Source organism: Tamandua tetradactyla, chromosome 4, assembly GCF_023851605.1.
Source record: "Tamandua tetradactyla isolate mTamTet1 chromosome 4, mTamTet1.pri, whole genome shotgun sequence".
Taxonomy (NCBI): Eukaryota; Metazoa; Chordata; class Mammalia; order Pilosa; family Myrmecophagidae; genus Tamandua; species Tamandua tetradactyla.
In genome coordinates this window covers 58,209,644-58,270,500 of record NC_135330.1, presented here as the reverse complement: position 1 = coordinate 58,270,500, position 60,857 = coordinate 58,209,644, and the positions used below count along the sequence as shown (strand labels likewise).

General features: G+C 46.3%; 1 protein-coding gene and 1 pseudogene across 2 annotated transcripts; both read left to right on the top strand.

The window, feature by feature from the left end:
- Positions 1-15,386: 15,386 nt before the first annotated feature.
- Positions 15,387-17,310, top strand: LOC143678984 (insulin-like growth factor 2 mRNA-binding protein 2 pseudogene; annotated as a pseudogene).
- Positions 17,311-35,826: 18,516 nt separating this feature from the next.
- Positions 35,827-57,899, top strand: TMEM9 (transmembrane protein 9). 2 transcript variants are annotated; one of them, XM_077157373.1, is made up of 6 exons: positions 35,827-35,935; positions 36,355-36,466; positions 37,574-37,665; positions 42,545-42,653; positions 47,937-48,068; positions 55,586-57,899. In XM_077157373.1, exons 2-6 carry the CDS (start codon positions 36,392-36,394, stop codon positions 55,736-55,738), a joined length of 561 nt encoding a protein of 186 aa, XP_077013488.1. In that variant the 5' UTR covers positions 35,827-35,935; positions 36,355-36,391; the 3' UTR covers positions 55,739-57,899. The 2 variants fall into 2 exon arrangements, with proteins under 2 accessions (XP_077013488.1, XP_077013489.1); XM_077157374.1 differs by having other exon boundaries at positions 36,355-36,457; positions 55,586-57,897.
- The last annotated feature ends 2,958 nt before the right edge of the window (positions 57,900-60,857 follow it).

Genomic DNA, 60,857 nt, shown 5'->3' with positions numbered 1-60,857 from the left:
TAAAGGAAACCACAGGGCTGAGCCCATACACTGTGCTGTCGGCCTGTGACTACTCAGAGGGTGACACACCAGCCTTTGCAAACCTCGGGAAAGCAAGGATTCTTCCAACTGTTTAACAGCCTGTCCGCCTTGACTTTGGAAGGTGAATTCTCTAGGGACATTTTCTGATCTCTTGGTTCTTCCCCCAACTCTGAGATTTTCTGGCAAGGCTCGGCAGTCCTCCACTTCCCTCCCTCAACCAATCTAGAGTCCTTCAGATCATGGGGTCCACAGGGGAGAGTCTTCTGACTTGGCTTTTCTTGGCCCAGACCAGTGGGATCCCCATAAACCCAATGGCTCCTGTCTGAAGTGGGTGAATTATAGTGTTAGGTGAACAAGTATTTCCCAGCCTCTCCCTACCATCACCGCACTTATCTCCCCCAGATTTCCTCTCAAGTGAATCCATCTGTTAGGGCTAAAGGGGCGCACCACACAGAACAGGGTGGAAGTTGGCTCTGGGTTGGGAGCTCTTTTGTTGAGAATGGTGAACGGGGATATAGGAGTCTTGAAATACTTCTCCAGCAAGCCTACCTCCTTGATGGCTGGCCTGTGGCTAAGCAGCTCCAACTTGGTGATTCTATTCTCTGCTCAAACAGCCCTGTCACCATCATCAATAGAGAATCACCCAGGACAGAACAAGTTCCTCCCTCCACCTGACACACTACCATTTCACAACCGCCCATCCACTGGCACTATTGGCCCCCATTGTCCCTTCTTCAGCCCAGCCACAGCCACCCAGCATGCTGGAATGGCATGGGGTGCTAACCACATCTGGAGTGATCACAGGCACCGCAGCTGCTGTGTGCAGGGAGTCATGAGAGGGGGTGAAGGAGGCAGGAGGTGGGCAGCCAATGGAGGACTCAGCTGGCCATGGCTGGGGAAAAGGTCAGAGTGGATGCTGCAAGTGTCTCTGTCCTGCCTGGGACAACCAGTCTGGTAGAGGGTGAGGGTCTTGGCACCTTCACTGGAGTAGTTTGAGCTCAACACAGATATTTCCATCACATCATCATCACCTCCACCACCTGCTGTCAGGCAACCACTTGTCTAATTATCACACATGAAGAAATATGAAGATAACACCATTTCCCTCCCTCTTGCCTCCTGCCTACAGGAACCAGAGGAGAAGGAAGGGAGAAGCAGAACCCCTACGGGAATTTGGGGGCGGCCTGATGTTAACCCATTTCATCCTCTGGATCTCCATTCTCTTCAAGAATACGCCACGTTTAGTTCAGGATCAATGCTGAATAAAGACAAGATCTGCCTGGTTGAAGACTGGAGGGATGTTAGCATAACTCGAGGGGATAGGGAAGGAAATGAATTCTGTCCTCCATGGATTATTCCCACATTGAGAAGAAAACTAATTCTTCTTGACACCAAACAGCAGATTGTGTCCTCACCTCAGTCTATCCCAACAAGACGCTCATCGCTGGGTCCCAAGGCAGTGTCTTGCTGGCCTCTCTCTCTAGGACCCCACAGCCCTCCCACCCTCTGCTTCCAACTTCTCTTTCGTCCAGCAGATCCAGCTTCCTGCCACCTTTAATTTCTCAACTGGTAGGAGTTTAGGAAGGAGAACCAAATGACAAATGGAGCTTCTTTCATCCACTTTGGCCATTTTATTAATCAAGATGTCGTAACAAGTTCCAGCCCTGGGTTCCTTATTCTGGACAGGTAGTGAGATTTTAACTCTGGTCATCACGTCACACTCTAAACCAAGCAGCGGCCAGAAAATCAGAGCCAGGACAGACCTACCCAGATGAGACTCAATAAAATTCTCTCCTCCAAATATCCTGGAGTTTGTCCAGAGGGCTGTATATATGCCCCCAAAGGGTGACCAGCCAGCCAGGGAATGTTCCCTGGTGTGATCTCATTCCCACTGCTTTTCCCTTCCTGAGTAGAAAAGTTAGAAAGCAGGTCAGTGACTCCGTCTCTGCTCTGACCCTTCCCTGTCTGTGCAGCCAGGTGTGTAGTGCTCACTTACCTAGGTGCACAAACCTCCAGCCTCCTGTTTGCTCCCTCCTCCCCGTTTCCAGCTGCTGCTCTCTGCCAGAGGCTCTGAATGGACTGCTGGTGGACGGGCAGTGCTGGGAGCAGATGTAGGTGACCGCAGGCTCCTCCGATTCCCTCTGCCCCTCCCACTCCCTGCCTCCCCACCTCCTTCTCCAGTCCAGCATCGGCAGGGCAGGGCCTCCCCCCTCCCCACGGGGTTAATGCCTGAGCCTCAGGGGAGGTCAGAAATGGAACGGTCCTGTGACTGTCAACTCATTCAATTCCTTATTTTGCAAAGCTTTACGCTCTTAACCAGATTGGCATAATGTACGTTTGCTTCATTTTGTCTTATTTATGTAACTCCCTGACCTTTTTTTTTTTTTTTTGCAGGGGGGAATATTTTCATCATCCAAAGCACCAACTCTTCAGCTATCTGATCTTTTGGGACTTTTGCTAATCTAAGTTACACAGGCACATGCTATCGCTGCCCTCTTGAGAACCACAATCAAAAATGACCAAAGAGGCACTAATAGGCACGAAACTTCAGGAAAAAATCAGCCCCAGATAGATAGGAGGGTGTGACCCAAATGATCCGCGGTGGGGTGCACTCCACTGAGAGTGGTAGGAAAGAGGGAGAGGCTCTGAGAATTTTATAGCCAGGAAGCCTTCCAGGAGGAGGCAAGCTTTCTCAGAAGCTTTTTAAGGAATAGAAGGGGTGGCCTGGCCAGCTGGGCTGGAGACTGAAGCTGGCTGGACAAATGGTCAGGTTTTTGAGGAGGCATGGATGGAAAGTGAACACTGGGGATAGGATGGCTAGTGATAGATTTTTTAAAGCGAAGTGGAGAGCAGGTGAGGGTCAGAAGGAGATAAAGCCACCTGGTCTATCTTGGAAACTCCTGAAGGAGGGAGCACTCTTTTATTGCCACCAATAAGCAAGACTTGATCAAGGATTCAGGCAAAGTAGAAGGGAAATGGGGCTAATGTTTCCTTCAAGGGGAGAGCACTAAATATTTACATGTACTCATTAGCACATTGCCTATTCTGCAAGAGTTCCCTCAGCACATGTTCTGAGACACTTAAACACACTCAGGTGTGTGTACATACACACATGCATATGTGTGCATTTGTGTATCCCCCTGTGTGTTTCTAGTTCTTGGTGTCAGGAGCTGGTCTTTCCTTTATTCATTTATAAGCTGAACACCTATCCTGAGTCATGTGCTGGATGTGGCACTGTCTTAGGTCTTGGAGAACTAATAAAGAGAGCCAGAGGGAGATGGATCTCAGAAAGCTGGGGAAAGAGCTGTAGGAGATGAGTTTGGACAAATAGGCTTTGTGATCCATTTAAGAATTTCGATCTCTATCCTAAGGGCCATTGAAGTTTGTTTAGCTGTGGAGATGCAAGTGTGACAGGATCCAATTTGATTTTGAAAAACTCACTCTGGCTGCTGGTTGGAGAAAGGCTAAGAGGAGGGCAGAAGTGAGAGACAGGAATCTAACTTCCATGAGGGCAGTCCAACAACCTCAAGGTGTTCTTCTGGTGGGCCCCTGGGCCTCCAGGAGCTTCCTGAGCCATAGGGCTACATCACCTGGGAGGGGAAAGGCCAACGCAGTAGTCCAGCTCAATATGGGGCCTTTCAAGCATTGCAGGTACCTCTGTTGGCTCCCCAGGTAGCTGGCAGGTTTCTTTCCTAAAGCTTGGGGCAGGTCATCAGAACCATGGGTCAGGGTGTCCCATAAAGATCAGCCCACTTTATAGGACCTTTCTTTTCTGCGCTGGTTCCCTCTCATAGCAATATGATGAAAATTTCAGGATTCCATGGAACTGAGATGGACCAAATGGTTTTACCCTATTCTTCATCCCTTATCAAATGCAGTGTCCAACAATATTCAGTTATGCTGGGCATGTTCTGGCTAGCCACATGAGGGGAGAATCTTCAGTTGTATGAAAGATACAGGGCCAGATGCTAATATTTCTCCTTGACATTGGTGGTTGGTGAGCAAGGGAGTGCAAAGGGGGTTCCCATCTCACGGCCCAGCCCCTCCTGGGAATTTCCTAGCTACAATTCAAGTAATTTTAGTAATTTTAGGGGATGTTCTGACATTTTTCAATGTCTTTCCCAGTGCCCAGATTCCAACCAGTGGTGAAATCATACCATATCTCCTGTGGCATAATATTTTAAAGCATCCCGATAGATTTTTTTTTGGGGGGGGGGGAGGTGAGGGGGCAGCTAAAGGAACAAGTCCCTGATATAACTGATTAGGAAAATATTCAAGTCAAAAGAACTCTGGTCAAAGGAACTGTGTGATTTATTCATTCTTCCTTGGTGTAGTTATGCACATGTTTTACCTTTGAGTATAGAAATGGTCACAAGTCATTAAGGTTTTTCTGTTTCCACAGAGGAAAATGCATTATACAGCTGGTATTAAAAGTTTGAGGCTCCATAAAGGGATCCCTCTTAGAGCCCTCTTTTCCCCATGGCATGGGTTAGATGAAGTGACTTCTGAGAGCCTGTCCAATTTTAACATTCTGGAAGTTCTGTGACTTGTTAAGTGTGTTCCATGGGCATGTCCTATGGACCTGAAAAACAGAATAGTTTCATGTGGAGAGTTTGAATTCAATCATAGGTAGCCATTACCTCTATGTCTTGATGTAAAAATGGCTCTGCCCCAAGACAACTCTATTGGGAAAGAATAGTCTCTTCAATAGATGGTGCTGGGAAAACTGGATCTCCATTTGCAAAGCAGGAGGGAGGACCCCTACTTCACACCACAAGCAAAAATCAACTTAAAATGAATCAAAGACCTTAATATAAGAGCTAGAACTATCAAACACCTAGAAGAATAAGTAGGGGAGCATCTTCGGGGCTTTGTGTTAGGCAATGGTTTCTTAGACTTTACAGTCAAAGAACAAGGAACAAAATAAAAAAAATAGATAGGACCTCATCAAAATTAAAATTGTGCCTCAAAGGACTTTATCACGGAAGTAAAGTGACAACTTACACAATGGGAGAAAATATTTGGGAACCACATATCTGATAAAGGTTTACTATGTAGAATATATAAAGAAATCCTTCAGTTTAACAGCAAAAAAGACAAGCAACCCAGTTAAAAGATGGGAAAAATATATGAGTAGACATCTCTTCAAAGAAGATGTACATACAGTTGGCCAGAAAGCACATGAAAAGATGCTCAACATCATTAGCCATCATGGAAATGTAAATCAAAACCACAGTAAGATACATTTCACTCCCATTAGAAAGGGAGTGCTATAAAACAAACAAACAAAATAGAAAATTACGAGTGTTGGAGAGGATGGAGAAAAATGGGACCATTCATTCATTGCTGGTGGCAATGTAAAAGGGAGCAACCACTGTGGAAGACAGTTTGGCAGTTCCTCAGAAAGCTAAGTATAAAATTGCCATATGACCCGGCAATCTCACCAATGGATATAAACCCAAAAGAACTGGAAGCAGGGACTCAGATATTGGCACACCAATGTTCATAGCAGCACTATTCACAATTGCTAAAAGATGGAAGCAACCCAAGTGCCCATCAACCAATGAATGAATAAATAAAAGCTGGTATATACATGCCATAAAAAAAAGAGTGAAGTCCTGGTATATGGATGAACCTTGAAGACATCATGTTGAGTGAAATAAGCAAGACACAAAAGTATAAATGTTATATGTTTCTCACTGATTTGAAGCAATTAGAATAAGCAAACCCATAGAGTCAGAATCTATAATATAGGTTACCAGGGGATGAGATGGGGAGTAGGGAATGGGAAGTTAAGACTTAAAATGTACAGGGTTCCTATTTGGAGTGATGAAAATGTTTTGATAATGGATGGTAGTGATGGTAACACAACATTGTGAATGCAATTAACAGCACTGAAATACATATATCTGAATATGATTACAAGGGAAAATGTTAAATTGTATATATGGTAACAGATTAAAAATTTTTTTAAATCCATGGAACTACACTACAAAAGCAGTGGACCCTAACTTAAACCATGGCCTATAACTAATAGTACAATTATAATAATGCGCTATCATCAATTGTAACAAATGTTCCATATCAGTGCAAGGTGTTGGTGGTGGGGTGGTATATGGGAATCTTGTATTTTATGCATAATTGTTCTGTAAACCCAAAACTTCTCTAGGAGAGAGAGAGAAAAAAAGAAGAAGGCTCTGCCCTAGGTGGTTAAGCCACTGAGAATGCTCTCCATGAGATCACTGTCCTGTCTTGTGCCCATTGAGGTCCTGGTAGATGGGTTGGGAAGATGTAGTCCTAACTAAAGATACACACACACACACACACACACACACACACACAATGTCACTGACAGAGCAGGACCTCATTACTGGGCCTAGAGCTTGGTGTGGGACTCTATTCCAACCACGGTCCGGATCTAGGAAGGTGGAGCTCTGAGGGCTGGGTGGGTGCAGACAGCACCCTGTGCTGCACACCAGTCTCACTGGCCACTGCCAGGGCTGCCCTCTGGTCTGCCTTGCTGTCTCTACCCCAGTGCCCATGGCTGAGCACCTACCCAGCCCAGCCCACGGCCAGAGGTAGTTCATAGTTCTTGTCTTTCTCACTTCACCTGCAGGGTAATGAATCCCTGGTGACCTCACAGGAATGAAGACCTGGAAGACCCAAGGGCAAGTTCATGCTTGCAAAACCAGCTTTTGGTAACAGAGAAATTTGAGTCAGGAACCAATCCCTTAATCTGAAGAGGCCTAGCTCAACCAGTCCGCATGGCCCAAGGGCTGCAGAAGGGGTCTTTTCAGATCCCTCAGGAGAAGAGGTTGGAAAGGAATCCCTGCTATTTCTAGAGGGGTTAGGCTATAAGAGGCATCAGTTTATTGGGGCCGTGTAGAAACTCACAGAACATTCAGAGCTGGAGGTCATCTAACAACCACAACCATGGAATTATAACAACTACAGTGCTTGATCTTATATACACATATACGCCAGACAGGCTTCCACATCCTTAGATGTATTAACTCATTAATCCTCACAACAAATCCTTAAGGTAGACTCCTTTATTATTCCCATTTTACAGAAAGGGAACCCGAGCTAGAGAGATTACTTAACGGCCAACTGTGACACAGCTGGCGAGTGGCTGAGCCAGGCTGTGGACCACAGCACTTAGTGCCAAGTCTGCTCTCCTACCCATCGACAGTCTGTGGATCCAGTCCAACACCTTATTTTCAGAGAGAAACACTGGGCCTAAGGAGCAGAAGAGACCTGCCCTACGGCCCACCAGCAGCAGATTCACCTCCCATTGTGGGCAGAAGCAATGTGTAATCATTCCTGGAAGCCGCTCCCCTGAGATCTTGCTGAGTGAGGAGATGAGTAAACTACTTGCATTAAACCACTAACAAACCCACTCTGATTTCTAAGGTTGCGTTTTCCTGGAGTAGGCCATTTTACATAATCCATTCTCAGATGATCACAGCAGATCACAGAATTTACAGGACACAAGCTGCTGTGACATTTATTACATGGGTTATTTCGTTTAGCGTTCAAGACGTTCCAATGGAATAGAAATTTATAATGCCCATTTTACAGAAAAGGAAACTGAGTCTAAAAGCAGTTAAATGACATGCTAGCAAATGATTGGATAGACATGTAAATCTGGCCGTCTGATTTTTCTACACTTCTGCTTCCCGGCCGAGATATTAGAAGGTAAGAAGATGGATAGAACTAATGTTTTGCAGTCTTCATGGCATTATTCTTTTGGTCATGAACTTCGTCCTCACGAGGTCTGCCAGAGCCTCTCAGAAGCTGAGAGCAGCCCAGTCATTTCTAATTTTCAAGAGTCTCGCTATATTTTTTTTAAAAAAGGAAGAAATGACAAAAGAGGGCTAAAAAGTGGTAGGATAGTTTAAGTATTTACATTGAATCATTTCACGCTTTTAATCCATAAACACAAAATATCATGTAATATAATTGTGCTGTTCATAAGATTATTACGGAGTTATAAACATAATTCATGGTGTCTCTACCAGTAGCACGATATGGGAATAAGCACTATTTTTTCATGGTTTAACATGCTAAATAAGTGTCCTCTTCATTCTTTCTGCCTGCGAATTTCCTATGACCTTGTGGATAACTAATTTGGTGATGATTTGAAGCCTTTCCAGGAGCCCCCTCCTGCCACCAGACGTAGGCTCTGCCCGGGGCAGGAGTCCCGAGGGAAGGAAGGCTCCAGGGGGTTAGAGGACAGAAGCTGCCCTGGGTTCTGCCACGCCCCTGGTCTCTCAGCACTGCGGCATCAGCTCACACTGTCCTTGGAAGCCACCACACCCTCGTGGCAGCCAGGTTGCCCCGTGGGGTCCTCACTGCGTGCCCCTGACAAGCGTATACAGCTGCTTTTCCTAGGGGTGCTGGGCCTCACAGCAAGGGGCTTTATGCTAGCTGGAGATGGGGAGGGTGGGACTGGAAACCCCACCTGTTCACTCCTCTGAAATACTCCCCCAGCTCTCAATGAAATCACTGCCCAAACCACCCAGAGAACCCAAAGCTGAGATCCACCTTCTCAAGTGGAGAGACAGAGCCCAGGAGTCGGGAACCTGATAAAGCAGCATGGCCAGGTGGCTTGGAGGAGCCAAGCACCTCGAGATGAGAGCTCACAAGGGACCCTGTGGCAGACTGGAGCGGAGAAGCCGGGAGCCTGGAGACCTGGAACTGCCCCCTGGAAGCCCCTCCAGGACAGCCTGATTCAAACCCTAATATTAGAAATAGACACAGTGGGGGATCGGTTCTGGAATCTTTCTTCCAATTGGAAGAGGCGACTGCCCTGCCGGTGCAAGGACTCTGCGAGATGAAATCTCATCCAAAGCTTTTGCACCAACTGCCACGGCTCCCCACCTGACCTCGCAGCTTATTCTCTCCAGCTCAGCCTAGCTGAACTCTTGTCTCCTACTTCATTCACCCTCCTGTGAGCCTCATATTAAGTGACATTTCCATGTGAAGGTATTCATTCATCTCAGCTTTTTATGTCTCAGGCCTGACCCCAGGCATTCCTGGTCCCCCTCTTCATCCTGGAATGCCCCAGAGGCAAGAAACTGTGCCAGCCCTTCCTTTTCACCTTTCCCCACCTCCACTACACCCCAGGATAGGGCTCTACCCACAGGGCAGCTTTATCATAGAGCTGTCTCTTCTGAGCAGAGCCCTGGGATTTGGGAGATGGCCAGAAGCTGTCTCTGCCCTTTTTGCTTCCCACCCTGCAAGGAAAACTTCTTTTTAAGCAAAAGAGTGTCCAGACCAAACCTATGTTTAGCAGAGACTCACAGAGGAACATAAAAGCAAGTCAAATTCCTTGACACAGCAGGTAAGAGCCGTTCACTGACCAGCCCACTCGCCTTATAAGCTTCATATCCAAGGCTGTAAAATGCCTTTTATAACCTTCCATTGTAAGTCATGATATGTTTTGGACATGATGAGGACCTATGGAAGGTTTTCAGGCAGAGAAATATCTGTGTTTTAGAAAGAGCCCCTGGGTAGAGGTTAGAGTGGGAAAAACCTGAAGCCAGGACTTGTCTCCACCATTAAATTGGCATTCACTGATGGAAGGGACTGTTCTCTCACGTCAGATGAGGGGTTCCCATTGGCAATGGCAGGAACTCCCAACCCCTGTGCCTAAGCCTGGACACATGCCCAGGGAAAGCTTACCTGAACAGGAAATCGAGGCCCCAGTGGGTCATGAGTTGCCTCTGGTAACCCACGCTCCACTGGCCGGCCAAGATCGAGACCCTGGAGATGCAACCCTGTGAAGCAATTCCTCTGCCTCCAGCTCCAAGGGCAATATGACTCCTTCTCTGGGTTCAGTTATCCTCCCTCTGGCACCAATTTCCCAAATTCCTAGCACCCTGGCCACATGCAGCTGGTGGTAAAGATCACGCTGAAACTCCATCCCCAGCCAGTGACTTGGCCTTAGTACCACATACCAAAGCCTGGCACTGCAGGCAGGGTCATGCGGAGGGCTGGGCAGGGAGCTGGGCTGGGATTTATGGGCACCTCAAGTCCTTGGGAAGCTCAGCCATGGGGAGGAAAGGTGGCTGGCAGTCCCTTGCCCAAGAAATCCATGGAGCAAGACTACACCCTGGGGCTGGAGTGGAGATAGCCCTTCCCTACAGGTGGTTCCTATCCTGATGGAGAAGCCACAGCTCCTGCCTTCCATGTCTGATGGCAGAGGCAGAGCGTTCTATTTTAATGTGGAGACCCCCTCTCTAAGATCAGATCACCTATCAGTAGTGCCTATCATTGCTCTGTTGGCTCTGACAACCAATTTTCTCTATGACATTTGAGATGGAAGCCAATATGTACTAAGCGTCTACCTTGAGTGACTATGCAACATACTTACCATTATCATCTAATTTAATCTTACTTTTTCCCACTGTGGACGAAAAAAAAACAGTTTCCCACCACCACTGGCTGATTTTAAGTCTGCATATTTGGAAATGTATCTTCAAAAGAGAGGAGGGCGAGATTCTGAATAACAGGGAATGATGAGACTTGGAGAAGGCATGGGAGTCACTGGAAATTGCACAGTAAATGTGGGAGGAAGTTGCTAGAATATAGTGGATAAAAGCCTCAAAGTTAAAGGCTGAGAGCTTAGGGTCAGGATGCAGAATTAACAGAACCACCCTTGCCATGGCCCCTAACTATTATAGATAACCAAACGGTTAAACAGTCACCCGGTGGTTTGCCAAGTCACTCACCCTCCCAATTACTGGAATGAGTTGGAAAATTGGTAACGTTTGAAGACACAAGGGGAGCCACAGTAAATGATCAAGTCTCTATTAATTTATTAATTTTGGTTCAGAGGAGTTTGAATGGATTATGTACCCTGGAAAAACCATGTTTAAATCCTAATCAATCTTGTGGAGGCAGCCATTTATTTTAATCCCTATTCAGCAGTGTAGTTTGGAAACTTGATTAGATTATCTCCATGGATATGTGGCTCTGCTCATTCCAGGTGGGTCTTGATTAGTTTACTGGAATCCTTTAAAAAAGGAAGCATTTTAGGGAGAGCCATGAGAGAGCCACAAGAACCACAGAGCCCACCAAGCCAGAAACCTTTGGAGATGAAGAAGGAATGTGCTCCCAGAGGAGCTTCACGAAACAAGAAGCCCAGAGAGAAAGCTAGCAGATGTCGCCATGCTTGCCATGTGCCCTTCCAGTTGAGAGAGAAACCCTGAACTTCATCGGCCTTTCTTGAGTGAAGATAACCTGTTGTTTGGTGCCTTAATTAGGACATTTTTATAGACTTGCTTTAATTGGGACATTTTCATGACCTTAGAACTGTAAACTAGCAACTTAATAAATTCCCCCTTTTAAAAGCTATTCCAGTTCTGGCCTATCACATTCCAGCAGCTTGCAAACTAGAACAGAGGGCAATCAGGAAGTTCCAAAACCCAAACAGAAGTTGAGGTGTAAAATGTTAAAATTCCATCAATGATTATAATTTCACAGACATAAATACCAAAGTAATAAAAGGAAATAACCTTGAATGCTGGAAGAACATTAGCTGCTATAAAGTAAGGATGGAAATTTTGTGCTTGCTGATAAACAAGGCCTTTGGCGCCATGCAAAGTAGAAAAGCCACGAGGGTTTATTGTTTTAGATTCCCATCTTTTCTTTGACCCTTAATGCTTTTACCACAATTGATCTCCACCTATTTTATTTCCCAAACATGGCTCAGATAACTTCTGGATTTTTTTTTCCCCTAAAAATTAAATCTAACATTCAAGAAAGTTTGACCTCCTATTGGTATTGTGTGAGTTACAGGGAAGTCAGATAGACATGGGAAGGAGGAAAGGGAAGGGAGGTAGGGATGGAGGCAGAAAGAAAGGGGGGGAGTAAGAGAAAAGGGAAAGAAGGAGGAAAGCAGGAAGGAGCCAGAAAGGCAAAGAAAAAGAAAGAAATACTACCAGTACTAGTCACTAGGAAAGGTGACAAGTGGTTTGTTTAGCTTAATGACATGGTCCAAATGCCCAGCCAGCATCATCAAATGATTTTAGGCAACCAAAGTGTGCTTCCTCCCCTTATGTTCCTGATTCTTTTATCCTAAAACTCCTATGCCTCCTACCTTCACTCCAGCTGATTCTGAAAAATGCCCCAGGCAATCCTTGGGTTTGACTGTAGGCCACATCCCAGGGGGCCAACTGTCAGCCTGGGTCCTCGGGAAACTGACAGGATCTGCCTGGATCTTATTGATGCCCTAGGTGGAAAAGGGCTTTGCTGCCTGGTAACTGATTTGTGCCCCTGGAGGTACTTGATCAAGAACTACTTGACAATAGACCAGCATTGTGGCTCCAGGAAACTGGGGACCTGAAGACTTGAGGTCCATTCTTGGTCTGGTCTTGTGTCCATCTTGGAAATAGCAACTCTGGTGTTCTCTCTCCATGCTGGATAAAGTTCTCTGGGATGCTCCTCTTCATCTCTTCTCATTGCCCCACTATATACACATGCCATACAGGTGAGTGTGGAACGCACATGCGTGCATCCACAACACACACATGTGCACTCACAGATGCACATGCACACACACAGACACATACAGGCATATCTAGGTCTGCTGGTTTAAAAGGATTTATGTACCCTAGAAAAGCCATGTTTTAATGCTAATCAACCTTGTGAAGGCAACATTTTTTTCTAATCCCTATTCAGTACCATAGGTTGGAAAGTTGATTAGGTTATCTCTGCGGAGATATGACTCAATCAATTGTGGGTATTAAACTTGATTAGATGAAGGTGTGTCTCCACCCATTCTATGTGGCCTTGATTAGTTTACTGGAATCCTATAAAAAGGAGACATTTTAGAGAGAGTTTCTTTTGAGAACAAGGAGAGAGTTGCAGAACCACAACAGAAGGATGAGAGAACCAGAGTCCACCAGCCAGCGACCTTTGGAGATGAAGAAGGAAAATGCCTCCTGGGGAGCTTCATGAAACAAGAAGCCTGGAGAGAAAGCTAGCAGACATCACCATGTTCACCACGTGCCTTCCCAGTTGAGAGAGAAATGCTGAACTCATCGGCCTTTCTTGAGTAAAGTTAACTTCGTGATGGTGTTTTGGTTTGGACACTTTTATAGACTTGCTTTAATTTGGAGATTTTCATAGCCTTAAAACCTTAAATTTGTAACTTATTAAATCCCCCCTTTTAAAAGCCATTCCGTTCCTGGTATATTGCATTCTGGCAGCTAGCAAACTAGAACACTGGATATCAGGCCACTTAGTTATAAGATCGTGATTTCTTCCTGGAATGTGAAACTTTTCTTGCCTCATCATCCTCTTCTAGAGAAAATTCCACTATTGGTGTTGAATTTTTATTCTAGTCCAATATACATGCTCATTGCCCTTCCAATTGAAAGCCCCTTTTTGTCTCCAGGCCCTGTTTTTAGGTCACTTAATCTGCCTTGAATCTGAGTCCCTTTATTTATTTCAAGACTCATTCTTTAAAGCCTCTTGAAGACCCTTCTCTGCCAGAAACTGTCCCTGGTTAATTTATCTGGACTCAGTACCCTCCTCCTCCCCCCTCCCCACCCACACAAAAGTCAAGACATTTGCCAAGGACTCAGCCTGAGTGTTTTGTCCCCACCCCCACCAACCTCCCGCTCCACCCCCACAAATGCACATTCACATTCATAAATACAATTCCATGAGCTCCTCAAGGACAGCACCTTGCCTCCTTCTCTTTTCTTGCTATCCTCAGAAGGATAGCCTCATGCTAGATTCTACTCAAGAATTACTCAGCCTTGGGTGTTTTGCCAGACGAGGTCCTTAAGGGTAGAGGCCTGGGCAGACTCAGCACTGCAGATATTTACTGAATAACTGATGAAAAAGACTGGAGACGTGCGGGCATGGTGGGCAGGATGGCAAAAGAGAATGGCTGATTCAGTCCTGGAGGCACTGAGGTTGAGCTCCTCGCTAGCAAGGCTAATCTCAGAACTTGAGACAGATCTTCCCTACTGAGCAACCTATAGGCAATTGCCCTTGACTGGTTGGAGAAGATTTAGCATCCCTCAGCTCTAGCATTTAATGAGCTGCCCAGGCCCTTAATTGACTTATCAGCTTTTCTGCCAGGGAAACTATCTGCTGGGGAGAGAAAGTGGGAGGAACCTAGAAAAAATGAAGAAAACGGAGGACAGGTCTCCCATGTCAGGGCATTGGAAAGACTCTGGAGTCAAAGGACATCTGGGCAAATGAAGCCCGTGCCCCACAATCCACTCCACGCAGCAAGAGCGAAAGGCCAGGAAAAAAAAGAGAGTGATGTATTTGCTTGCAATCTATTTTTAATATCCCACAAATATGCCCCACTCTTAAGCAAGGCTTGACTGAGCTGCCAGGCAGGTTCATCCCATTTGCCCCCCAAGAATTCCTCAAAGGTTGTCTCATCAAGGATACAAAATCCTGAAGTAAAGAGAAGCAGCGACTCCCTGGCCATAGGCCCAGTACTGCCCAAGTCCTGTGATTGTGGCCATTTATGGTAGGGCCCCCCAAAAAGGGTAAATAGAAGTCAGGATAGGTTTTCTAAAGAGGGAGGAGAGATGTACATGGAAAAGAGAAAACCATCTCTCCTTCCTCCTTCCCCCACCCCTCCTGTTGCATGAAGCTTCAGCAGTTTCCCTAAAGGCTCTCAGCCCATGAGATGGTCACCGACCCAGCCTGGAACAACAGAGCCACCCCCTCCAATGGCCACGATGAGGGGGACTGAGGAATAAAGCAGCAGTGGGGGTATCAGGAAAGGAGCCATAAGTGTCTACGTGAATTCAAATTCTTCTTGACTCGTTTGACTTGATTTTCTTCAACCTGTACCCCAGTTTTCCTGGTTCTCTGTCCTTCCCCTCCTCGCTGAGAAAACTGGAATAGTTGGTAAGATGGTATCTGCCCTTCCTTCTCTTTGGGGGACAGTTACTGGGCCCAAGTGTATTATCAGAATGCCTCGGCTGCAGTTCTGGTCCATGTACCCCCAGCCCTTGCAGTTCATTTTCAGTGATGTGAAAATATAGTCCCAGCTATGATGGGAGTTTTCCAAAGAACACAATGGGCAATGAGTAAGAAACTCCCCCTTTCAAAAGAAAATCCCTCAAAAAAATAATAAAGAAAACCCCTCAAACTACTCCAGAGGTAAATGTTCACTCCTGAGTCTTCCTTCACACACACACACACACACACACCACAAAACACAAACACTGTACCTTCCTATTTATAAAGAGGAAACTAGGGGAGCCTGGGTGGGGGTGGGGGGTGGGGGGTGGGGGGCGGAGGAGGAGGAGGAGAGACTAGGGTAGCGGAGGAGGCAGGAGTGCCGGGTACCCGGCCCGGGCGAGCTCGCGGGAAAGAGACTGATGATGAGCAAGCTTTACATCGGGAACCTGAGCCCTGCCGTCACCGCCGACGACCTCCGGCAGCTCTTCGGGGACAGAAAACTGCCCCTGGCGGGACAGGTCCTGCTCAAGTCCGGCTACGCCTTCGTGGACTACCCCGACCAGAACTGGGCCATCGGCGCCATCGAGACCCTCTCGGGTAAAGTGGAATCGCATGGGAAAATCGTGGAAGTTGATTACTCAGTCTCTAAAAAGCTAAGGAGCAGGTAAATTCAAATTCGAAACATCCCTCCTCACCTGCAGTGGGAGGTTTTGGATGGACTTTTGGCTCAGTATGGGACAGTGGAGAATGTGGAACAAGTCAACACAGACACAGAAACTGCCGTGGTCAATGTCACAAATGCAACAAGAGAAGAAGCAAAAACAGCTGTCGAGAAGCTAAGTGGGCATCAGTTTGAGAACTACTCGTTCAAGATTTCCTACATCCCAGATGAAGAGGTGAGCTCCCCTCCACCCCCTCAGCAAGCCCAGCGTGGGGACCACTCTTCCTGGGAGCAAGGCCATGCCCCTGGGGGCTCTGCTCAGGCCAGACAGATTGAGTTCCCGCTGCGGATGTTGGTCCCCACCCAGTCTGTTGGTGCCATCATCGGAAAGGAGGGCTTGACCATAAAGAACATCACTAAGCAGACCCAGTCCCGGATAGACATCCACAGAAAGGAGAATTCCGGGGCTGCAGAGAAGCCTGTCACCATCCATGCCACCCCAGAGGGGACTTCTGAAGCATGCCGTATGATTCTTGAAATCATGCAGAAAGAGACTGATGAGACCAAATTAACCGAAGAGATTCCTCTGAAAATCTTGGCCCACAATGGCTTGGTTGGGAGACTGATTGGAAAAGAAGGCAGAAACTTGAAGAAAATTGAACATGAGACGGGGACCAAGATAACAATTTCATCCTTGCAGGATCTGAGCATCTACAACCCTGAGAGAACCATTACTGTGAAGGGCACCGTGGAGGCCTGTGCCAATGCCGAGGTGGAGATCATGAAGAAGCTGCACGAGGCCTTTGAAAACGACATGCTGGCTGTTAACCAACAAGCCAATCTGATCCCCGGGTTGAACCTCAGCGCACTCGGCATCTTTTCAACAGGACTGTCCATGCTGCCTCCACCAGCAGGGCCCCGTGGAGCTCCCCCCGCTCCCCCCACCACCCCTTCGCTACCCACTCCGGATACTTCTCCAGCCTGTATCCCCCTCACCAATTCAGCCCGTTCCCACATCATCACTCCTATCCAGAGCAGGAGATTGTGAATCTCTTCTTCCCAACCCAAGCTGTGGGCGCCATCATTGGGAAGAAAGGGGCATACATTAAACAGCTAGTAAGACTTGCTGGGGCCTCCATCAAGATTGCTCCAGCAGAAGGTCCCGATGTCAGCGAAAGAATGGTAATCATAAGTGGACCACCAGAAGCCCAGTTCAAGGCCCAGGGACGGATCTTTGGGAAACTGAAAGAAGAAAACTTCTTTAACCCCAAAGAAGAGGTGAAGCTTGAAGCCCACATCAGAGTGCCCTCTTCAACAGCTGGCCGGGTGATTGGCAAGGGTGGCAAAACTGTGAACGAACTGCAGAACTTAACCAGTGCAGAAGTCATCGTGCCTCGCGACCAAACGCCAGATGAGAACGAGGAAGTGATTGTCAGAATTATTGGGCATTTCTTGGCTAGCCAGACTGCACAGTGCAAGATCAGGGAAATTGTACAGCAGGTGAAACAGCAGGAACAGAAATATCCTCAGGGAGTCGCCTCACAGCGCAGCAAGTGAGGCTCCCCAGGCACCAGCAAAACCATGGATGAATGTAGCCCTTCCAACACCTGACAGAAGGAGACCAAACACAGCCAGCCGGATTGGGAGCAAGCCAAAGACCACCCTGAGAAATGACAAGTCTGCAGAGGCCCGGAGGTCAGCCCTCAGGGCTAAGGTGGGAGCGGAACGGGGGGAGGGAGAGCTCAGCAGTCTCCCCAGGACCGCGCAGCAGCAGACACGCCCACTCCAGGGTTCTGCAGGCTTCCCAGCCATCCACATCACCAGCCACTCAGATCTCTCCTCAACTCTCCTCAACTCCCACGACGCTATCCCTTTTTGAACTAACATAGGTGAATATGTTCAAAAGGAAAGCAAAATTCATACCCTTTTCTTTTTTTGTGGAAAATAGTCTCTGTACATGTGTGTACATATTAGAAGGGGAAAGATGTTAAGATATGTGGCCTGTGGGTTACACAGGGTGACTGCAGCGTTAATATATTTTAGAAATAATATATCAAATAACTCAACTAACTCCTATTTTTAATCAATTATATATACATTTTTTCTTTTAAAGAGAAAGCAGGCTTTTCAAGACTTTCAGGAATAAAGTTGTTCTTGGGGAGGTCTAATGCTATAATAAGGAACTTCAAGGTCACCCAACACAAAATTCACCCAGAGGGAAATCTCATCTAAAGGACACTCACAGCAGTTCTGGATCACCTGTGTATGTCAACAGAAGGGATACCGTCTCTTTGAAGAAGAAACTCTGTCTCTCTTCATCCCTGTCTAGCTCACATAACCGTTTCTCTTTGCTTCACAGGTTTTAGACTGGTTTTTGCATACTGCTATAAAATTCTGTCTCTCTCTGTTTATCTCTCCCCTGCTCTTTCTCCATCCCCTTCCTTCCCATCCCCATTCTTTTTAATTCCCTCATCCCTCTGTCTCCATTCCCTGTATCTGCATACCCACTCCACCCCCTCCTCACTGCCCCTTATACCCACCTACCCCCCACCCCCAGCCCCCAGCAAAGCAGTGCTCTGAGTATCACATCACACAAAAGGAACAAAAACGAAACACACAAACCAGCCTCGACATAACACTTGGCTACTTAAAAGAACAAGAGTCAATGGTACTTGTCCTAGCATTTTGAAAGAGGAAAACAAGAACCCACCAAAACTGACCAGCCAACAAACAAAAATTCTACCAAGAAAGAATGTATTTTGTCTTTTTTAAATTTTGGTATATAAGCCATCAGTATTTGGCAAAATGATTTCTTTCTTTTTGAAAAAAAATGTGGAGGAAAATAGAAATTTACTAGAGGTCGTTGGCCCAGGGCGTTAAATTTACAGATTTTTTTTAACGAGAAAAACACACAAAAAAAGCTACCTCAGGTGTTTTTTACCTCAGCACCTTGCTCTTGTGTTTCCCTTAGAGATTTTGTAAAACTGATAGTTGGAACTTTTTTTAATAAAAATGAGTTGGAAAAAAGAATAAGATATCAATTGCCAGCCTGGAGAAGTCCAAGTGTGCAACAACTGTTCTGAATTGTCTTCCGCTAGCCAAGAAACTTACATGGCCTTCTTTTGGACAAACCTTGAAAATGTTTATTTTGAAAAGATGACAAAGAAAAACAGAGAGAGAAAATATTGGAGATGTCCTGAATTTTATGGGGTACGCGCCATTAGGGCTTTTTGTGCTAAAGGATGAACATGAACTGGTTTATGTGAACAAGCCATTGTACCGCCAGACTGTAATGCCAGTTTCCTTTACTGCAAAAAGTGTTCTGTGACAAAAAAAAAAAAGAAAAGAAATATATCCAGCTAACAAGAAAAAAAAAGAGAGAGAGAAAAAAAGAGGAAACTAAGTCACAAAGAAATAACATGGAAACCAAGCATAGAGGAAAGCAGGACGTCTCTCTTCCAGACAAAGTGTCTGGGAAAATCTTCCTCTATCTCTTCGCTCCCCAAAGGAAGGCCCGCTAAGACGAGACATCTGCCTCTATTCAAACAACTCTTAGACCAGGGGAAGAACATTTGCTCGGACTCCAGTTAAGGGAAACAGAAGCTGAAGGGTAAGGACAGGTCCTATAAATACCAGATCAAACTTCTTGGGAAATTTATAGAGAATAGGATGGACACATATATTCCCATAATAGTTAGGAAAAGTTTTGCCTGGTGAGTAAATGGGTGAGATCCATTTCCTCATTTGATGACTATTTATTGAATAACTATTATGTTATTATGTGACAGATAGTGTGTCCTTGGCCTCATAGAGTTTTCAGTCTAAACTGCATTCTAGCAGAGGATAAAGGCAAACAAGAAATTATAATGAAATATAATGAAGGCCACGGTAAGGGGACTATCAGAGTTTAGTGGGATCATGATAGCAACCCCAACCCAGACTTGGGAGAAGGGGAGCAAGCTGAAGGGGGGTTTCCTGGAGGAATTGATAGCATGTGTCAGACTGGATTTGCTTTGGGCTTCAAAATTCTTTTACTGAAGCTCAGTCATGAGCTGCTTACAGCTGCAGCAGCAGAAGGCAAGGGTGCTAGTTTCTGATACGGTTTGCGTGGGGCTCCTCCATTGGGGAGAAACCTGTCTGAGCAGGTCAGAAGGACTTAACACAGTGGTCAGAAGAACTATGCGGCTCCCCATTCTTTTTTTTTTTTTTTTTAATTTTTATTAATAAAACCAATCAACATACAACATAAACATTCTTAACATATGAACATTCCATACTTTGTGCAATCAACGGCTCACAATATCATCACATAGTTGTATATTCATCACCATGATCATTTCTCAGAATATTTACATCACTCCAGAAAAATAAATAAAAAGAAAAAAATTCATATATACCATATCCTTTACTCCTCCCTCTCATTGACCTATTTATTTATTTTATTTTTTGCATGGGCAGGCACCGGGAATCAAGCCCGGGTCTCTAGCATGGCAGGCGAGAACTCTGCCTGCTGAGCCACCATGGCCCACCCTCTACCCAATTTATTTTAACATTTGTTCCCCCTATATTTATTTATTTTTGATCCATATATTTTACTCATCTGTCCGTACTGTAGATAACAGGAGCATCAGAGCAGAGCAAGGTTTTCACGATGGCACAGTCACTTGCAAAAGCTATATCATTATACAATCATGTTAAAGAAACATAGCTACTGGAACACAGCTCTACAGTTTCAGGCACTTCCTTCTAGCTTCTCTAATACACCTTAAACTAAAAAGGGGTTATCTATATAATGAGTAAGAATAACCTCCAGGATAACCTCTAGACTCTATTTGAAATCTCTCAGCCATTGACACTTTATTTTGTCTCATTTGTCTCTTTCCCCTTTCAGTTGAGAAGGTTATCTCAATCCCTTGAGGCTGAGTCCCAGCTCATTCTAGGATTTCTGTCCCATGTTGCCAGGGAGGTTTACACCCCTGGGAGTTATGTCCCATCTAGAGAGGGAGAGGGCAGTGAGTTTGCTCACCATGTTGGCTGAAAGATAGGCCACATCTGAGCAAAAAAAGAGGTTTCCCGGGGGTGACTCTTAGGCCTAATTTTAAATTGGCTTAGCCTATCCTTTGCAGGACTAAATTTCATTTGAACAAACCCCAAGATTGAGGATTCAGCCTATTGATTTTGTTGTCCTCACTACTTGTGAGAATATCAGGCCTTCTCCAAATGGGGAAGTTGAATTTTCCCTCTTTCTCACCATTCCCCCTAGGAGACTTGGTAAATACTTTTTTATTCACTCTTCCAATCACCCTGGGATTTTTCAGTGCATCACTCTGGACAAACCTACAAAATCTCATGCCCTACTCAAGGTTCCCTGTACTATGGTGTTCAATTAAACTGTCCATATAAGTTATATTAGGTGACACACTAGTCAAAACATAAATTTTGTACCAAATAAACATTTTTTTGCTTTAGTCTCACGCATAAGTTACAGTTTTAAAATATGTTACATCTGTTTTCAACACCCTGCAATATTGACATTCCTTTGTTCTTCCTCATGCAAAAGCATTTTTTAATTTGTACATTTGGGACGCCTCATTCTTGAGACAACATCTGGGGCTCTAGTCTCTGCTTCCAGAACAGCAATTCTGAGCCTCGCCCAGTGCTTCAGAACTTCTCCCCAAAGGCTTTGCCCTCTGTCCACTCATGACCTCCGGTAGGTGTATGAGGTAGGCGACCCCAGCTTGTGCAGGCCGTGGTGCACCTTAAACAGCTAGCAGTATTACAGCATAGCTACCCACCACTGCCTGCCTGGGTGCCCCACCCAGGACCTATTCCTAAACAACCCCTTATCAGGGCCAGCCAAATCTGGCTCCTGGCCTGATTTTGTAAATAAAGTTTTTGTGGAACACAGCCACTCCCATTCTTTTATATACTATTTTTGGTTGCTTTAACAGCAAAGTTGAGTAGCTGGGATAGAAACCATGTGACCCACATAAAATATTCACCATCTGCCCCTTTACAGAGAAAATGTACCTTAAATTCTTATGTGTGTCCCCAATAAATCCCTGGAAGTCAGCCCCCACATATGCCATCATAACAACTGTCCCAGTCTCATAATTTCTTAACACCAGGTCACACTGACAAGGAACACGAAGAATCCTTCTATGGAGATTTTTAATAGCCTTCAGTTGGGTTAAGAGTTTCTTAGCCTTCTATTCATGTAAACCAAGTCGGAATGACAAAGAGATAAGTTTGGAGATATGAAAAAAAATATATATATATATATGAAAACACTGCAACTGTGAGAGAAGGATCAGGTAGAAACAAAAGTAGCCGCATCATGGGGAGGTCAGGGAGGCTGCAGGAGCAGGAAGAGGGCTCCCTGCTGAGCACAGAGATTCTTGGCATCACCCCAGGCTTGTGAAATAGAGAAGCCCTGTCAAGTGATGTTGTTTTCTGATGCTGCCTCATTAGCACCTCTAATCCTACAGGGGTTTGCACACTCCTCTCCTGGTCCCATGTCGACAGCTGAACTCAATCAAGGGGCCCAGACCAGCCTGTTGGATGCTTCAGAAAGAGAAGCCAGTGAAGCCTGAGAAGGAGGAATTCTCCAAGGGGACTTGGAGGAGTGGTCATCTGCCAAGCCCTCCAGAGGTCATCTTGGTCATTCCCCTCTCCTGGAAGTGTTGCACACACCCTGCTAATGGGAGGGGGTATCTTTCAGGTAGCTGGAGCCTAAGTCTGATGACTATACTATGGGGATGTTCTTCCCAGGCCTATACTTTCTGGATGGTTAGGAGCATGGACTGGAGCTAGGTGGCCTGGGTTTGAAAATCAGCTCTGCCACCTCCTTGCTGTATGACCTTGGTCAAATTATTTACTCTTGCTACACTTCAGTTTTGATGACTCCCAGGGCTGTTGGGAGTTCTAAAAGAGATAATATATGAGTAGCATGTAAAAGACTGACTGGCATATAGTAAATTATATACATATATATATAATATGACAGCTGCTAAACTCAATCAAATTATTAAATCCTTCCCCTAATGCATATGCTCTTGTTCTTGGTCAAGACTCAAGAGTTAAAAAGTAGCTGGCAAAAGACGTCAATACTTCTTCTAGTTTAGACCTTAAGGGACCACCAGTGTGTTGGATCTGTGCTTAGCTGTATGGCACAATGTAGCTGTGAGATGGAACATTCTAGGACGCGGTGGCGGGCCTTCCTACCTCCTGAGCACTGAGCTATATAGCACTGAGCTGTTACAAGCCTAGTCTACCAGAGTCCTGGATTGACCCTGAGCAGATCCAAGAGGGCCCAGGGTCTCCCATTAGAGATATTATAGATATCCATGGCTTGGAGCAATGTGGGCCTCATCAGAGACCATAGAAAGAGAATCAGGGCTAAAATTTTATACCCAGTGACCTGGCCAGCAACCTTGCAGGGAAAAATATGCCCCTTAGCTTCTGCTGCCTGGGGATACCAATCATAGTAGGTTTCTGCCATCCAGTTAGCAGTTGAAACCACCAAAGTCTCTTTTTCCTTTTCTCCTAATGCTTTGGGGGCAAGGCCTCCCAAACACCAGACTCTTACAGTAGACAATAAGCACCAAATATGTGCCAGGGTCTGTTGGGCATTTTACTCGGGTTGGGACATCTGGAGGATGCCATCCCCAGGACTCAGCTGAAAAGGATGAGACAACAATTACATACACCATTTTCATCATGTTGGGACCCCTTATTCCATTGCCTCCTTCCTGCGACTGATTTTTCAGTTGTCTGGGGTAACTGAAGGAGGCCCTTCCCCTGAGTGCTCGTGCCTGCCTGCCCCTCCTGAAGAGGGCAGACTGTCCCTGTCCTGACTGAGCCAGCTGCAGTTAACTGATTAATGGCCTCTATAAACAGCACATTTTAAACTGATCAAGTATAAGGTGCCATTGAAGAACTCACCCTTGCCAAGCCCCACACCGGGGAATACCCTTTAAGCCCTTAACCCTCCTTGCCTCCGCCAGTTTGAGAGAACAAGCATCAGGGAACGCCTTTAAAAGGCCAAGGAATTCAAAATGCCTTGGAGACAGGAAACGACTCCATGAACTTCCTGAGGAAGGGTCTAAACCCTAAGACCTGATTCCACATGGGGATGAAGGTTGGGGGAGGCAAGATTGAGGTTGAGTTCAGGGAATCTGGTTTCAGCAATCCTCACAGAAATTCCAGAGCTGAATGGCCAAGAGCTAGCTGTGTGCCCCTGGATAAGTCATTTCCCCTGCCTGGGCCTGCCTCCTTATCTGCTAAAGGAATGGCCCCAGCCTCCAAATCAGCGGCCCTAACAACCATCTCCAACCACAGAGGTCGGCCTCCTTCCCTGCCTTCATTCCCTGAGAGAACACTTGCAAATAAGCAGCCCTCTCCCATACCCACCCCTACCCTCATCTGATTCACTAATTAGGCTGGCTTCCTTCAAGACAACTGCAGACACTTTTTTTTCTTTAAAGGGAGTAGGCATTCCTTGATAAGCAAACATGCATACCACAGAGGGCTGTGAAGTTCACTCCAGACAGAAACCATTACATTTCTGTTTTAAGTTTCCAAACACTTTTCTAGAGTCCCTCTTTTATCCTTAAAAGGCAGTAAGGTGCATAGGGTGAACTGGAACCCATTGAATAGGTGAGGAAACCGACGTGCAGAGACACGAAGTGATGAGGTTGAGTGGCAGCTTGGAGATTAGAGCCCACCTGACTGTGACTCAGGGCCTCGGACCTCTCCCTGGCAGGCTCTGTCCACAAGGCCCCAGAGAACGAGAGCTGAGCGCCTCTAACACCAACAGATCCCTCCAGCTATGAGTGCAATTTTAGGTATGTAATTTCTCTCCTGTGAAGTGATGATGTGTAAAAACGGCGGATTAGTGGCTCCGTGCCTCTCTGTCGCCTGGAACCAGCGGGACGCAGCCTGCGGCCGGGCAGGCGAGGAGGCCGAGCAGTGACCTCAGGGCGCGGTAAATCGCCGGCGGCGCCGGGAGCCCGGAGGCCGGAGCGCCCCCTGCGGTGCGTCCCGGCTCGTTTTTCTGCGACCTTAGCCTTTTGCTTCGGCCTGCCAGGTCTGGAGCCCGGTTCGTCTCTCCATGGGATCCATCCCAGGAAACGGAGACACCCCCATCAGGTTCCCCCGCCAGCCCTCGCCCCGACTTCCCACCCTAAAACCCTTCCCAGTCCTGGAAAAGCCACCGGGAGCCGGCGGCCGGCTGCAGCGCGGAACGCCCTGGGAGAGCTATTTGTCACATTTTACCCGGGTTAATTGCCTCGGGAAGGGAATTTGAGCAGGGATATTCTGTGCCTGTCCCGAGTACAACAAGCCTAGTCGTCTGATGCGAGAATCTCAGTCTTTCTCAGGTGACAGCTGCTGGCCCGGAGCGTAATGTCCTTATTCTGAGGGCGCCACCTTCCCTCCCAGGGTGGCAAACTACTCCGGGGCGGGGGCGGGCCCTGGGCGGAGCCGGGGATTGGTCGGCTGGAGTGTGAGGTCACTCGTCGTGCGGGGCGCAGGGGTGGACCCCTTTGGGGCCCGGAAGCTGAAGCCTGGACGGAATCCGTCCTTTGGTTGTTCTACCCAGAGTTTGCCCTTTGGGTCTACACAGGGCAAATGTTTAACCTTTCCATTTTTCCACCAGCTTAATGCGTATTGGTGTCTCGCCCAGGGCTTGACACATGGTAAACATTCGATACCTGTTCGTTGAATGCACAGCTTGCCTGTCTCCTAGGGATCTATGTTCTCAGACATGGCATTTCCACCACACGCTTATACCATGTATCACATGTGCTACTAGAAAAAACTTAAATCATCCAAATGGGCGCAATTATTCACTTTTAAAGATAAGTTAGAGTCCGTTCAAGATTATTCCTGGTTTAATGCTACCCACTGTCTGGAGTTCTGATGTACTATTATAAGAAGAGGGAGCAAAAGGGGCAGAGATTGTAGTGGGTACTCGTGTTACTTGGCCTTTCTTCTGGTTATAGCTTATGATCGCATTTTAGAGGATAACCTTGGGCCGACAATGAAGGTGTCCTGACCTTTTCTGCCAAGAGGCAGAAGTGAGACCAAGTATTTCAGGTCCATGGGACTGACTCTCTCTTCTGGGCTTCGCATATTGAGTAGTGACGTAAGGATGAAGGAGAAACCCACTTACAGCCAGTTCACCTCTGTGGAATGCCACCAGGGGGGTGCTCTAGGTTCTGCCCTCTTCATGCCTTGTTCTTCAGCCACTTCTTGGATTATATGAATTTCACACTTCTTTCCAGCAGACTCCTTCTTACCTTAGGTTAGCAAATCAATTTCTGCCTCTTACAACCAAAACACCTTGACTGCCAGAGTCATAGCCAATCATTGGGAATGTACATAATTCACTTCCTTGCTCATCTGGGAAGCAACTCTGTGAATCCTGTTCAATGTTAAACAATCTTTAATGCGCCTGCTTGTTTTATAGATGAAGAACTGAGGTTCAAAGTCACTCGCAGGATCTCAGAATTAAAACAGAATTTAAGTCATCCATCAAACTTTTCATCTGATAGTTAAATTTCCTCTCATATAATTTCAGCAAGTGGTGGTCCAGATGTTCTACCACGAGGAGCATGCTAGGAAAAAGTCTCTCAGGGAAACTCACTCTTGCTTTTGAAATTTTGTGAAAAATTCTTCTTCATACTAAACTGAGAGTCATCTCTCAGTTTCTGCCTTCTGAGAGTTGTGCATGAAAAATCGTATTCCTCTTCTACATGCTATTGCCTCAGGTGGCTGAGATTTCTATCATATTGCCAAGAATTTTCTTTCCTAGGACCGGATCCCATCTCCTACAGCAGTTTCTCATGCAGCAGGGTTCAGAGGCCTCCCCCAGGTTGGCCGCAGTCCTTCAAATGCATTCCTGCCTGTGCTGTTTTAGAATGTGTCCTCGGAACCGAACCATGCATCCCAGCAGCTCACTGCTGGTTCGGAGCAGAGTGGACTGTCCCTGCCCATGTTCTAGGTGAAATGTGTTATTTGGTTCTAAATTCTGCTAATTTAGTCTGAGATCAAATAAGTTTTGTTTGTTTTTGTCTACCACATCACACTTTTATTATCAATTAACTCATTATCAATTAACTCGTTCAGCTGCATTTACTATTTTCTCCCTGTATTTGTGTAAGTGGGAAACTGAATAAGTCTTCTTTCACCCTTACAAGAGCCTTTTGGATCCTGACTATCCCTGTACCCTCCTCTCCATCCCAGCCTTATAAATACAGGCAGCATTGTGGTCTCTGCAATGTGCTAAGCATTTGCTTTCTCTTCACATTAAGTCCTTTACCCTTATCTAAATATGCCTTCTAAAACCCTCTCTCTAGGGTTAGGTTTACCAGGACACTGAAAAAAACTCTCATTTTTAGTCAAAAAAATCCCTGCAAGAATCTGAAAAAGCCTATGATATTTTCCATCCACCTCCCCTGAATGCATCTCCAGGTATTCATATGAAACATTGTGCAGTGGTAACCTGAGGATGTGGGACAATTCGAACTCTCATACACTGATGGGGTGTACATTGGTACATCCAGTTTGAAAGACTGTCTGGCAGTATTTACTGAAGTTGAACACACGAGTACCCTATTGCCCAGCAATTCCACTCCTTGCTATATGCCCAAGAGACATGAGTGCATAAACATATGCACTCAAAAGGTATTTACAGGCATAGCTTCTTCCCCAATAATAGCGAAGTTTCCAAAATTGGAAACTAGCCAAAATATCTACCTGCAGTAGGATGAATAAATTAAGTATGATATATTCATACAATGATATACTACTTGGCGTAAAATGAATGGACTACAATGAACATGCAATGACATGGATATACATCACAGACATAATGATGAGAGAAGGAAAAAAAACTGCCAGAAGTGTACAAAGAGTAGATACTGCATGATTTAAACACCTGCGGCATAAGAACAGGCAAAAACCAGTTGATGTTTATACAAGGTAGAAGATTGTTTATCTTGTTGGGGGAAGGATGCATATTGACAGGATAAGGTATGAGGAGCACAGGGAACTGGACATGGTTTGTATCAGTAAGTGTATACATAGGTAAAATTCATTAAGCTATACAGTTAAGGTTTGTGCACTTTATTGTATGTAAATTAGAACACAATTAAAATTTGTTTTTTAAAAAAATAACATACCTATAGAAGTAAAAATGTTCTTCTGTGTACACTTAAGATCATTTTGCACACATGCAATGCACGTTGTGAAATAGTGATCAAGTTCAATGCCCTGTCTTTATAGCTAGGGAAGTGGAAATCCAGTGTGGAGACATGTCTGCTCAAAGGCACACAGAGATTTAATGACAGAGCCAGGGACAGAACCAGAGCTCCTGATTTCCTGGCCTGAGTTGATGACGTAAAAAGTCATCAGCCTCTAGACACTTAGGACTTATGCATTTTACTCAATAAAAAAATCAAAGAAAAACCAAAATGGGTGGCATTCTATCCTCATCTCCTTTTTTCCTCTTTGACTACTGGTGGAAAATAATCTTTAATAATCTGTAATAAGTCAGAGTCCTTCATTAGGTATAATATACATAGGAGTCATTATTCATATGGCAGTACAGTCTGTGTTTTTACAAATCATGCTGTTATCCTTTCTGTTGTCTTAACATCACAAGCCCCCCTAATATGTTGGTCAGAAGTAGTGAATTACCATGTTGAAAGTAGATTCCTGCTGGGTCTGTGCTGCAATGACTTCCCTCACAGCACAGATCCAGTTAGAGCTTCAAGTTCCAGGGTTTAAAGAGCTATGGAGGAGCAACTGGTTGCCCAAGGCTAAATTTAAGAAATAAATCAAGCTGACTGAAATCCATTTAAGAAAAATGCTGAGTAGTGATGGATATAGAAAAATCGTGAAGCTCTGTCATCTGTGATTTGGGGAACACTGGCTAGGAGCAATCAGACCACCTTTTACAATCAATACACCTGTTCTAGCTAATCAAGGTCCTGCCTTTTGAAGGAAAAGATTATTCTCTTTGGCAGAAATAACAGACGTAAGATAGTGTCTGAAATCCTGTGTTCTCTTTCCTATGTTTTCATTGTGCATAACCCTAGCCAGCAGGCCAATTCCTTCCTCCATTGCCAAGTTACACACAGAAGTTGATAAAAGAGCACTTTTGAGTGTCCCTTGAATTTTTGGCAGACTTCAGCTTATCCTGTCTTTCCTAAATGTTACCTGGTGGTAATAAACACACACAGGGCGGGCCGCGGTGGCTCAGCGGGCAAAGTGCTTGCCTGCTATGCCGGAGGACCTCGGTTCGATTCCCGGCCCCAGCCCATGTAACAAAAACGGAGAAACAGAATACAATAAAACAAGAAAATGTTTAAAAATGTTTCCCTTTCTTCCTTCCTTCCTTCCTTCTATCCTTCCTTCCTTCTCTCTGTCTTTCCTTTAAAAAAATAAAAAAAAAAAAAAATAAAAAAAAAATAAACACACACACATATATATATTTACTCCTAAAAAGTGATAAAATGTGATACATGCTCATTAAAGAAAAAATTTTAAGGGAAAAATAAAAAGAAAAAAATAAATCACCCTAAGCCTTTCCTTACCCTGCTCATTGAAAAATAAACAATAATCAGAAGCATTTGTACGTTTGTTATTTCTTTCCAGTCATTATATATAGTCTTAAGTAGTAGAACAGACATCTGTTGTCTTGCCTGCTTAGAGTCCCTTTCCCCTATTTCTGATACTTTTTCCTAAAGAGACTATGGTTTACTGATCCATTGGTCCAGATGGGAGTTACTCAGTGTCTCTCCTGCCCCAGGAGGTCGCATGAACCAAATTGGCCAATCAGCATTGCTTACTGATTGAGTACACAATGATTGGTTGATGGCTCAGCTTGTGATCCAGGCAAATCCAGAGTCTCCCCTAAGTTTTGCTACAGAGATGCTGTGATAGAGAGGGTCACTTTTTCTTTGTTGTCCACAAACTACAGGTAGGTAGTCTTGGGTCATTCACACCACTTGGAATTTTCTATGTAGAAAATCATATCACCTGTAAAGAAGGACAGTTTTGTTTCTTCTTTTCTGTCCTTTAAGAGCGTTTTAGGGGTGGGCCACGGTGGCTCAGCAGGCAAGAATGCTTGCCTGCCATGCCCCAGGACCCGGATTTGATTCCCGGTGCCTGCCCATGTAAAAAAAAAAAAGAGCCTTTTAGTTCCTTTTCTTTCCTCTTCACGGTGACTAGAATTTCCAGCACATACTGCACACAAGAGGTGAGAGTGGGCATCCTTGTCTTGTTCTAGATCTTATGAGGAATGCATTCAGTCTTTCACCATTAAGTATAATGCTGGTTCTAGGTCTTTTGTAGATGCTGTTTATGAAGTTGAGAATGTTCCCCTCTATTCCTAATGCTAAGAGTTTTTAAAATCATGAATGGCTGCTGAATTTTTCAAATGCTTCTTCTGCATTGATTGACATGGTTATGTGATTTCTCTTCTTTAGCCTATAAATATGATGGATTACACTGATTTATCTTTAAATTTTGAACTAGCCTTGCATCCCTGGAATAAACCCCACTTAATCATGGTGTATGATTCTTTTTATATATTACTGCATCTATTTTCTAATACTTTCAGTAATTTTTACATCCATATTTAAAACAGATATTGGTTTGTAGTTTTTGTGTCTACTCTCTTTGCCTAATTTTAATGTCAGGGTAATACTAGTTTCATAAAATGAATTGGGAAGTGATCCCTCTTCTTTTGTTTTCTAGAAAAGATTTTGTAGAATTGGTATTCATTCTTTTTTAACATTTGAATATTTCTCCAGTGAAGCCACGTGGGCCTGGAGATTTCTTTTTTGGGAGTTTTTATTTACAAATTCAATTTCCTTAATAGTTACAACTATTCAAATTATCTGCTTCATATTCATATATGTGAGTTGTAGTAGCTTGTATCTTTCAAGGAATTAGTACATTTCATCTAAGTTGCCAAATTTAGTGGTGTAGAGTTATTTGCAATATTCATTTATAATCCTTCTGATGTCTTCAGAGTCTATAGTGATATCCCATGTTCCATTCCTGATATTGGTAATTTCTGTCATTGCTCTTTCTTTTTTTTTTCCTCTTTGGCAGTCTTGCTAGAAGTTTGTCAGTTTTATTGATTTTTTTTCAAGGAACTAGGTCTTCATTTCATTAATTTTTCTTTACTGATTTTCTGTTTGTTTTTAAATTTTTTTATTTATTTTATTTTTCTGTTTTGAAAGTCATTGATTTTTACTTTTATCTTTATTATTTCTTTCCTTTTGCTTGCTTTGGGCTTATTTTGCTCTTTTTATAGATTGTTGAGGTGGGAGCTTAGATTATTGATTTTAAGGCTTCTTCTTTTCTTATAAATGCATTTAGAATTATACATTTCCCTCTCAGCATTGCCTTAGCTGTGGCCCATAATTTTTAATATATTTTCATTATTACTGCATTAAATGTATTTTTTGCTTTCTTTTTATAGTTTCTCTTTTACCCGTGTGTTTTGGTTTGCTAAAGCTGCCAGAATACAATATACCATAAATGGATTGACTTTTACAAAGGGGATTTATTAGGTTGCAAATTTATAGTTCTTAGGCCATGAAAATATCTGACTTGAGTTATCAACAAGATGATACCTGGACTCAGAAGAAAGGCCATTGGCATGTAGAACACTTTGTCAGTTGGGAAGGCATGGCTGGCACCTGCTCGTCCTTGCTCCTGGTTTATTGCTTTCAGTTTCTGATTCCAGGGTTCTCTCTTAGGTTCTTTGGGGCAGACGCTAGATTTCATCTTTTAGCTTAGCATGTCCTGGGGCATTTTCTGCCTCCAAACATCTGTGCTTTCTAAGAAATGTCTCTTTCTTAAAAAGCTACAGTAAGTAGATTAAGACCCACCTTGAATGGGCAGGGTCACATCTCCATGGAAACAAACCACCCACAATAGGTGTGCCCCCACAAGAGTGCATATAAAGAACATGGCTTTTCTGGGGGTACATAACAGTTTCAAACTAGCACAGCATGGATTATTCATGCTTATTCATCTGACAGAGGTGTTCTGGATAGCATCAGCCTTTCTTGAGTGAAGGTAACCTCTTGTTGGTGGCTTAATTTGGACACTTCCACTTCACTAGAACTGTAAACTGGTAACTTATTAAATTCCCTTTTTAAAAGCTGTTCTATTTCTGGTGTACTGCATTCCAGCCGCTTAATAGACTAATACAGGGGGTAACTGCTTAAGGCTCATGGCCTCCTTTCTCCATTGTCAAAGCTAGCAACATAGCATCTCTCTAACCCTGCTTCTGTCATTGAATCTGACTATAGCCAGAAAAGATTCTCCATTTTTAAGGACTGGTGAGGTTACATTGGGCCCACCTGTGGCATAATTTTATTCTTGGCCTGGTGGCTTAGTCTCTTTCTCTCCCTCCCTCGCCATTTTGGCACGTCCAGTTCTTCTAGACCTCTGAATTACAGGCCTCGCCGGCGACTAGTGATGATGCAGCCTTGTCTCTCTAACCCTATTGGTCTTCTCCTTAGTCCTCCACCTACCCAACATCCACTGCTACAAGTACACTCAGGAACAGCATCTCTATGGTCACAGTCACTCATCCGTCCTCCCTGTGTGATTGGCTACCCTCCCCTGGAGGCCACGCCCTAACTCCGCCTCTCCTCAAACTGTATATAATCCAGGGCTCGTCAAGCCTCGTGGTCTTTAGCTTCTGGCGGCCCTGGCATAAGCATCTACCAACAATAAAGCTACCTCGCTTCATGCCTTAAATGACTCGGCCTCCAGTCCTTTAGACCCGCAGCGAGGTCTCCTGCACGCGCCCCTTGGACCCAGACCCCCGGCTCGAGCCCCTTTTCTGCGTGCGGCAGTGTCGTCTGGCAAGCAGTGAGAAGCTGAGGAGTAGAGGGTCCCCGATAGTTTAGCGGTTGGCCCAAACCGCACCCACCCAGATAAATCAGAATAATCTCTCCATCCCAAGGTTAACATAATCACATCTGCAAAGTACCCCATGCAAGGCAACATATTCACAGGTTCTGGGGAGTAAGAAGCAGATATCTTTGGGGAGCCATTATTTTGCCTACCACACTGGCCCATCTCAAATAGCCCCCAACTATTCCCTAAAATTCCCTTTCTACCATTTCAGACTCTTCTAGCTCTTGGTCTCCGTCTCCCATAGGCTTTTGCAGGGTGTGTCCACAGCTCCCTGGTCTTCTCCAGGCATAGTTCATACAGTTCTTATAATCCTGAACTGTAATTGCTTATTGATTTGTCATTTTCCTGAAATAAACCTTAAGTATCATGAGAGCAGAGACAGGCTGTATCTTGTTTACTTGAAAAACATTTTGGGGACAAAAGAACCGTTCTATGACATAACACTTTTTACATTAAATTATATTACAACCATATCATTTCTCCTGTAGTAGACTACGCACTTCTTGAAAACAGGGTTCACATGTGGCTTGTCTGTTGTAGTCCTGGGGTCACCTAGCATGGTGTATGGCTCATAGACAGCATTTGGCACATGTTTTTGGAGTTGATTTGGATGAATAGATTCAGACATATCTCAATGGCTTCTCAAACACAGGGCATGTGGGGAACACGTGGGAACAAAGTACATGGGTCAAGTAGGACTACCTGGGAAGGTTCTGGAATAGAAGTGATTGGGGCAGAAGCTTGAAAGAGATGAAAGGTAAGGATTAACAGGGCTGAGGGAGTGATGGCCTTCCATAGAGGGCTAGTATGTGCAAAGTCAAATGTGGGAGGCAGCTGGAAGAGAGTAACCAGAGATGAGATGGGGTGGGGAGGGTTATCATGCAGCCAGGCAGAGAGGTCTGGATTTGACATGACAGGATGCTAAAATGGACTACTGAATGACAGAAGAGGTGCTGAAAACAGGCTTGGAGGAAGACAGGAAGGATGGAGGAGGACATAGGAAGGGAGTATATTTTAGGAAGCAGAGAGCGAGCTCTGGAAGGATGAAGGCAGCATGACAATGGCTGCCTCTTGGAGACATCCAGATAGACTAGATGTTGGGATAGGAGAAAAGAACAATCAAAGATAATCTGACGCCACAATCTGAGAAATGTTAGATGATAGTGCCATGAGGACCCTGGGTGGCCTTATCTTTAAAGGGTATATTTAGTGTTGGGTGTCAGAGGCCCACCCATTGGAGGTAATTACCCAGTCACATCCTTGGAAGTTCCCCCACCTCTACAGAGGAGGTGTATGGGAAGGCAGGAGGGTGTTTTCCGGTGCATGAGCTGTCACTTCTGCTCCCATGTTGTAGGCATCATTTCTCAACACCCCAACAGTCATTCTGACCTCTAGAATGAGCTGACTTTTGCATTTATGGGGCCCCCCTCTTTATCCAGACACATATATGTGTGCTGGTTTGAATCTATTATGTGCCCCCACAAAAGCCATGCTTTAATCCTGACTCAATCTTGTGGGAGCAATTCTGATTCAATCCTGATTCAATACTATAGGGCAGAAACTTTTGATTAGAGTATCTCCACAGAGATGTGGTCCACCTAATTGTGGGTGTAACCTTTTGACTAGATGGAGATGTGATCCACCCATTTCAGGTGGGTCTTATTAGTTTACTGGAATCTTTTGAAAGAGGAAACACTTTGGAGAGAGCCGACAGAGAGTAAAGCTGACAGAAACTTCAAGCCCAGAGCTGACACAGATGCCAATACTTGGAGAACAGAGACACAGATGTTTGGAGATGCTTGGGGCCCAGCAGATGGCACTATTACATGTCAAGCAAGCTAGAACCTGGAGCAAGCCAAGGGAAGCCAAGAGATGAAAGCCAGCCCTGAAGAAGTAAAGTGAGGATCTCCCATAGGAACAGAGGCTGAAAGCAATGGAGCACAGGTGCAAGGGACCAGCAGATGCCAACCATACGACTTCCCAGCTGACAGAGGTGTTCCTGACCCATTAGCCTTCCTTAAATTAAGGTATCTTTCCTGGGTGGCTTAGTTTGGACATTTTTGTAGGCTTAGAACTGTAAATTTGCAACTTATTGAATTCCCTTTTTGAAAGCCATTCCATTTTGGATGTATTGCATTCTGGCAGCTTGCAAATAACATGGTGTTACAGCAACCTGTAAGCCAAGTAATATCGCCCCATTTTATGGATGTGGAAATTGAGTCCCAACCATCCAAATTCGCACAACCAGGAAGGGAGGAACCTGGACTTCACCCTGATCCTTCTAGTTCCAAAACCCATGAGCTTTGTGTCACTCCTTAGTCCTCCTGCCCTCTCTCTATCACCCTCGTTTTAATTTAATTCTACCCTGTTCAGTTCAGCAAACATTTCCTGAGCAACCACCAAGTTTAGGGGACTCTGCCAAGTGAAGAGGATATAAAGGTGAATAAGATACAAATTCCACTACCTTCAGAGGCAGTACCTACTACAGCACATCTGGATGGGGCTGCATTCCACCTGGACCTGACCTGTGTGCTGCTTCTGGCCCCCAAATTCAAATTTGGATCCAATTAAACCACCCCCCAGGAATCCCAGAATATCAAAGCTGAAAGGGAATCTTAGTCCAGTCAACTTGTTTTACATGGAAGGAAACAGAGGCCCAGAGAAGGGAGGTGTCTTTTCCAGGGTAAAGCAGCTGTTTAGTGGCAGAGCCAGGCAAAACCCAGGTGCTCTTTCCTCCACAGTCGGCGGGAAGTTCACATCTGCCTCCCAGCAGCCTGGGATATCTTCCCCCAATTTGCCTGGCCCAGAACCAGCTTGGAACAGGTGGATCAGGCTAATGGGACCCAACAAGCCACTCCTGCTTTCTTCTTCCACCTCAGGCGTATGTATTTGTGTGTCTATGAATAACAATTCCAGATTGTGAATAAGGACGGAGCCCTTGTGTCTGTTTTTATCATTACTGTTGCTGATACTATTTCACGGTTTATAAAGTGCTTTCTCTTTAACACAGCCAGACGGAGCAGGCTTAGCCTCTCTCTGAAACTCGATCCTCACAATTTAAGAAGGGGCGAAGCACCGCAGAGGGATTTTGCAGGTCATATATGCAAGACCCTTCCCAGTTTCCACTTGGGAAGTTTGACGTTCCCTTTTCTTGTTTGCTCGGGTTTGAGAAATTGCTCGCTCTCCCTTGCGCGAGCCTCCCCGCCCAGCGAGGGTGGGTCTTATCGCCTTGGCGATAGCGGGGTCGAGAGGCTGCTCTAGCAGCCAATAGAAGCCGGAGGGGGGCGGGGCCAGCTGGATCCTCTGTTGCTGGAGCTGGACTCGGAGGTTCACGGACCCCAGTTTGGGGAAGAGGTGCGGGGGCTTGCGGGATTTCAGGGGTCCAGCCTGGCCCAAGACCCCTGGGATGAGGGCTCCCAGGCTTTGCATCCAAAGTTCCCGTCGGCCCTGAGCGGGGAGGAGCTGCGGGGCGGGTGGAGATGGCGGAGGGCTGTGGGGCGCGCTGCGAGGGTCAGAGGTGGGCCTTGCGGAGGCGCTCAGGCCCCGGACGGCCCTGTCCCCGTGAGACCCCGTCCACAGGGCGCATCAGGTGGGCAGTGGAGAGCGGGAGACTTGGGAAAGGCGGCACTTGGCTAAGGGTCTCTGGAGGCCCTGGAATCCCGGATCCCAGTCCCCACCCCTATTCCCAAGTCCAGGCAAGAGGGTTAGGGGCCTAGTGTGGTGGTCTGTGGTGGGACGCCCACCTCTTCCCCGACTCCGTATCTCCTTTCCAGGTGACCAGTATTGCTGTCATAGCGAGCCTGAATAAGCATGAAGCTCCTGTCCTTGGCGGCGGTGGTCGGGTGTTTGCTGTTTCCTTCAGCTCAAGCCAGCAAGGTGAGGGAGGTGAGCCGGTAGTTCCTAGAACACGACCGCCCTGCTGGCGGGGCCACCCCACAGGTAGCCGTTTCTCAAGCCCTGCCTCTCATTCACCTCTGGGGCCGTGCTTTTCGCCCTGTTCCCTCAGGTGCAAGGCTGCAGACTTCCCTAAGGTTAGCAGGTGTGGTAAAGAAACTTGTGGCAGGGATGGTGCACATGAGACAGGCCCAAGGTGGAATTCCAGCTAGGAAGTTTGGGTTTGGGGGAGTTATTTCAGTTCTTCTTTGCTCCTATGTACAATGAAGGTGGTTATAGTATCTACTGCTCTACTTAGGAAGAATCAAATTACATAATGAAGTAAAAATGCTACATTTTGATGTACAAGAAAGTATATAGGCTATACAGATGGAATTTTCTATTAGTAAGTGTGACCAGTCTGAGTGCTGAGCTCCCTGAGTTAATTCTTTAGGGGTAAGAGAGCTGGAGTTGGGTTTGGGTGGGTCCATGGAATTTGAGATTCTGAAGATCACAAGTCTTTGAAGAAGGGTGACTCTCAGGATTGACTTGCTTTTACCTTCCCCAGGGGATGTTCCTTATTAGAATACTGTGGTGCTATCTCTCTTACCCTTTCCAGAGGGGAAGAACTTTCAAAGGAGTTGCTTGAATATTCTCTTGAAAATGATACACTTTCTCTCACTTACCCCTGCTCTTTTCCTTCCCCCAGTTCTAACCTAGGAAGTTGTAGATGGAATGCATTGGGGGGAGGGGGTCTAGTGTTCGAGCCTGCTGGACAGAGATGTACTTACAGATGTGGGACCCAGGCTGTCAGTTTGCGTGTTGTGCCTCCTGCTTCACCCTTCTCCCACCCTCTCCCCTCGTCACGCACCCACTTGAGGAATGGTAATACTGGACAGCTTTCTGTGTATCCCATTTGCCACTGGACAGTTTCTGTCTTGAGGGCCCTGTGATAGAGCATCCTTTCTAACAGAAGTCATTTCTTGCTGAACTTGGGAATATAGAAAGATCAAGTTATACAAGCATGGTCGCCTTACAGAACAAGGAGCCAAAAGTTGGGAATCTTGCTAGAACAGAACCCAGGGGTCCTGCCTACCTAATCTGAGTTTTCTCTTCTAGAGCTCTGAAGATATCCGGTGCAAATGCATCTGTCCACCTTATAGAAACATCAGTGGGCACATTTACAACCAGAATGTGTCACAGAAGGACTGGTAAGACATTGCATGGATGGCCCTTGGCTTCTAATGATGTGTGAGGTGTTTATAGGGTATTTGGAGCCTCTAGAGGATAAACGTGCTCTCTCCATTCCTGTGGAGAGCCTGCAAAAGGAATATTTTGTTCATGGTCATGCAGCTAATTAGAAACAGAACCCACATGTCTTGAATTCCAGCTGAGGAGTTCCTGGTCAGAGGAATGGATTTTGTTCTTTTGCTTTGAATTTGGGTCTTCATTGATGTAGGAAAATTGGTAGTAGGGAAGGTGGAATCAATGCTCTGTGCAATTTTTTTGCATGGGCAGGCACGGGGAATTGAACCCAGGTCTCCCTCCTGGCAGGCGAGAACTCTGCCTGCTGAGCCATCATGGCCCACCCAATGCTCTGTGCTTTTTCAAAGCCCTGTTACATGTTATTCTATTTCAGTCTCCTTGTAAGGTAAGTGGTATGGGTATGGTTCCCATGTTTTAATTGTAGAGACTGAGCCCCAGAGAGAGAATTTAAATTGTACTCCTGAAGTCTTAATTCATTTCCCAGTGTGTCACTTTATTTATTTATTTATTTTTATTTATTAAGCATACCAACATACAAACACAAACATTCTTACCATATGATCATTCCATTCTTACTCACAATATCATCACATAGTTGTATATTCATCATCATGATCATTTCTTGGACATTTGCATCAATTCGGAAAAAGAAATAAAAAGAAAACAAAAAAGTTCATACATACCATACCCCTTACCACTCCCTTTCATTGATCACTAGCATTTCAATCTACTTGAGTCCAGCCTGCCTGACTTCAGATCTAGCTTTGCTGCTTGTTAACTGTATGACAAATTATTTCATCTCCAAAGAATTTTAATTTCCTCATTTGTAAAATGTTGGCAATATTTTAAGTATTAAATAAGTGCGTGTTTGTGCATGCTTGCACATAAGTACAGCACTTGGAACAATGCCAGGTACATAGTAAGTGCTACACAAATGTTAGCTGATATTATTATTAATATACTATCATCACATCACTCCTTACCAAAGAGGCCACATAGTGTCAGACTTGCACCACAGCCCCAGAAAGTGTGGACTCTTTCTACAGCATTAGACTTTTTCCATCTGCTTTCTAAAAAGATTCACAAAATCATAAGAGAGGAAGTCCTGGGAGGAGCCCCTGAAACTCCCTTGTATCTTATGATTACAGTTCAAATAACATCAGGAAATAAATTGGCACACTGTCTTCACCCTACATCAGATAGCAAGGTTGCATCCCATGCCTCTGTGTGGACATGGGGATTTTAGCAGCACTGACTCTGTCCTGAAGTTTTGGTGTGGCCTCAAAACTTTTATGGACAGAGCAACAGTTCTCCTCTTTGGATCTTCCAGGCTGGTTTATCTCCTTCTCTTTAAAGGTCAGAATTAGGGAGCTTCCTGATGAATGGTCTCAAATCAAGAATCTCAAGACAATTCTGTTGTGGGTGGTGGGTGGAAACTGAGGCTGGGAAGTAAGACTCTAGGATTCAGGGACCCGGTGACACTGGCCTTGTCCTGAAGTCATCCCATACTTGCCTAGAGTCCTATGGGGTGAAGGTGGAGCCTTGACATGTGATCTTAGCACCCACCTGCTAGGGCCAGAAGAGGAGACCTGCTTGATTGCGTCTTCTCTCTCTGCCACAGGTCCACTCTGGTGTCCTGTTGGTCCATTGTAAGAGAACACTTGTCTCTTCCCTCTGGTTACCCAGAGTTACACCAGGAGAGTTTGAGCTGCAGTCCAGGTTTAATGGCCAAGGCCATTTATGTTCCCGTGTTGCTAGTATTCTGCCATCTAGTGTTGGGATTGTATAACCACATGCTTCGAAAACGCCAGAGCAAGGAAACTTGTTATAGAGAATCTGAGAGCGGGAATGAACTTAATGGGCTTGGCTAGTTAAGTGACTTTCAAACTTTTAAACATACACCTTTCCTACAAAAAAAATCTGCTTTGGAAACAGAATTATGTGATACATAAAGACAGAATTACTCTGGCAGAAGGGGGACGTGCCCCTCCCTCACCACCACGGTGATTCCTGAAATACCTAAAGGAGCACAGTTTGAGAGACAGTGTTGGAGTTCAGCCTCCATCTATAAAAGCGGAAACTGAGGCCCAGAGAAGCCGAATAACTCACCTAGAATCACAGAACAGGTAGAAGAGCAGGGAACTAAACCCAACTTGCCTTTCTCCTTAGCCCTTTCCTTGTCCCCTGACCAGTGTCTGGAGTCTTGATATCACTGATCCCAAAAGGATGAATGGAGTCCCTTAGGAGAGCAAGACTGTGTTTAGGATTTCACCAGTTCCCAGAAGAACCAGAGATGAAACTATTTCAGCTCCCTAGTTGATGTTCCCCTATCCCCTTATAGTATATTCCCCTGACTTAACAGGGTCTTGATTTGGGTTGGGCACCTTTCACCTGCCCCTGAGACCCTACTCTGGCCTTTTGGGAAATGCAAAGATCCCACTGCATCACTGGAACGATGCTTTCCAAACTGAGGACCCTGTATGGCTCAGGACACAGAGGAATCTGGACCCCAGGAGGCTTGAAGAGACTTGCCAGACAAGGGAAGGTCGTGATCCCTTTGGACAGGAGTGATGACCAAGGGCCACATGTGAATCTGGCTTTTTTCGTCAGCTCCTTCCATAGGAGGCAGTGTGCCAAGTCTGAAAGGAGTGCATTTAGTTGCAACAGCAGGAAACCCTTTCACATGGCAAAGGGTAATGCAGTATGGAACGTGCCAGCCAAAGGTGGAACTCACATCAACAGAAGTTTAGGTAAATTCATGGATGTTCTATAGTGGATTTTTAAGGGAACAGAGGTTTTAGAGAACATCCTAGTTTTATTAACACTTTATCTTTATATTGCATGCCTTTGGTGCTTCTTTCAGAGACCCATCCCAAGTCTAGAAGGATTAAGAGGTGGGCTCAGAAGGACAGGCCTGACTGTTTACTAAGGCAGTCTGAGAGCCGCTCAGGAAGCTGAGCTTGTCTCTTGCAGGAGTCCTGTCAGTGGTGGAAGTACCTACAGGTCATCTTATCTCACAGAGGAGGACAGGTCCAGGGCACCAGGCACTTAGGCTGTGTATTGTATCATGATGCTTGGTTCACCTTTGTGAACCACTGAGGGGTTTTGCTTCAGTTTTTTTCTAGTGGTAATGGGAAAAGTGCATTCCATAGGGATTTTAGCTTACTGAGTTTTGTCTAATAAACCACCCAAGTTGCAAGCATGCTGATCTGAAGAAGACTGGGAACAAGAGGCCTGAGTTAAGAGCTAGGCATGGGCTTCACTGAAGCTGAGAGTCAGATGGAAAGGCTTTGAGGCCAAACATCTGGATTTGGGTCCTGGCCTCACCACTGCTAACGAGATGCCACTTTGCTTCCCTGAACCTCAGTTTCCCTGTCTTTTAATGTGGGGCCTGCATTCTTTGGTCTGCCCTACTTGGGAACACTGCTAGGTAAAGGGAGTGGCATCCTCTTATAACAGACCGTGAAATTCATTTGATAGTCACTTATTTCCTGAGCCCTGCTCTGGCAAGCACTGTGCTAGGCAGAATGGAGATGAATAAGATATAGCCCCTGTCCTGAAGGAATTAGCATCTGCTGGGGGAGGCAGAACAAGTAAAGATACAACTACAATGCAGTGTGATTGGTGCTGTGACAGAGGTGAGCATGGGAGGCTGGCAGTTGAGAGAGGTCAAACCTTTGGGCCAAATCTTGAAGCATGTGTGGGTTACAGAAAGGTGGAAAGGGGTGACAGGCAAGGCTGTGCATTCCTGGCAGAGGGTGTGGAATGTGCCAAGGAAGAGGGCATGGCTCATTCAGGGAACAGTCTGGAAGTCCAGCATAGCAGGAGATGAGGCTGCATAGGTAGGCAGGGGGTAGAGGTGGATTGGTACCCCAGGCCGAGCAGCTTGCCTCTTATCCTGGAGGTCCTGTAGAGGCATTGGCTAGTTTTAAATGGGGGAGCAATGTGACCAGATGTCATTCCGGTAAGATCACTAGGTTGAAGTGTGTAGGTAATATTAAAACAGGGTCCAGCTAGAATTAGGGAGAATAGTAGAGGCCAGATCAGTTGTCCAAGGAAGAAATGATGAGGGCTTCAGCTTAAACGCAGCAGTTGCAGAGAATAATGAAGATGGATTTGAGACGTGTCTAAGGAAGTAAAATTAATGGCATTGGGAGGATTTCCTAGGTGAGGGGCAAGGCAGTGTGAGAAACACCTCCCAGGTTTTCGACTTGGTCAGCAGAATAGATGGTGGAGGTATTCTCTGCGATGGGAAACACAGACCAAGGAGGTATTTTGTGGGACTAGGGAGTTGAGGACAAAGGGTGTGGAGGGGTAGGTGTGAAGAATTGATGAGTTTGGAGTGTGGAAAGTTTGTAGTCTCTGTGGGCACCCAAATGTTGCATCCTGTAGAGAGCTGGACACAAGTGGAGGAAAGAGGTCCTGACTGGAGATTCTAGCCTATGAGTCAGTAGCTTCTGAGTTGAAACCTTTGGAATGAATGAGTCTACCCAGGGAGAGCATTGCATGAAATGAGAAAGCAGCAGGGGTCAGAATCTGGGGAGAACACTGGGATTTATGGTGCCAGCATTGTGGATACTGTCTGAAGAGCTGATTTTGGTGGGCAGGGGGCCAGAGCTGTGAGGCTTTGGGCTGGGGAAGGGGTCCTGCCAAGTGGCTAGTGAAACCTGGCTTTAACCCTTTGTAAATGCTGTCCTCTCTCTGGAAGCACCCTTCACTTATGCCCAACACCCACCTTTCCCCATCCCAAGGCACATACTTCCTTGGTCTTGAGGTCTTAAGACCCTCCCGTAGCCCTGCTCCCACTGCCCTGTCTCTTTGTAGCAACTGCCTGCACGTGGTGGAGCCCATGCCGGTGCCTGGCCACGACGTGGAGGCCTACTGCCTGCTGTGCGAGTGCAAGTATGAGGAGCGCAGCACCACCACCATCAAGGTAATGCCACACCTGGAACTCTGGGTTCCCGGGAGCGCCCCTGTGGGAGACCACCCACACCACCAGAAACCCTTTTCCTCTTCCCCACATCCTTTTTGCCCTACAGCCCTAGTCGTGTGCTTTGTTCTGGAATGTTTCAGATGACTGTGGGTCTGGCTTCTCAGCTGGCTACAAACATAGGGACCCACTCACCATACTTACTAGGAGCCAACTCTCTTCTCTGACCTCCTTCCAGTGGCTCCCATTACAGTGAGGGCGACTTCTGGGAAGATAGTGGAATAGGATAGGTCAAGTTCACCCCTCCTCCAAAGAACGGTTAGTGAAGGAACGGAAAAAAGACCAGGAAAGCAATATCAGGGTGTAAGTGACCTGGGAGGGTCTTCTATACCACATAGGGAGGCCCTGGTTGAAAAAGCAGAAGAATCGAGACACAGAGAACCATAGACCGTCTAGCTAATGCAAACAGCCTAATGTACCCCTTTAGAAATGGAGACCTAGAGCCCTCAGGAGTGCACGGACAGGAAGACAGACAGACACCAGGAAGTAAGCCAAACCATGTTCCTTGAATTTGCTACCCTCATGTGCTCTACCTTTGACCGGTGATTCCCCCAGACCCCACACATGTGAACCCAGTTACCCTCTGTGCACCACCCTCCAAGCACCCCTGCCCTGACCCCTCCCCATGCATCCCTGCCCCACACCCCCGCCCCACACATGCGCACAAGCCTGTCCCAGCCCAGCCTACTTCTTCTGCACAAGCAGTCTCGCCTGACCCCTGCTGAGACCCACATACCTGCAGCCAGCCCCTTAATGCCCACCTCCCCCTCCCTGACACCTGCAGGCAGTCACCAGTGCATCTGGGCTACAGGCACTCATCTTCATACCCTGGCCATACCCACACCCAGCCAATACAGTCCCTCAACCCCACCTGCACCCCCTGCCAGCTCTGCTCACCACGTATGGGCATCCTTCAGATACACATAGGTACCCACTCACACCACACCTCTTCAGTTCTGAGCAAGCACTGACCTGTGCATCCAGGACACACCTGCCCCCAGCCCACATTGGCACAATCCTACCCGCTGCCCATGAGCTCTGCACACATGCACACCAGGGCCCTGCTTCCCAGATTTAGGCACTGGCACAGCCACATCCTCTCTGCTGGGCACCCACATATCCATGTATGGACCTCTTGACCCCTGTACCTCACCCCCTGCCCCGCACACATGCACACCCTTGGCCCACCGCATGACACAAATGCCCTTCTCCCACACCTGACAGGTGCTCTTGGGCACATCTGTGCCACATAGCCTCTGCCCTACACAAGTGGACACTCCTTCCCCACCCCACCCCTATACCTGCAGATTGTGCCAAGGCCCACCTGTTATCACCCACCCCTAACACACATCCCACAACCATCGTGACCTGTGCCCTGCCCCTATACACTCACGTATCTGCATCCTGGCTCCCTTGAATCCCTCCCCTTGTGTAAGGACACACCTGCACCCCTACCTCCCTGTGCCCTGTACGCCACACCCTGACACCCACACCTCACATGCTTCATGTCCCCACCAGTGTCCTGCCTGCATACCAGACCCTGCAGAGCTGCTTTGCACCCCCATCCACCTCCTGCCGTACCCTACCTCTGTGTCCCCTATGCTGCATACTGCTCCTGCGCTCCAAGGCCTGCCTGAGTTGCATCTCACTCCCACGGCCTCTGCACCACATGTCTACGACCCTGTGACCTGTACCCCATGCTCACAAGTACAGCATAGAGTCCCCAACCCGTGCATACATCTGCATCACAACCCATCACCACATGGTTGTGCCCCTCCCTGACCCTGCATCCTGCTCCATACCCGTCCCACAAATGCAAAGCTTTAGACTACTGAAGGAAATCAACATCCAAAGTAACCCTATCAAGATATTTACATGCCACAAACACAACAGATCGCTAACCATATGAAAATGACAGATACAGCCCAGTCTAATGACCAAATTCAAATACCAGAGGAGACACAGACTTTGAAACAACTAATCAAAGATGTTCATATAACTTTACTAAATAAAATCATTGGGCTGACTAATGACATAAAGGAGATCAAGAAGACACTAGAAGAGCATAAAGAGGAATTTGAAAGAATAAATAGAAAAGTAGCAGATTTCACAAGATTAGAGATGCTGTAGACCAAATAAAAAACATACTAGAGACGTACAACAGCAGATTTGAAGAGGCAGAAGAAAGAATAAGTGAATGAGAGGACAGAACAACTGATTTTGAAAACACAAAAGGGCAAATGTCAAAAAAGATGGGAAAATTTGAATCGAATCTCAGGGAAATGATAGACAAAATAAAGTACACAAATATAAGAATCATTGGTGTCCCCGGAAGAGAAGAAAAAAGTAAAGGGCTAGAAAGATTAATGGAGGATATGTTGGGGGGAAACTTCCCCACCATTATAAAAGACATAAATATGCAAATCAAAGAAGCCCAACAAACTCCAAATAGAATAAATCCAAATAGACCTACCCCAAGACACATACTAATCACTCTGTCAAATATTGAAGAGAAGCAGAAAATCCTCAAAGTGGCAAGAGAAAAACAATCTACTACATATAAAGGAAAGCACTTAAGACTGAGTTTGGACTACTCAGCTGGCACTATGGAAGCAAGAAGGTAGTGGTATAATATAATTAAGATCTGAAAGAGAAAGGTTTCTAGACAAGATTTCTATACTCAGCCAAACTGTCCTTCAAAACTGAGGGAGAGATTAAAATTTTCATAGACAAACAAAGACTGAGAGAATATGTCAACAAGAGACCAGCTCTGCAAGAAATACTAAAGGGAGTTCTGCCGGCAAAAAAAAAAAAAAAAAAAAGACAGGAGAGGGAGGTCTGAAGGAGGGCACAGAATTGCAGGGTGCCAGTAAGGGTAACCTAAAGGATAAAAAGAAAAAGAGAACAAAGAACATATAGAGCTGACAAAATCCAAAGGATAAGATGGTGGATGCCAGAAATGCCTTTACAGTAATAACTTGGAATGTTAACAGACTAAACTTACCGGTTAAAAGATATAGATTGGCACAATGGATTAAGAAATATAATCCAGCTATATGCTGCTTACGAGAGACTCATCTTAGACACAAGGATACAAATAGATTGAAAGTGAAAGGATGGAAAAAGCTGTTCCACAAAAGCTGTAACCAAAAGAAAGCAGGAGTAGCCATACTAATATCAGAAAAATAGACTTTAGAGAGACAAAGAAGGACACTATATATTAGTAAAAGGGAGAATTAACCAAGAAGAAATAGCAATCATAAATGTCTATGCTCCCAACCAAGGAGCTCCAAAGTACATGAGGCAGACATTGGCGAAACTGAAGGGAGTGATAGACTCATCAATAATAGTAGGAGACTTCAATACATCACTCTCTTCTATAGACAGAAAAATCAGACAGAGGATCATTAAGGAAATAGAGAAGTTAAACAATTTGATAAATGAATTAGACTTAATAGACATATATAGGTTGTTACACCCCAAAACACCAGGATATACATTTTTCTCTAGTGGTCATGGAACATTCTCGAGGATAGATCATATGCTGGGGCACAAAACAGGTCTTTATAAATGTAAAAACATTTAAGTTACTCAAAACACTTTCTCTGATCACAGTGGAGTGAAGCTGGAAATCAATAACCACCAAAGAACAAGAACTTTCACAAATACGTAGAGATTAAATAACACGCTTTTGAACAATGAGTGAGTCAAAGAGAAAATTGCTAGAGAAATCAGTAGTTATGTGGAGATGAATGAAAATGATAATACAACATATAAGAACTTATAGGATGTGGTAAAGGCTGTGCTGAGAGGAAAATTTATTGCCTATATTAAAAAAAGAAGAAAGAGCAAAAATTGGGCACTTAATTGCTCACCTGGTGAAACCAGAAAGAACAGCAAACTAACCCCAAAGTGAATAGAAGAAGAAAAATAACAAAGATTAAAGCAGAATTAAATGAATGGGAATACAAGAGAAGGAATCAATAAAACTAAAAGTTGGTTCTTTGAGGAAAATCAGTAAAATTGATGGGCCAATACCAAGGCTGACAAATAAAAAAAGAGACAGGAAGCAAATAAGCAAAATCAGAAATAAGAGGGGAGTCTTTACCACAGACCCTGAAGCAAAAAAAAAATCGTAAGAGGATACTATGAACAACTATCTGCCAACAAACTCGACAACTTAGATGAAATGAATAAATTTTTGGAAACACACGAACTACTCTGACTAAAGAAGAAATAGAAGATCTCAACAAACCAGTCACAAAGAGATTCAAACAATCATCAAAAATCTTCTTACAAAGAAAATCAGAAGCCAGGTGGCCAGGGATTGTGGAAGTTGAAAATACACTTGAGATGGAGGCAACAATCTGGGTTCAAGTTACATCTCTCCCATCTCCTAGCCTTGGGATCTGGGTGAATCCTGTAGCCTAGCGATTCTGTCAGGTGAGAATCTGACCTCTGAGGCCCATCTAGAGATGGGTGAAGGACTTTCTTGGTCCCAATAACTGAAGTTTATTACTGGCACGAGGTCCATGGATGCTAACATCCTCCTGGAGGGTCCTGCTTAAAATGCCCAGAGTATCCACACTGAGAAACATTGAATCTGTCTTTTCTATAAAACAAAGATTACTCCAGCCAGCAGGGCTCCCTGTCCCTTCACGAAGACTGATGTTAGAGGATTGCCTTGTGCTTGTGAGGTGTGGCCTCCAGCCATCAGTGCAGAACTTCTTGCCTAGCTGTTCCACTTTCCCCAGTAGAGTGTCATGAGTATGGAAGGGGCCCATAAGCCCAGGCTTTCAGGGCTCTCTACTGTGTTCTTGCTGAGTCCCTGGTTGCTTTCCTCCCTTCCTCACAGACTCTTCTCCAACTGGTTAGGCCCAGTTTCTCCACCCTGACAAAGCAATCTAAGAGCATCTAGGATGTTAAACTTCCCTTCTCCCTTTTTCAGCAGCTGTCCTTACACCTGCCATGGAACTCTTTTGTTCTTACAGAATTCCCTTAGCTTAGGACAAAGTTATTAATTATGTGGAGTAGGGCCATCCCTTTCCTTTCTCTTGTATCATTCAAGGTTTTCTTTCCTCCAAGTCCAAGTAGTCTTCCAGTCCACCCACCGTGCAACCCTTGAGGTGGTCACTACCATGGAACAGAGATGGCACACAAATAGAACAGTGTGTCACCACTGGCCTAGGATGTTGGTTCACAGGACCACCCGGGTCTCTTCCTCAGGTCATCATTGTCATCTACCTGTCGGTGGTGGGCGCCCTCTTGCTCTACATGGCCTTTCTGATGCTGGTGGACCCTCTGATTCGAAAGCCGGATGCGTACACTGAACAGCTGCACAATGAGGAGGAGAATGAGGTAACCAGGGCTCTGGAAGCAGGGACCTAGTCAGTGCCCTGCCCACAGCCAAGGTCCTGGGCTTCTGGCACGTATGTTCCCAGGGTAAAACCCAGACTGCACCACTAGTGTCCCTTCTCACAGCCCCTCCCTTGCTCCCATTTGCTCTTCTCCCGTTCAGACTTCTACACATCACTCAGATCCCACTTTTAAACTTAGCACAGAACTGCCCTTTGCACTTCTAGATAAAACAGGGAATTTTTCCTGTACCTGGCTTCAGGACACAAGCGGGCGGGGGGGGGGGCTTTATCTTCCTGTTCTGCCACGTTTCTAAGCAGAAGGAAAGTGAACCAACCAGGGCCAGTCACACATGGATGTAACATCCAAGTCACTCAGTCAATGGTGACAAGTCTGTGGTGGCAGCTGCTCAATGCAGAGCACAGCCCCGAGCCCTGAGGGGAAAATAGAATTTCACGAGCCAAAAAGGAAGAAGACAGGCAGAGATACTGAGGGGGTGAATCACTGTTTATTATGCTTGAAGAATTTTGAGCAATCAAGGATAGGATAGGCATGTAGGAGTAGTGGCAAAGAGAGGTAGCCACTAGGTTTTGGCATGAAATGTCAAGCTGAGGGGTTTTGGCTTCATAGGACAGGGAAGGTGGCCACTGATGCCCAACAGCCTGTGGGATGGATACTCATGCAATGGTAGGAGCTGGAGGGGCTTGGACCAGTCCCCACACCATTAACAATCACTCACCCTCCTCCCACCCATTCCCATACTAACATGTCCTGGAGGGGAAACCCAGGAAGGGGCAGAAGGAAGGTCAAAGCTGAAGAGCTCTTTGCGGTATGTGCCATGCAGCCCGAGCTCAGCAGCATTGTAAAGAGTTAACACATGTTCCCTTTGTAACACGTGTCCCCGTTGTAAAGAGTTAACAAGTGTCCAGGGGTTTTCCTCTTGGAGTGATGACTTCATACCCCTACATGTCTCTGGCTCCCTTTTTACACACTCACAGCAGTCACCCGTGCACTGAGATGACAGGGAGAAGGAGGGTCTGGCAGCCAAGGAGGTTGCCTCACAGGTGGTGCTGTCTGAGGACAGGGTAGGCTTATTGCTGCTTTCCAGAGTGAGGGGTGGACTCTGGGGAGTTGTGGAGACCTTGGCTGTGTCTGCAGGCTCTGTCCTTAGAGCCTCGCTGCCAGTAGAAATTCGTGAATGTGGATTGACAGTGCATGATGGCATGAGTGAATGAGGTGCACGCAAAGGAGCTCTAGTGGTAAAGGGCCTCAGCCATGTCCTGGGAGAACTAGTTGAGAAAACTGGGATGTTTAGGTTGAAGAAAAAAAAAAGACACTCACAGGTACATGATAGCTGCCTTCAGGTTGTATAAAAGAGAGCATAGCCTTACCCTGAGTTCACCAGGGAAGAGCAGGACTCAAAGTTGGGAGTAAGAGGGAGACTTAAAACAATGTAAGAATGGGGCGTTTTTGCCAAGAAAGCACTCTAACGATGGGATAGATGGGCTCCCCTTTAAAATAGTGACTTCTTTGTCACTAGAGGTAACTAAGCATAGGCTAAACTGCCATTTATGGGAAAGAGGATGTTTCCCACCATAAAGAGGAGCCAGGGGCTCAGATCTAAGTGTGAAGCTGCTTGAGTGAAATGAGTCTGGGCCAGCATGAGCAGGGAGGACAAGGACGGAGGCCTGGCCACTCCCCCAGGCCCTGCTGCTTTACCTGGGTACAGTCTGGACCATTCCCAGTCTGACCCCAGATGTAAGTTTGTCCAAAGGTGGAGCAGAGAGTTTAAGCTTTGCCCCATCTGTTCTAGAGCCTGGGAAGTGATGTCACTGGAAATTGGATGGTCTGAGTTCAAGAGGAAACCCTGAGTGTCTAATTGGTTATTAATATACAGTAATAGTAACGTCGATGGCAAAGAACATTGCTAATAAACACTTAGCCATTAGGGGTAATATGGTAATTACAGTCCTGGCCAGCCTGGTAAATGACAGTTTAGCCCATGCTTAGTTAACTTTAGTGTCAAAGAACTCACTCTCTGTAAGAGAGATGCAGATCGATGATTGCACAGGCCATACTGTGATTTCTCTGGAACACATGGCTCTCAGACATGGCTTTGTTTTGTTTCCTTCTGGCTAGACACAGAGCCAGAGCCAGAGGTGGGGTGGGGAGCAGCTTGTCATCTGGATCTGAGCCCAGGCCTCTCCTTCCCCCAAGAAACCTGGGGTGCCCCCCCACTTTCAGTCTGACAAGGCAGTTGCCTCTGATTGCAGGTAGCCTGGGGGTAGAGGGATTAGATTTGGTTAGTGTAGTTCCCGGAGGTGGAACCTGAATCAGAGGACACAGATTTTCACTCAGGAGGAAAGAGGATTACGTAATGAGGAACACTGCCGGGCCAGATAGAGCGAGTCCCTTTGATGGGCAGTGAGCTGTCCCAGCAGAGGCTGGCAGGTCCGTGTTACATGCTAGAAGGGAGATTCCTGGCCTAGCATGTTCTAAAAGGTAATAAAAAGCCGTGTTCAGTCTATTCCTCACTCTGACCTGAGGATTTGCAGCCAGCTGTGGCTGGTCAGACAGAAGTGCTGGGATTGGAATAAAGTACATTTCATCACGTACTGTTAGGGTAGTTAAGAAATACCCTCAGGGCAAATGAGAGTGTGCTGCCTGCACTGCCCTTTGGTCCCATTGTTTGGCATTATCCCTCCATCCACTGCTTCACCTCATGTGGTCTGTGGTATCCCCATATATGGTGCTCCCACCCCATCCTTCTGGTTCAGTAGCTCTGTGCTGCTCTCTGCTCAAATGGCTTATCTTCATCTTGCTTTACTCAGAGATCCTACAGGTAGTGCTATGTTTTGAGTGACAGACCCACCCTCATCTCTGCTGGTATGGGTTTAAGTCCCAACCCAGAGAGCCAAGACCAGGTGAATGCACAGGAAACTTAAAGTCAGTTAGTAAGGTCAGGTTTTGTGAGACGGGCAGTCAGGCGAGGGGGCCCAATGCTTTGGGAAGTTATTCTTCTCTTAGTATTGGTTTGTGAAGGAAGGCTCCCTTGCAGAGGGGAATTTTCAGCACCAGCTCAGTGGAAGGATGGAGATGATTAGTGAACTGCTGGAGAGTGGATGGGCAGTGTCCTGGGGGCTGAATAGAGCCCAAGGGATCTCATCTCTGCAGAGATCTAACAACCCTGCTCCTAAAGGTTAATCCACTGACCCAACCCCTCTTGGTATGGTGGGGAAAGAGGTGTGTGTGGGGAGTGTGGGCTCGAGGGGCAGGAAGAGGAGGTCCCAGGGTCATCAGCTGAGCAGTAGCAGAGCTGTAGCTGTTTCTCTGGGTTCACTACTGGTCTGGACAGCATTTCTGTTACGTAGACAAGAAGAATGAAGCCTCTCCTGTGGTGGCCTGGATAGATTTAGCTTTCATCCCAAGAGGAAGGAAGTTAGGAGCATGGCCTTTCAGGGTTCCTTGGAAAGTTCATGTAGGCCTGTATGGCTCAGAGACCTTGGGAAGGAAATCTGCAATCCAGGGGCTACCAGGCCCTTACTGCCTTCCCCAGGGTCTGGGACCCAATTGGAAGTGGGGTCTGGAGGTGGGATCATTTCCCAGGATTAGGGTACCTGTGGCCCATCACCCTGATTCCTATAGCCAGGAGCTCTCCTGCCCTAGGGCTACAGGACTGGAAGAGGAAGGGGCTCTCCCCTGCAGCCCCGCAGTCTGTGAAAGGAGAGGAAAGCCTGTTATGTCCTCTTTCAAAATGTTGGCAAAGCCAAAATTAGTTGGCCCCTGATTATCGTGCACTGCCTGCCCTAGGATTTCAATGCCCTTTGAAGGGAGGAAGCAAGCATGTTTGCTGGGACAGAAACAGCAAACAGCTTTTTTAGCTGTACAAGTTTGGCCTACTTTGAAAAGAGAGAAATAAGTGTTTCCATGAAGCTCTGGGTGTCCGTGCTACTCACAGGGATCGTCAATGTTCTGACCCCACCAGGCCTGTGAGCAGCACTCTGGGCTGTCCATGGGAGAAGGTCTAACAGGGGATCAAGGAAGGATGATGATGATGATGAGGAGGAGGATGATGAGGATGATGAGGATGAGGATGAGGAGGGTCTGGGATGAAGAGGAGATTTGGGCCACTGAAAAATGGTCTCCCCTCCTGTCTGAGGATGGCTAGGCAGCACTGGACTCCAGTTCTAGGACTGACAAACGTGGAGAAGACACACTGATGAGGGCAGTTCAGATGGCTGTATCTCCCCTGAGGACAGAGCAGGAAGGTGTGCAATGCAGCAAACATTTCCAGAACCTCCGTCAGCCATCACAGCACAGTCTCTAAGGGCCTAGCTTTGGAGTCAGATAGTTCTGGGTTGGGGTCCCAGCTCTGCCAGTTACTACCCATGGTTCTTAACCTGCTGGTTTAGTTTTCTAAATCTGAAACAGATGTAATGGTTCTCACGTCAATATAATTGTTGAGATAATGCATGAAAGGGAAGAAAATGATACGATGGCAATGAGTTGAGTTTCAGCGCGTTTCCTTCACGCCCTGCTCCTGACTGTCCTCCGCCTTCTCTCAAGGCGCAGAGCAGGGGAGAGAGAAGCAGGGCTGAGGTTCCCCCACTGCTCTGAGCCTGCCACCCAGCCTGGTCCTCTGGGGTCACATCCAGGCTACCCCTCACTGAGGCTCTGCAGTGAGGACACTTGTCCCAGCAGGGAGGAGGTTGTGGGTGTGAGGAAGAGAAGCCCCTTGATTCTCCAAAGCCAGAATAGCTAGTTCCTGATGGGCCAGCCACTTCCCAGGTGGGTGTCATGCCCACCTCATCTTGACAGACACACAGAGGCAGAGCTTGTGCTTAGCACTGTGGCTCGCTAGGTTGGCTCAGCTGTATTAAGAAGAAATGGAGTTGAAAGATGGTACAACAGCTTGGGTCACTTTTCAAAGGCAGCTTCTCCCACCATCAGGCTGCCAACTTTCTACCCCTTTACCCTGCCTCAGCAGACCCTAGAGTGAGGGTCTGATATTAATTGCTACTGTTAATTGGTCCTTGCTATCTGCCAGGTGCTCTTCAATGCTTTACATTCATTGCTTCATTCAAAAGAAGATCTTTCAGGCTCTATCTTCTAGATTGGAGACAAGTTCCAAAAATGAAGGAATTTTCCCAAGGTCATATAACTGTTAGGTGGCAGAACCAGGATTCAAATCCAAGCTTGCCTGATTCCAAGGTGTTCTTAACCACCTTCTGGAACGGCCACAGGCAAAGAGCCAAAAGGTAGCCTTGGCTCTGGGGAGAGTAGTACTGCCTGCGAGGCCTTAGCTTTACATCTATCTTTTTGTTATATTGGGGCATCCCTCCAAGGATCAAAGTTGGGTCAGGAGGCACAGGAAGAAGAATAGAGATGGAGTGTTGAGAGCCTGGTGGAAGGCAAGGACTTCTCCTTTAGTCTCATCCTGGAGCTCCTGTATCTCGGAGGAGAGACACCCACCAGCTTCAGGCTTACCTGACAGAGAACTTCCCATCCTGTCAGCCCAGCACCCTCTCCTAGGCTCATGGTTCTTATAACAAAGGATTAACGTAATCATGAGAAGAAGAAAGAAGGAACCAAGCACCAGGAAAGAAGAAAACTAAACATTTCTTGAGCTCCTACTCTGTAACAGCTTGTATACAAAGTACTTTACATATAGTCTTTTATTTGACCTTTCCATACTCAAGTAATCATTAAATCTGTATTTTTCAAACTGGGTTACCATTATCAGGTCATGAAATCAATTAGTGAGTCATGACCAGCATTTTTGAAAAATCAAGTGGAACAGAGCAAAAAAATTCAGAATGTATCATACTAAGGAAGGCTAAGTATTGTTTTGTGAAACTTCTTTTTACTGTTTAAGTGTGAGAGTGTATGTGTTCACATTGCCAGGTAAATATAATTCCTGTTGATAGTTTACTCAAAAAAGTTGAAAGACTGGATTAAATTCAGACTTGGAGAAATCAAGTAACTTGTCCAGTGACTCCCTGCTGCTAAGTGGCTGAGGTCTTCCCTCCTTCTCCCCAGCTCCCTCTGTGGACCTGTGGGCATGGCATGTGAGTTCACCCAGAGAAATGGGCCCAGAGGAGTCTGTGATCTGGAGAAGGTGCTCCCTAAAGCCTATGCAGAAAACCCAGGAGTCCCAGCTCAGAGGTCAGCGTGCCCCTGCCGGTTGCTGCCAGCACCTGCCTCTAAGGCATTGCTGTGATTTATACCTGGCCTAGCAGAGGATGCGTGTCCTGGACAGGCATATGTACAAGGCATGTTAATCAGAGCTCTGCGACAGTGATGTTGAGCTAACTCCCAGCCTCACCTCTAGACAGCTCACCTCTCTGCAACTGCCAGCTCATTCTCTCCTCCCTTACCCCTCACCTAGCTACCCTTCCCTTCTCCACAGCCTGGCAGCTACATGGCAACAGAAGCTGCACCATCTCAGGGCATTAGAAGCAAAGTTGCATTTACTGGGCAGCCGTGGGCTAGAGAGCTGTGCTAATCCCTTAAGAGGTATGTGGCAAGAGATGAGAGGCAGGGAGAGCTAGGGAGGAAATCCCCATGGGGGTGTGGGCCTGGCTCTCAGCTCTTAGTTTCCCCCCAAAATCAGGTTTGGGTCCTGCAGGAAATTCATGGGCTCCAGAGCTTTAGAGGCAGAAAAGTGTTAATTAGGGGAGGATGCTCCTTTTGACAATAGAAACAATCCTGAGAACAAAGGGGAAGTGAGATTAGTAGGAGGCAGATAGTGAAGGAGCTGAGCTATCCTAAGCTGTCAAAGGGTGGAATGGGCCTGAGCAGGCTCTGAAATGGGAATGCTGGAGTCAGGCTCCAAATTTCCAACCCTGGCAGACTCCCTGAGTGATGTCACATCCCCTCTTTCCCAGGGAAGGTGAGCTGCCCCCAGTCAGAGCAGATCCAGTGGGTCTTGATCTGTGCAGACCCCTCCCACCTAAGAGCAGGTGTGCTGCCATCTGAGGGTGGTTAGACCCAAACTCCTGGGCGATTCTGCCAAGGACAGAGGTTTCTGCCATCCCCTGGGCAAAGGTGGACAGGGCAGGGAAGTTCACCATCCTAGTACCAGCCAAGGGGTCACAGTGGTGTATTTCTTCATACAGCAAACATCATTGGGTCATCTACTCACTAAATGAGGTCTTGAGGCCAGCACTTAATATACCTTTCAAGAATTAGAAACAGGCCTTTGGGTTTGAGGTGGGCAACCTGAATCATGAGCCAGCTGTGTTATAGTATGGGGTCCCACAAAACATCCTCCTGAATGCTTCCTTTCCCAGGCCCCAGGGAGGGCTCGGAGCCCCTCCCTTCAGAGTTCCCGGACACCGAGGCCTCCAGCAGGCCGTGCTCAGTGTGGTAGGCTCTGTGGGTGGATAGGAGGTGAGTTCCCCAAGGAACCACAGCCTGTGCTCAAACTTTGGGGCTGCTCATTTCCATGTCAAGTTGTCAAGACACAAGACCCCTCTGGCTTCCAATGCCAAATCTTCTCTTCCTTTTCTCCCCCACAGGATGTTCGCTCTGTGGCAGCAGCTGCTGCCTCCCTGGGGGGACCCCGAGCAAACACGGTTCTGGAACGCGTGGAAGGTGCTCAGCAGCGGTGGAAGCTGCAGGTGCAGGAGCAGCGGAAGACGGTCTTTGATCGGCACAAGATGCTCAGTTAAATGGGCCAGTGAAGTGGGCTCAAGGACTGGAGGCCATGGCTGCCCGCTTCCCAAAGTCACAGGTTGGACAGAGCCAGAGGACCACTTCTCCCCTTCCGTCAGTGCCATGCTTCTCCAGGTCGTCCTTTAAAAGTCGATGGCATGTTCCTGTCTCACCCTCTCTTTAGATGTCTTGTACCCAGCTGGTTTACTTGGGGAAGAGCGCTGGGGTATCTGATCTCCAGTGTGCCTGCTCAGGTCTTTGGAGTTGAGGGTAGGGGGAGGCAGGCCAGAAGGGAATAGAGACATTTCAGATGGTATCAGCATTGAGTGGAGCCTCTCTCCTTCCTCCACCCTTGCTACCCTTCCAATTTTCCAAATATTGGAAATTTTATTACCCTTTGGAAGATGGCCACTGGGTCATTAAGGACTCGGAGTTTGGGAGGAAAGCATGGCTCAGCATTCAGCATGTTCTCCCTTCTGTTTTCTGACTTGTCTGCTGGTCTGGGGTGCCTGTTCTTCCCAGCTCTGACACCAACCCCAGCTTGGCCTGGTTCCAACCCTCAGGAACAGTTTTCATGGGAAAGCAAATTCCACTTAGCATACAATGTGGTCTTCACTGGGAAGGTTGTCCCAACTTCCTTCCACCTTACAGTCTTCTGCAGCCAATTCCTGTCCATGTTCATACATTCTGGTTTATCCCGCTGCCTGTCCGCTCACTCCTACTTCAGGGGCCCTGGGCGGTCCTCCAGCCTCTCCCCAGGTCTGCAGATGCTGAGCTGGACAGTGGTGTAGACCATGTGACACCAGAGGCTGGGCAGTAGACCTGAGGAACACTGTCCTGTCTTTGGATTGCCACTTGTCCCTGAATTTAATTGTACCCGTGCATGGAGAGAAATGCCTGTCCGTCATTTTAGTGTTGTCTGTAAATCATGGAAGCCATCATTAAATTGTCTTATTTCTCTCAGTTTTTGAATTTCAAGAGAATTAGAGAACTAACAGGGTATTCTACAAGTACTTGCTGCATCCTGAAGACCATCGTCCTTGGAAGATCCAGGTGGCTGGGGCAGAGCCCAGGACTCCCCAAGAATCCCACTGACCTAGCAGGGGAAGGGAACTGGCAGGTTGGTGATGCTGCTCCTCCTGGGCTCCTTTCCCTGCAGGGAGCAGAGTCGACTGACCATTGGAAATTATCCTGAGATTTTATTATCTTTCCTCTCATTTCTGAATTTTTGTGCAGTCCCTGGAATTATTATCCTAACGTCTCAAAAGTACAGTAAATGGTGCTCTCTGAAAAACCCAAAGGTACCCCCAAATGTAAAGCAGCTGCTTGGGAAAAGGAAATGTCAGTAGCTTCCATGGGTCATCCAGAAAACCCAGCCCCAAGTAGTCTCCATGCCAGGAAATGAACCAACACAAGGTGCCGAGGAGGACCTCTGGTGACTGAGCCACTGGCAGTTTCTGTTCTCAGGGGCTGTCTAAATAATCATGTATTAAGCATCTCTGGGTGGAGCCTTATGCTGGAGTGAAGTAGGGAGTGAAGGATGAGAGGACAACTGTAGGTGGGGGCTTTGGTTGACAAAGCTTTGTTGAAGTTCATAGTAAGTACAGACCCTTAAAAGAGGAGAGAAAAGGGTGACATCCAATTGGGATTCCAGGAGGAGCAGAGACTAGCACAGATATTAGAAGGAAGTAAGGGGCATAGCTGGGGAGGGAGGAATAAGCTGAATGTGGGATCCTGAACAAGTGTGCTTGCTTGGCTGGGATGAAATTTGTGGCAGGGTTAATGGAAGTATGAGTGTCACAAATGCAAGGCATTTGCAGAGGAACCCACACTGATAACCTTTCCACCTTATTCACTGAGCAAACACTCAAGGCTTCCCCTCCAAGCACTACTTTGGAAGCTTCATTGGGCCATTTTGTGCTTTCAAGATGGGATTCTCTTATTTCAAGAGGCAGGTGAAAATGGGCCAGGAATTAATATCCACATTGCCACATCCCCCGTCTAAAACCAGCTGCCTGGGGAAACCTTGAGTTCTTTGTTTTTCTGAGTCTTGGTTATATCCCACAGGCGATCCAACCTGTCTTTAGTGGTTTTGAGGATTTGGTCTGAAGCAAGCTGCTGTCACTAATTATAAATAAATGCAAATATGAATAAGCTCAATATATGAAAATAAATGAATATAAAAGAGTAGGAATGACTGTTCACATAAGCACTCCCCTGAGTATGCTTCAATATCACATACAAAACCAGATTTCTAGACAATTCCAGAGTGTACCTATTTCTATGAATGATTAAAGGACAGGGAGCCCCAGCAGAGAGAGAGAGAGTTTACTGCTTTCCTGATTGTTTAGAACAGAGATTAGGGTCCCTGCAGCCAATTATGGGGAAGATCAGAAGTGATATTCTTCATCCCTTCTTGTGTGGTGTAAAATGATCAGAATTTAATGTCATTGTGTTCAGAGATCCTGTTTGTCTTCCATCAAACCCACCAGCTATGCTGTCCTGCAATGGATTGACCCCACATGGAAAAAACAACGATTGGGTTTGGCCCTTGGGACCAGAGCTTTAGAACTGACCTATGGAGATAAAGGCCTGCACTTATACCCTTCCAGGGATGAGACCACAGGGCTCACAGGGAAGTGAGACACTCAAGGAATGGAGAGGTAGGGGCCAGCCTCCTTCCTCATGTCTTCTCTTCCTTCATGCCCTCACTCAGCTTGACTTGTTTTCCCTTTTACTCTGTTTCCTTGTATCTGTCCTACATATATGCATCTGCCTGCAGAGTCCCAACTGTGGGTCCATAACCCAGCCTGGCTTGTCTGCTCCTCCCTGGGCAACTCAGCACTGCTAAATGAGATCACCCTGACGGATTGAGTGGGCCCACCAGGTTCGGGGTCCCCAACCTCCTGAAGGCTATGTAAGTGGCAGTTTATACTTACTCAAGGCCACTAGGCAATTCTCCATATTTCTTCTCTCCTTACCCTAGAAAATCTTGCCTACTACTTGAAGAAAGTCAAAGCCATTAGGTATAACCTTTCAACTTCCTGACCCCCCTACCTGCAAATCGATTCATATAGACCTTTTCACTCAGTCTTGGAATGGTGTGCCCTTCCTGTTTGAAGCCCACCCATCCATCCCCTGCTACCCAAGGCCTCCATCATCTTTTCAGTCTTGTTCTATTTCCTGGTTTTCCTCTCAGCTTCTTAACATGCTTAAGTCTCCCACATTAAAAATAACCTTCCATGGGTTGCCTCACCCACCTCTGACTACCCTGGAGTGTCTCCTGTCACCATACCCACCACGTTCTACTTGCATTATTTACCCCAGGCCCTCTGGTCTGACCTTACCCTTGGCACTGTATCTCAGCAAGGTCACTAATAATTCTGTAATTATTAAATCCAGAGGATGTCTTTCTAACCTTATCTTTCAGGCCCTCTTTCTCTATTTTATGCCATGGATCCTTCTCCCTCCATCATGAAGCTCTTCCCTTGCTTTTTGGAACCTGACCAATTTGGTTCTCCTTGTCCTTCCTGACCATCTAACCCCTTCTCCCTAAATGCTGCTATTTCCCAGGCTTCCGTTCTCAAATACCCACTCAACAGATTAAAATGTAAGGTCTGACTACTCTCTCTGGAAGAGTTTTATTGTCTTTCATGGTTTTATGTTGTTAACTTGAGAATCTCTTCTTTAGTCCAGATCTGACCCCTGAACCCCAAACTCATCTGTCTGGCTCTCAGCAGGACTCTCCCCCTGAGTGCCCCAGAATCTGCTCATAATCAGCATGTCCAAGATTAAACCCATCTTTTCCCCCAAATTGGCTTTTTATTTGCTATTCTTTATCTTCACTGGTTGTCCAAAAACTAAACACCTGGCCAGTCATCCAAGGCCAGAAAGCTGCAGGTCATTTGATTCTTGATTCTTCCATTGCTCCCACATCTGATCACTCACAAATCCCACCAACTTTACCTCCAAATAACTTGGGAATCCCATCCCCTCCCCTTCATTCCTATCCCATTGCCCCAGTCTAAGCCCCTACCATTTCTCACAGAATTATTGAAGCTCTTGTTAGGAGCTAGCAGAGAGCTTGCCCTAAATCTGACCTTGCCAACTTCTTCCTTCAAAACTGACAGGCTCAAGGTCTTTATTGAAGCCTATAAGGCCTGGACCATGTCCACTCCCCCTGCCTCTAGCTCCAAGACCAATTGTTAGGTCCCCCACGGAAGCAGGAAGTCAGATGTGCCCTCCTGAGATTTGCTGACCTAGAGTGCCAGACTCAGGAACCAGGGTTACAGCTAGCCCCACGCTGCCCGTGAGGGCCCCTTTCCTGAGCAGGAGGCCCTGGGCTGCAGCCAGCTCAGGCTCCCCACTCCCCACCAGCTCCTGCAGTTTACTAGACCTGCCCTGGGGGTCTGAGGAGGGAGCAGAACTGGTAAAAATGGTTGAAGGTGGGAAAGACGGCTGTCTAGAACCTGTGCTGTGCTGTTTATTAATGAATATTTGCTTCCCATTGGACAGGCAACTCCTACAGAGTTCTAGGGAGTCAGGAGGGTGGAGTGGAGAGTGTGGGCTGGAATAGACCGTGCTGTCAACGCAGCTCTGCCCTCCCCTCTGAGCCAGTCTCCACATCGGTAATGACTGCAGCCAGGGTTCAGCCTGGAGTAAGTGGTCAGTGAATAGACAGCAAAAGCAGTGGAGGGTTAAGAGTGTGACTCTGGAGCCTGACGACCTGGATGAAAATCCTAATTCTGCCACTCACCAGGCAAATTCAAGTAAATTTTTAAGCCTGTCATGCCTGTTTTCTCTTCACAAATGGAAGAATAGCTGCCCCTTGTGTCTGGTCCTTGTAACGAATATATCGTTAATGTGTATAAATCGCTGAGAGCAGTGCCTAGCACATAGTAAGCACTCTGAGTGTCGGCAGTGCTTCTTCATATCCCTGTTATTATATTACAGGATAACCTCCTACTCATCAGGTCAAGGCTCTGTGGAATCGGCACGGACTTCCAACTCTGTGTGATTGGAGGGTCTTCATATGCAGCAAAATCTGGCCCCCTCTTGCTGAGGTTCAGCTCTGAACTTCCTGTGGGGTGGTTACTCAGGTGGCTCCTCCAGCCCCATGGAAGGCTGGGTACTCTG

Excerpts from the sequence above, each read along its gene's own strand:
- TMEM9 (XM_077157373.1), top strand. The coding sequence starts at position 36,392 with ATGAAGCTCCTGTCCTTGGCGGCGGTGGTCGGGTGTTTGCTGTTTCCT. Across the intron at positions 37,666-42,544 it reads AATGTGTCACAGAAGGACTG|CAACTGCCTGCACGTGGTGG; the intron begins GTAAGACATTGC and ends GTCTCTTTGTAG. Across the intron at positions 48,069-55,585 it reads ACAATGAGGAGGAGAATGAG|GATGTTCGCTCTGTGGCAGC; the intron begins GTAACCAGGGCT and ends TCTCCCCCACAG.